Source organism: Stenella coeruleoalba (genome assembly GCF_951394435.1).
Source record: "Stenella coeruleoalba genome assembly, chromosome: 11".
Taxonomy (NCBI): domain Eukaryota; kingdom Metazoa; phylum Chordata; class Mammalia; order Artiodactyla; family Delphinidae; genus Stenella; species Stenella coeruleoalba.
The window spans coordinates 55,519,121-55,591,209 of NC_137157.1; the positions used below are offsets into that span (position 1 = coordinate 55,519,121).

At 37.1% G+C, this 72,089-nt stretch overlaps 1 long non-coding RNA gene and 1 pseudogene across 2 annotated transcripts; both read right to left on the reverse strand.

Annotated features, from left to right (window-relative positions):
- Positions 1–2,085: 2,085 nt before the first annotated feature.
- LOC307193994 lies at positions 2,086–34,532 on the reverse strand. Its single transcript, XR_013830474.1, has 3 exons — positions 33,884–34,532; positions 7,569–7,647; positions 2,086–2,145 (listed from the first exon to the last, which is right to left on the reverse strand). It is a non-coding gene; the product is annotated as an uncharacterized lncRNA (long non-coding RNA).
- A 3,730-nt stretch (positions 34,533–38,262) lies between these two features.
- Positions 38,263–39,635, reverse strand: LOC307193990 (small ribosomal subunit protein uS9m-like; annotated as a pseudogene). Its single transcript has 2 exons — positions 38,965–39,635; positions 38,263–38,788 (listed from the first exon to the last, which is right to left on the reverse strand). The product of its transcript is annotated as a small ribosomal subunit protein uS9m-like (transcript).
- Positions 39,636–72,089: the final 32,454 nt, after the last annotated feature.

Genomic DNA, 72,089 nt, shown 5'->3' on the forward strand with positions numbered 1-72,089 from the left:
CTTCATCCATGTACAAGCTCAAGTTAACACTGGAGACATATAGGTACCCAATTATAAATTATTGAAGTCAGGATGTATATTGATCTGGTCCATCACTGTATATCCAGGGGTTAGCAATGCCTGATCCAGAGAAAGTTATTTATATACACACATGTTGAATGAATGCATCTAAATTGAAAATGTGATTGCCTCAGTTAACTGTGGGACATTTATACAACTCAAATCCAATATGTGAACCAAGCAGAGGGAATCTGCTTTAAACACAGAAATGTTTGGGTTTATGGGAGACTTCTGCATTCTCTTTCCTCCTCAGTAGTGCTTTCACCAGCATGAGAATACCCCTCATCATGTGTTCAGCACACCCTGGGACAAAGAACTAGACATATTTTTCTAAAACCATTGCAGTGGTCTTGAAGAAGTGGATCTTGCACTTCTAAAACTCATTTTTCTTTACTCCGTATTTTGCCACAGGTAGGAACCCAGGTGGACTAGACCTAGCATTCTGACAAGATTTTCACATCTTCCTTATCCAACTTTGAAGAACTGATAAAATCACAGCTATGTTGTCTGTGGCCTGCTGTAGTCAATAAAGTGCTCTCCCATAAAGCATCTCAATTTCTTCTCATGACAGTCTTTTTTTTTTTTTTTTTTTTTGCTATACTCGGGCCTCTCGCTGTTGTGGCCTCTCCTGTTGCGGAGCACAGGCTCCGGATGTGCAGGCTCAGCGGCCATGGCTCACGGGCCCAGCCGCTCCACGGCATGTGGGATCCTCCCGGACCGGGGCACGAACCCGTGTCCCCTGCATCGGCAGGCGGACTCTCAACCACTGCGCCATCAGGGAAGCCCTCATGACAGTCTTTTGAAATGGGCACAGAGGAGAATACTACGCGCAATTTCTAGTGAAATTAAAGCTTTGAGAGCTAAATTCACATTTACAAGTTTGTACATTTACCAAGTGGAATAGTATTCTTACTTCAGGGCACATATGCCACTATGTGACTTAAATAAACTTGTTTATTTCTTCTTTATTAAAACAATGAAGAAAAAGTTTTATATGGAGAAAAGTTCCTTGGATGAGAATGGATTTTTGGGTAGGAGGAAAAGGAACTATGACATTTTAAAAGAACACTTAATCTAAAGCAAACTTTTGCTATTTCTACCAGCAAGAGCAGCTTTGAGTTAAAGTAAATAAAGACAACATTTTACTTAGAGTAAGAACAAAAAGTATAGATTTTGGATTTCTCCGTGGACAGAAGTTTGTAGCTCTTACAGAGATGACAGCTTGTCTTGGTAAAATGATACCTTTTGGCTAATACAATGCACATCTATTTTCATGAAAAATTTAGCATAAAAATGTATGTCTCCCCAAATTTGAAACCATTTAAAAAATTGAGGAGTCAACAGGAATAGTGGAAATAAAACTACATCAAAAATCTGACTGGTAACTGGCTTAAATACATAGTCACTAGTAACTGTTCTTATGTGACTCAAAGCCAATTACTTCACCTCCAGGAATGTGAAATAAGTAACGTTGATTAGATGACCCCTAAGCTTTCAACCAATGCCCACATTCTATGGTTTTAACTCATGGAAAGTATTTATTGGGTCACTGAGAAAACATAGTTTTAATGTTCTTATTTGTTTTGCACTATCATTATTCTGAAGAAAAGTTTGTAATGAATCTTAATGCTTTCCAATTTGATGATTTCAAGCCTGTCTTTTAGAGAATTTTAGAAATCAAAGGATATGGGTATGACTTCCTTTTACATGAAAACTTTAGAATTTGATTAGAACAATTTGGAGATGATTATATTCTAATATTCACAGTTATGAAGGTTGGATATCTTCACTACAATTCCTTAGAAAGATATATGAAAATAAAGAAATATAATGATAGATATTAGGACTTAAACTAACAGAGAATTTAGCTTCAATACACTTGCTACACCACTGAATCTTATTTAGCCACATATTCATCCTGAGTCAATAAAAGAGAGTGGGTACTTGCCTTGATGGAACACAACAAGCTGTCATGGAGGAGATGAGATATCAGTGTAATTCCCATTGAGGACACACAGATCTGTAGCTTCTCTTGGACAGTTTTTCAGTATTTTGCTCTGACTTCCTCAGCTGAACAGCTATACGCTAAAAACACAAGGATTCTAGAGGTGGCAGAGTTGTAGATGAATATTCTGAGCAGCTTTATTTCATGAAAAACTAGAAAGAGTATGAATGTCCATTAAGAAATGAATAGATAAACAAATTGTGATATATCTCCACAATGGCATACCACTCAAGAAGGAAAAAAAAAAAGAAATGAACTATGATACACACAAGTCAAAATAATTATGCTGAATGAAAAAAACCTAGGCAAAAAAAAAAAAAAAGAGTACATATTATTTGATACCATTTATATAAAACCACAAAATGTAAACTAGTCTAAATTTACAGAATTCAGATCAGTGAAAGCTTGGGTGTGGAGGGCTAGAGCAAGCGAGAGAAATTACAAAGAGGCAGGAGATAACTTTTAAGAGTAATACATATATGTATTAATTTTGGTGATGGTTTCATGGATATATAGAGATGTCAAAAGTTATCAAAGTACACTGTAAATATTGATACATGCTGTTTATTGTGTCAGTTATATCTCAATAAATCTGTTTTTAAAAACTCTGTGGGGCTTCCCTGGTGGTGCAGTGGTTGAGAGTCCGCCTGCCGATGCAGGGGACACGGGTTTGTGCCCCGGTCCGGGAAGATCCCACATACCGCGGAGCGGCTGGGCCCGTGGGCCATGGCCGCTGAGTCTGTGCGTCCGGAGCCTGTGCTCCGCAACGGGAGAGGCCACAACAGTGAGAGGCCCGCGTACCACAAAACAAAAGAAAACAAACAAAAAACAGAACTCTGTGGAAGAATATGTTACCAAATAAGTTCCAAATATATTCATGTAATCAATAGTTAAGGATATATATAGGGTTCACCCCTTTGGGGGAAAAATTTAGGGCAGAATTCCAATTTTTGCATTTATTTTTAGCATATACATTGCACGATACATTCAAGGTTTTAAATACACTCCTAAGTACAAACCAAAGAGCTGCATGCTATATGTAATATTCATTTTAATATTTGAACTTATTTTTATTGCGTTGAGATACACCATTCAAATTATTCAAACTGGTGCTACTGAGTAAGGATTTCAATACTACCATGTCCCATCCGGGGGGATTTAATAGACTATTAGGGAGCAAGTTGAGTGTTTCTTCTTAATTTAGGCTTCTCCACAGGCTCGTAGTTTGTACCCCATTTTTGCTCATTTTTATGCTCTGAATAAACCCTCATTTTTATCCCAGTCCCAGTAACTAGTGCCTTATTTTTGTGTTCTGTAATAAAGTACTCCCTTCTTTTATTACAAAAGCCACATCTTGCAGAAGACCAGACCATCTGACACTTTTAAGAGGATAGGTTCCTTTCTCTGAACCACCACACACTAACCAGCTACCTCCCCCCCAGCTTTATTGAAATATAATTGACAAATAAAATTGTATAAATTCAACATGTACAAATGATGATTTGATGTATAATTGTGAAATGATTACCATGGTAAAGCTAGTTAACACATCCATCACCTCACATAGTTACCTTTTTTGTATGTGTTTGGTGAGAGCATTTAAGATCTACTCTCTTAGTAAATTTCAAATATAAAATACAGTATCGTTAACTATAGTCACCATACATTATATTAGATCCTGAAAATTTATGCACCTTATAACTGAAGATTTATATCCTTTGGCAAACATCTCCCATTTCCTCCCACTCTCAGCCCCTGGCAACCACCATTCTACTCTCTGTCTCTATGAGTTCAACTTTTTTAGATTCCACATGTAAATGAGATCATACAGTGTTTGTCTTTTCTTTGTCTGACATGTCATATAGCATAATGCTCTCAAGGTTCATCCATATTGTTGCAAATGGCAGAATTTACTTCTTTTCTATGAATAAATTATAGATGGTAGATAGATGATAGAAAGAAACATGGATATCTATCTATATATATATATATCCCCACATTTTCTTTATCCATTCATGTGCTGATGGATACTTAAGTTGTTTCCATATCTTGGCTATTGTGAATAATGCTGCAATGAACATGAGGGTACAAATATCTGCTTGAGATACTCATTTTATTTCCTTCAGATATATACCCAAAGTGGAATTACTGGATCATATACAAGTCAACTACCTTTAAGTTTGCTGTCCCTTGGTTGTTTTGGAGTCCCACATGTGTTTTTACTCTCTGCAGGGTCGGTGTCTAGTCTTTGACCATTACTGCTTCTTCTACAGAGCTTTCTGGTCTCAGGGTCTGGTCTACCACACTGGTGATTAAGCCCCAATTTTGCTAATGTAAGGAATGTAAATAATAATGTAGTATAGTTTCCTATTTGCAAAGCAGAATTTTCTAACAAGATTCTACAGCATTGTGTGGAAAAGGCAATATATCTCTTGCCAGGCATTGCCTTAATCCCAGACTAAATGACTTGAAAATATGCCTGTTCGCGATATTGATTAAGTACCATATTTTCAGAGTAACTCAGAGAGTTCCAGTGAGCATTAAATGGAACAATGTAAAAGGAAGTGATATTTTATTTTTTCTGACTTTTTATTTCTGATATCATATACTCCACTTAGCTTCCACTTCTTCAGAATCTTCTAACCGGAAGATTATGGAAGATATGGACTGCCTACCTGTGAGCATGACTCCTGGCTAGCAAAAAATTATAGGAAAATCTTACTGAACTAAAACTTTGATTTAGTAAGTATTCAGATCCTAAGCTTCATGGTCCCTCAAAATCCTCTGTTCCCTTCATTCACTCTTTCAGTTTCTTGAGATCTCTGGTCTTTGTCTATCTACCATGCACTGCCATCTCTCTCTGTGAAGCTGATATGCCAGCTGACATTCTGATTCACCCACAGCCAAGTGCTATCCAGGGGTGCTCCTAAAATATTGAATTGCTATGTAATTTCTTGTCTCAGAGCTATCGAATCATCGCTTTGCTTTGGAGTGCCAGTCCAAACCTCAGACCCCTGAATTTGAAATCTGTAACACCCAAAGGGTGACCTTGCAGAAGACACTACTTATCGAACACTGTAAAATAAATCTCAGAGAACTGACCCAGAAATGAACACCAAGAATACAGTTTCTAGAGTCAAACCTGAACTATGGAAATTTAGGTTCAGGACTTACTGATGTAATATAGAAATTGAGAATCAGAAGAGATGTTCTGTATCTAGATCAGTGGTTCTGAATTCTGGCAACGTAGAAGAATTACATGCAGAGCATCTTTACTAGGCTGATGCCTAGGCTCTGCCCCTGACCAACTGAAACAGAATCACGGGGGATCATTACATAGTATTTGTAGTCTTAAAAATCTCCCCATTCTTCCTGAATTGAGAATGACAGATCTATAGTAAGATCCACCTACTAACATACTAAGGTATAAAGAAATGAAAAATGAAAGAATATTCAGTTGCCACTATTCAAGTATGAATACACTGTATCTTCAGCAATGCTTCTTTCCTGAATTCCTGATCGTTCTTCCTCATGGTGAAGTAGAACTCCCTTCTTCATTAAAGGCTAACAATTTGTTTTCTTTCCCCTGATTTCAGTCCTTGCCTCTCTTAAGTTTACTAAAGCCAAAGAAAGTGGATTCTTTCTAATCTAAGTGAGCTTCTAATCAGAGTTCATCCTCATTCCTAAACCTCATTACTAAAATTGCCACTCTAGAAAGGGGAAGAAAGTGAGAGAGAACTAGGCAAGAGAACAAGAGAGAGAGAGGAAGAGAGAATTAAACTGAGACAGGGGGGACCTGTATACCTTCTCTCTTTTCCTCAAAAGCCTGGCATATAGTCATGTACCATGTGTTCTTCATTTGTGACAGATCAACTCACTTTAGGAGATCTGAGTGAAGTGAGAGTAGGTGGCCAAAAAGAACCATCCAAATGTGAATGTATTTACCTTTTCCCAATACTTTAATTTTTAACTGACATTTATAAGGTCAAAAAAGTACTTCATATGGCATAAGATTCAATTCACTAATCTCTAAGTGGCATTTACCAGACCTATAATGACAAACATACCTGCTCTCAAGTTTCAGAGTTCCTTTGTCTCTCACTGTTGCTACATGACTTTGTGTCATTCTTTACTGGGAAGCCTAAGCCATTCAGTATGAGTTCCTTGGACTTCCTGCTTCTTCCTCTCAGGCTTATTTAATCTCTTTTTTTTTTTTACTTTTTCATTCTCTTTCCAGTGTTCATATATGTTTGATTCTAGTCTTTCCCTCATCTGCCACAACCCTAATAACCTCTTCTTTTAATTTTCACTCTCTGTTGCTTTCTTATGTTTTAGTTATGAGGGCACTGAAGTTCTATTTGACCTAATTTGAATTTATTAGATCAACATGAGTGACGGTGTTATGAACACTCAACTTGTAAACGCCAGGATGTTGCGACAAGCCACCAAAAGGCCTGTGTGTCCAGGATTTAGTGAACTTAATTCTCAAAATGGGACTTGAAACTGAAAATAATGTAACTGGTAGCCCTGAAAATTTGTATGATTCCCTGAGGGAAAAGACAACATAAGGTAGATTGAAAAAGCTTGCATCTCTCTAATCCCTCCACCAACTTTGAGCACTCAAATAAAATAATGGGTACATTAGTTAAAGAAATAATAGTGAAATGGACAGCACACACACACCTGCCACTGTCCTGTCCCAAAGGTGTGCTGTCAGAAGCATTCAACAAAAATGGAAAAAATGGTAGAGGGATGGGAGCAGTGTCAAGCACTCATGTGGAGGGGAGGAGAGCAACCACATGGAGTAACTATAAGAACATCCTGGTAGATGTGCAGGATTAAATAAAATCATCTATGAAATGCAGGTTCCATTTGTAATAGGATATTAATGCCTAAGAGTTAGAAAATAGATTCTAGGTCAGATAAAGGAATCAGAAACAATCTATGTTCATCTTTCTCTATCTCCCCACCAGGAGTACAGCATAGGTTTAGCACCCAATACCAGACATTAAAAATGGAAAAGAAGCCTATGTCTTAGGTGTAGTGGTAGTGGTGGTAGCAGTAATTACTAAAATTTATTGAGTGCTTCCTATATGCTCAGCACTGTTCAAAATGCTTTCAATGAAATCACTCTTTGAACTGCAGCTATCTTATGAGTAGGTACCATTAACTCCACGTTACAGATAAGGAAACTGATGGACAGAGTAGTTTAAAAGTTGGCCCATATTTCCACAGCTAGCAAGTAGATTTAGAATTTGGTCATAGACCATCTGCTCTAGAATGTGGGCATATAACCACTGCCCATGCCCCCATTGTTCCCAGGCCTCATTTCTGGTCAGAATTCTCTGTAGATCAGACATTCTTGTGTTGGGATTACTGCAGCTGACCATGTGGGTTGTGTTAGGGCACACATGACCATGCACATGATGTGGGAGAATCAAATGAGAGTTAGATCTCAGTGAAGACCTGAACAGTGAGGATGTTTCAACAGCGGCATCCTTACCTCAGGGCGAGGTTCACATCTCTTCAAGGTTCTATTTGTCTGCATTAGAGGAGGGAAGCGTCTTGCTTCACTGTTTTTCCTAAAGGTATTAAAGCAGAAATGGTTGGCTTATTTCCCATTACTTATTTTTCTCTGAAGACTCAGAAAATTAGTTATTGACTTAACTACTGTAATTTGCTTAAAGTGAAAATGATTAATAAACATTTAAGGTTCCACCAGATTTTATTTTCAGTCCACTGAGAAGCTTTTCTCTAAATGAGATTTCAGAATTTTAAATTCTTAACCAAATTATGCAGTAAAATAGGTATTGCTTATTCCCTTGAAAATATGCACTCACTAACAGTATTCTGGTAAAATACCTGAGATGTTAACAAACCTAGGTGGCTTATCATTATTTAAAAATTATTTTGAACATCATTAATTTCATTTTTCTTAATATATTCTCTATTATAGTAAGATACAAATATATACAGCTTCTTTCTGTTCTTACTGAGTGACAGCCATCAAAAGGATCATCCATTAAAAACAGAAGAGATGTTAAAAAAACAAAATAAAATAAAACAGCAGATATGTGATTAAACATATCTCAGAGTTATTTCACAAGCACCCACAATTACATAAACTAAAATAAGAAAAGAAGTTTTGAGTCATTCTACTGACTATTTTACAATCTCATTTAATCTAATCACAAATTAAATACCTTTAGTGAAATCTTATTAAATGAATTGCTCTTTTGTAAAATTATACATGTCTAAATTGCTATAACCTCTAGAAAATATTTTCTGTGTTCTAAGTACATCAAATAGATATCAAGCATTTCCATCTTAGCTTCAAATTAGTTTTAAAAGGAGGAAATTAAAAATAAGTTTGTCTTATTGAAATTAAAATGAAATAGTAATACATTACCTCATTATAATTCATAATAAAGTTATGAATTATGAAATTATTTCACTAACAAAGAAGTTGCAGGAGTAGTAACTATGATTATTCTATTTCATGATTTAAAACATGAAATATTTTCAAGGTTTACTGAAGACTTTAAAATCTCAATATATGAGGAGTGTAGGTGATTATATTTTGGATACATTTCTAAAAATTAATTTCTCTCTCTTAAAGGTAAGTTTTTAAACCCATTTATGTCTTTAGGTTAATTAACTCACATGATATTGCTGATATTTGACATTTTATGACCCATAAAACATCACTTTTATATGACTCAATGTAACATATATGACTGAAATGCTTACTATTATTTATGCCAATATTTTAAGGTCTAATTTTGTGATTCTTTCCTATATCCTTAATTTTCTCTTCTGCTACACTGCCTATTTTTTCCTTTGATTTTTTTCACTTCTCTGAACTCTTCTAATAGCTACATAAAAGAGTTTTTAATACAATAGTATGTTACATTTATTGATCCATTTAAGATTCTACATAATCTTCTAATTAAGATTATTATCTCCATTTAACAGATGAGAAAACTGAAGTAAGGAGGGATTAAGCATCTGCCTGATTCATACAGCCATTAAATTGTGGAGTCATGTACACCCGTAGTCTAGCTCCATATCCTGTTCATTATCATTCCACTCTGTTGATTTCCCTTTTTAAGATACTTCTCTGAACTATGATGCCGCCTCAATTTGTCATTAATATCAGGAATCTAATATTCTTTTTGCTCGGCTCAATATTTTAATTTCTTCTCTGACATTTTTTCATTCATTTATTTACTCTTTTTTGGAGTCAGATTTTCACATGCAGTTTTCTATACCACCTGGCCTTGACTTTAGATATATGGTGTACATTATATCTATATGGGCCTCCTTCCAGTTTGCACTGTTTATTGCAGTAGGGAAGAAATCTGCCACATTAGGTAAACTATAAATCCATGAAATGTCATGTAAGTTTTCTTTTTTGGAATCAGCAATGTTTGTTCTTGGAGGGTCCACCTCAGCTAATTAATTTCCAAATGGTTAAAAGCATCTCTCCTGCAACTCTTTATTTCTAGAACTAACCTTTCCAAAGGTCAGTGTATAAATGAGATTCTGTCACGATTTCTTCTGATTTTTCATAGTCTACATCATTTTCTCAGGAACGGCTGTTGATGATGAACCTTGTTAAATTGCTTCAGTTTTCTAGATACCTATTGTGACTATATTTCCAAGAGTAATCAAATATTTTTTGCTATTTTTCGGATTTCTTGTGATTACTTTAGCTGTCTTCTAGAAGGAGGTGGTATGATAGTTGTCCTCCTTTTGATAAATGCAGAAATAATGGCCTGAACATGTAGTATTCCCAGAACATAACCCTCTTATTTCTCTACATTTTGTAAAAGGAACTTGGATACTGCTGTTTCCAAGATTGTTTGATTTAGCCGGATGTGAACCATTAAGCTCGAAGTCACCAATTCCCTTTCCATATAAATTTACCCAGACTATTTATCCCTCATGCCCAGTAATCTCTTAATCATAGTTATTCTCATACCTATATCATTTTATTTGGATGGCACAGTTAAATTCCCTAGATTTGGGGTTGTTGTATTAAAAAAAATGGTCATAGACCTTTACTATATAAAGGTTAGAATAATGTCAGTGACAACTATTTAGGTAAGCCTTCAGTTCTTAAAACATGATATACTTATCCTATTTTCCTGAAGCTAAGAGAGGTAAACAGAAATAATATGGCTGATATTCTAATACGAATTTTTGTTAACAACAATATCTGTATTTATGAAATATAAATACCTACTATACTAACTGCTTTTTAGTAGATATTTTATAGTTAGTTTTGCATTAAACTTTCTCAACAACACTAAGACATAAGTTCCATATTTTTCCCCATTTTTCTGATGAAGTTGAATAAAGCAGTTTGGGTTTGGTAGGTGCAAACTATTACATTTAGAATGGGTAAACGACAAGGTCCTAAATGTATAGCACAGGGAACTAGATTCAGTACCCTGTGATAAACCATAATGGAAAAGAGTACAAAAAAAAGAATGTATATATGTGTATAACTGAGTCACTTTTCTGTATAGCAGAGATTGGCACAGCACTGTAAATCAACTATACTTCAATGAATGAAAAAAAAAGCTAATAGAGGAGAGGTCTTAGTAGAAGCACGCTGATCCCAGGCTCTCTGGTTCCAAAGTTCATGATCGTGTGTTCTCCCCATGAATCCATTTGGTTAAGAGATAACATAAGCCCAGATATTTTGTTTCATAATACATGGCTCCTCCTACTCTATCAACTGCTAAATAAATGTTGTTTACAGAAATAATAAGAAAGTGATGTTTGCCAGGACAGTAAGCATAAACATTATAGTCATTTAGATATAGGGCAAAAGGCAAGTGCTTTAGAGTAGAATTAGCCTTCATTCATTTTGGCTCCAGTTACGTGCTATGCATTCTTGGGCAACCTCTCTGAGCCTCCACTACATCATGTGCACAATGGAGCATAAGGCTGCTTCTCCAAATCCTAAGTTGTTTTTTATAAATATAAAATACCTGGCAAAATTCCTGGCACATAGTAGGTATGAAATTTAAGACAGTTTAACGCACCTATTACTTAGCAGGTATAAATGTGTTAGTTATCTTAATATGAGCCCAGACTGAAAATCTCCACTCACAGTAGCACTTAGCACCCTAACTCTATTTGCATACCATTAAGAAATTATAATTTAAGTGATAATTAGTGTAAAGACAAGTAAAATTTTGCTAATGGAAATAAGTCAAGAATGGCAAAGATATTTACAACAGAAAAAAGTCCTGTAGGGAAAGTAAATAAACAAGATTTCCACTTAAGTACTTTAATTAGTTGTGTCATTGATGCAACAATTTTACTACATTACCAATATGTGTATTTATGTGTAATATTAGTATGTGTATATATAATAACTTATGAAAACTTTTTAGAAGTTTATCAGTATAGCAGATGATTGTGAACTTAAACAGGAACAGGAACTTTTTTGATCAGATATCTTCAATACATAACCTTCAGCATATACTCCTGACTGGATTCAACAATAAGCTATCTGGGAAACTTGCCTGCTTTCTAACATTAAAATGCAGAGAAATAGAATGAAAAGAGCACAGGCAATAGTTCTCAATCTTAGCTTTTGTTAAAACCATCTGGGCAGCTTTTAAAGCATGCATTTGGAGCTCCTACTGCAAACATATTGAATGAGTATTCCCAGGTATGTAGTCCAGCATCTTAATTTCTTTTATGCTCCAAATGTGTTTCTTATGTGTAGCCAGGAATGGGAACTCCTGAATGAAGGTGTTGAAACAGAACATTCTGTGATTCAGTCCTAGGTCTATCATTTCTATGTAGCATAGTACATTTGAAAATTAATAGCATTAACTCCTGATTCAAAGAGTTGCTATGAAAATTGGACATAAATGTACCTGGATCATATGATACAAATAAAGATATCATTCTCTCTTGATTAACAGTGGTGAAAGTACTTCTTGGTTCTGGGCCCTAAGGAAATCAGTTGGCATGTCTAACAAGATAGACCCTTTACTCTTTTTAGTCTGTCACCCAATAGAACTCTGCAATACTTTTATGTGTATTTGCTCCCAGTAAAGAATAGGCAGTTGTTGAGACTTCATCTTCCAATGCAGGGGTTGTGGGTTCAATTCCTGGTAGGGGAGCTAAGATCCCACATGCCTCATGGCCAAAAAACCAAAACATAAAACAGAAGCAGATTGGTTCAAGATGGCAGAGTAGAAGGACATGCTCTCACTCCCTCTAGCAAGAGCGCCGGAATCACAACTAACTGCTGAACAATCACTGACAGGAAGACACTGGAACTCACCAAAAAAGATACGCCACGTCCAAAGACAAAGGAGAAGCCACAATGAGACGGTAGGAGGAGTGCAATCACAATAAAATCAAATCCCATAACTGCTGAGTGAGTGACTCAGAAACTGGAGAACAATTATACCACACAAGTCCACCAACTGGAGTGAAGGTTCTGAGCCCCACATAAGGCTTCCCAACCTGGGGGTCCAGCAAAGGGAGGAGGAATTCCTAGAGAATCAGACTTTGAAGGCTAGTGGGATTTGATTGCAGGACTTTGACAGGACTGTGGGAAAAAGAGACTCCACTCTTGGAGGGCACACACAAAGTGGTGTGTGCATCGGGACCCAGGGGAAGGAGCAGTGACCCCAGGGGAGACTGAAGTAGTCCTACCTGCTAGTGTTAGAGGGTCTCCTGCAGAGGCAGGGGTGGCTGTATCTCACTGAGAGGACAAGGACACTGGCAGCAGAAGTTCTGGGAAGTACTCCTTGGCGTGAGTCCTCCCAGAGCCTGCCATTAGCCCCACCGAAGAGCCCAGGAAGCCTCCAGTGTTGGGTCACCTCAGGCCAAACAACCAACAGGGAGGGAACCCAGCCTCACCCATCAGCAAACAAGCAGATTAAAGTTTTACTGAGCTCTGCCCACAAGAGCAACAGCCAGCTCTACCCACCACTAGTCCCTCCCATCAGGAAACTCGCACAAACATCTCAGATAGCCTCATCCACCAGAAGGTATACAGCAGAAGCAAGAAGAACTACAGTCCTGCAACCTGTGGAACAAAAAACACATTCATAGAAAGATGGACAAGATGAAAAGACAGAGGGCTATGTACCAGATGGAGGAACAAGATAAAACCCCAGAAAAACAACTAAATGAAGTGAAGATAGGAAACCTTCCAGAAAAAGAATTCAGAATAATGATAGTGAAGATGATCCAGGACCTCGGAAAAGGAATGGAGGCAAACATCAAGGACATGAAAGAAATGTTTAACAAAGACCTAGAAGAATTAAAGAACAAACAAACAGAGATGAACAATACAATAACTGAAATGAAAAATACACTAGAAGGAATCAATAGCAGAATAACTGAGGCAGAAGAACAGATAAGTGACCTGGAAGACAGAATGGTGGAATTCACAGCTGAGGAACAGAATAAAGAAAAAAGAATGAAAAGAAATGAAGACAGCCTAAGAGACCTTTGGGACAACATTAAATGCACCAACATTCGCATTATAGTGGTTCCAGAAGGAGAAGAGAGAGAGAAACGACCCAAGAAAATATGTGAAGAGATTATAGTCGAAAACTTCCCTAACATGGGAAAGGAAATAGCCACCCAAGTCCAGGAAGCACAGAGAGTCCCATACTGGATAAACCCAAGGGAAAACACACTGAGACACATAGTAATCAAACTGGCAAAAATTAAAGACAAAGAAAACTTATTGAAAGCAGCAAGGGAAAAATGACAAATAGCATACAAGGGAACTCCCATAAGGTTAACAGCTGATTTCTCAGCAGAAACTCTACAAGGCAGAAGGGAGTGGCATGACATATTTAAAGTGATGAAAGGGAAGAACCTACAACCAAGATTACTCTATCGGCAAGGATCTCATTCAGATTCGATGGAGAAATCAAAAGCTTTAGAGACAAGCAAAAGCTAAGAGAATTCGGCACCACCAAACAAGCTCTACAACAAATGCTAAAGGAACTTCTCTAAGTGGGAAACACAAGAGAAGAAAAGGACCTACAAACACAAACCCAAAACAATTAAAAAAATGGTCACAGGGACATACATATCAATAATTACCTTAAACGTGAATGGATTAAATGCTCCAACCAAAAGACACAGGCTTGCTGAATGGATAGAAAAACAAGACCCATATATATGCTGTCTATAAGAGACACACTTCAGATCTAGGGACACATACAGACTGAAAGTGAGGGGATGGAAAAAGATATTCCATGCAAATGGAATCAAAAGATCAAAAGAAAGCTGGAGTAGCAATACTCATATCAGAGAAAATAGACTTTAAAATAAAGAATGTTGCAAAAGACAAGGAAGGACACTACATAATGATCCAGGGATCAATCCAAGAAGAAGATATAACAATTATAAATATATATGCTCCCAACATAGGGGCACCTCAATACATAAGGCAACTGCTAACAGCTATAAAAGAGGAAATTGACAGTAACACAATAATAGTGGGGGGCTTTAACAACTCACTTACACCAATGGACAGATCATCCAGACAGAAAATTAATAAGGAAACAGAAGCTTTAAGTGACACAATAGACCAGATAGATTTAATTGATATTTATAGTACATTCCATCCAAAAACAGCAGATTACACTTTCTTCTGAAGTGCTCATGGAACATTCTCCAGGATAGTCACATCTTGGGTCACAAATCAAGCCTCAGTAAATTTAAGAAAATTGAAATATCAAGCATCATTTCTGACCACTACGCTATGAGATTAGAAATCAATTACAGGGAAAAAAATGTAAAAAACACAAACATATGGAGGCTAAACAATATGTTACTAAATAACCAAGAGATCACTGAAGAAATCAAAGAGGAAATCAAAAAATACCTAGAGACAAATGACAATGAAAACACAACAATCCAACACCTACGGGATGCAGCAAAAGCAGTTCTAAGGGGGAAGTTTATAGCAATACAAGCCTACCTGAAGAAAGAAGAAAAATCTCAGATAAACAGTCTAACCTTACACCTAAAGGAACTAGAGAATGAAGAACAAACAAAACCCAAAGTTAGCAGAAGGAAAGAAATCATAAAGATCAGAGCAGAAATAAATGAAAGAGAAACAAAGAAAACAATAGCAAAGATCAATAAAACTAAAAGCTGGTTCTTTGAGAAGATAAACAGAATTGATAAACCATTAGCCAGACTCATCAAGAAAAAGAAGGAGGGCTTCCCTGGTGGCGCAGTGGTTGAGAGTCCACATGCTGATGCAGGGGACACGGGTTCGTGCCCCAGTCCGGGAAGATCCCACGTGCCGTGGAGCAGCTGGGCCCGTGAGCCATGGCCACTGAGCCTGTGCATCTGGAGCCCGTGCTCCGCAATGGGAGAGGCCACAACAGTGAGAGGCCCGTGTACCGCAAAAAAAAAAAAAAAAAAGAGAAAGAGGGAGAGGACTTAAATCAATTAAATTAGAAATGAAAAAGGAGAAGTTACAACAGATACCGCAGAAATACAAAACATCCTAAGAGATGACTACAAGCAACTCTATGCCAATAAAATGGACAGCCTGGAAGAAATGGACAAATTCTTAGAAAGGTATAACCTTCCAAGACTGAACCAGGAAGAAATAGAAAATATTAACAGACCAATCACAAGTAATGAAATTGAAGCTGTGATTAAAAATCTTCCAAAAAAAGCCCAGGACCAGATGGCTTCACAGGTGAATTCTATCATTTAGAGAAGAGCTAACACCAATCCTTCTCAAACTCTTCCAAAAAATTGCAGAGAAAGGAACATTCCTAAATTCGTTCTATGAGGCCACCATCACCTTGCTACCAAAACTAGACAAAGATACTACAAAAAAAGAAAATTACAGACCAATATCACTGATGAATATAGATGCAAAAATCCTCAACAAAATACTAGCAAACAGAATCCAACAACACATTAAAAGGATCATACACCATGATCAAGTGGGATTTATCCCAGGGATGCAAGGATTCTTCAATATACGCAAATCAGTCAATGTGATACACCATATTAACAAATTGAAAAATAAAAACCATATGATCATCTCAATAGATGCAGAAAAAGCTTTTGACAAAATTCAACACCGATTTGTGATAAAAACTCTCCAGAAAGAGGGCATAGAGGTAACCTACCTCAACATAATAAAGGCCATATATGGCAAACCCACAGCAAACATCATTCTCAATGGTGAAAAACTGAAAGCATTTCCTCTAAGATCAGGAAGAAGACAAGGATGTCCACTCTCACAACTATTATTCAACATAGTTTTGGAAGTCCTAGCCCCAGCAATCAGAGAAGAAAAAGAAATAAAAGGAATACAAATCGGAAAAGAAGTATTCCAATGTCACTGTTTGCATTTGACATAATACTATACATAGAGAATCCTAAAGATGCCATCAGAAAACTACTAGAGCTAATCAATGAATTTGGCAAAGTTGCAGGATACAAAATTAATGCACAGAAATCTCTTGCATTCCTATACACTAATGATGAAAAATCTGAAAGAGAAATTAAGGAAACACTCCCATTTACCACTGCAACAAAAAGAATAAAATACCTAGGAATAAACCTACCTAGGGAGACAAAAGACCTGTATGCAGAAAACTATAAGACACTGATGAAAGAAATTAAAGATGATACCAACAGATGGAGAGATATACCACGTTCTTGCATTGGAAGAATCAATATTGTGAAAATGACTATACTACCCAAAGCAATCTACAGATTCAATGCAATCCCTATCAAATTACCAATGGCATTTTTTACAGAACTAGAACAAAAAAATCTTAAAATTCGTATGGAGACACAAAAGACCCTGAGTAGCCAAAGCAGTTTTGAGGGAAAAAAATGGAGCTGGAGGAATCAGACTCCCTGACTTCAGACTATACTACAAAGCTACAGTAAGCAAGACAACATGGTACTGGCATAAAAACAGAAATATAGATCAATGGAAAAGGATAGAAAGCCCAGAGATAAATGCACGCACCTATGGTCAACTAATCTATGACAAAAGAGGCAAGGATATACAATGGAGAAAAGACAGTCTCTTCAATAAGTGGTGCTGGGAAAACTGGACAGCTACATGTAAAAGAATGAAATTAGAATACTTCCTTACACCATACACAAAAATAAACTCAAAATGGATTAGAGACCTAAATGTAACTGAACACTATAAAACTCTTAGAGGAAAACATAGAAGAACACTCGCTGACATAAATCACAGCAAGACCTTTTTTGATCCACCTCCTAGAGTAATGGAAATGAAAACAAAAATAAACAAGTGGGACCTAATGAAACTTAAAAGCTTTTGCAAAGCAAAGGAAACTGGAAACAAGACAAAAAGGCAACCCTTAGAATGGGAGAAAACATTTGCAAGCGAATCAATGGACGAAAGATTAATCTCCAAAATATATAAACAGCTCATTAAGCTCAATATTAAAAAGACAAACAACCCAATCCAAAAATGGGCAGAAGACCTAAATAGGCATTTCTCCAAAGAAGACGTACAGATGGCCAAGAAGCACATGAAAAGCTACTCAACATCACTAATTATTAGAGAAATGCAAATCAAAACTACAATGAGGTATCACCTCATACCAGTTAGAATGGGCATCATCAGAAAATCTAGAAACAACAAATTCTGGAGCGGGTGTGGAGGAACGGGAACCCTGTTGCACTGTTGGTGGGAATGTATATTGATACAGCCACTATGGAGAACAGTATGGAGGTTCCTTAAAACACTGAAAATAGAGTTACCATATGACCCAGCAATCCCACTACTGGGCATATACCCTGAGAAAACCATTATACAAAAAGACACATTGCATCCCAGTGTTCATTGCAGCAGTATTTACAATAGCCAGAACATGGAAGTAACCTAAATTCCCATCGACAGATGAATGGATAAAGAAGATGTGGTACATATATACAATGGAATGTTACTCAGCCATAAAAAGGAACAAAATTGGGTCATTTGTAGAGATGTGGATGAATCTAGAGACTGTCATACAGAGTGAAGTAAGTCAGAAAGAGAAAAACAAATGTATATTAATGCATATATATGGAACCTAGAAAAATGGTACAGATGAACTGGTTTGCAGGACAGAAATTGAGACACAGATGTAGAGAACAAATGTATGGACAACAAGAGGGGAAAGCGGTGGGGGGTGGTGGTGGTGGTGTGATTAATTGGGAGATTGGGATTGACATGTATACAGTAATATGTATAAAATGTATAACTAATAAGAACCTGCTGTATCAAAAAATGAAATAAAATACAAAAATTAAAAAAAAAACAACAGAAGCAATATTGTAACAAATTCAATAAGGACTTTAAAAATGGTCCACATCAAAAAAATCTTAAAAAAAAAAATAGGCAGCGGTCTGATAGTGATAGAAGGTGAAAAATAATCACATTTATTGGGCACAGTTACATAATTATTTCTTACCACAAGCTGTGGAATCATCCTGCTATAATAATTTCATGATTCCTCACCTCTGATTCCTCTCTGGCTCATTCAGCCACCAAGATTTTACTAGCCAATGAAGAAATAGCATGAACCAGATCATACCATGCTTTTTCAATTCAGAGGAAGAGTATATTGCAGAACTCTTTAGTTGCAGAATTGTTTAGTTTCAGGTTTCTAGATAGCAAATTAATTCTTGTTTGATTAAGGAGTTCAATAAATGGAGCCATGCACTGGTCTGGTTAAAGATTTTCAGAAATGAACAGATTCTATTCTTTAGAGAATTAGTATTTATATTTTTCTCTAAGTATAGAGATTGAAATACATCATAAGCATATACTCCGAAGGAATATTCCAATAGAAAACTATGGCTAATGGGATGTTTATAACAATATTATGGTAAAATACTAGAAAAAATTCAACAACAGAGGATTGGTTGATTAAATCACAGTATGACTCAATGACTATTTAACTCTTTGGATGGAAATTGCTTCTTGCTAACCCCACAATGGTGACACTCTCAGAGAACCCAGGTAACACATGACACTTCACCTCTACTCCTTGCCATGCTTTATTGTGGTATATTGCCTAGATGGTCATACCATTTCTTTTAGGACTGAAGCATTCATTCCTTCGGCTGCTGGGAGTACTGGTTGCTGATTGCTCTCTGACAAGTCCCACCCCGAGGACTGTTTACCAAATGTTAGGTATGGTGGTGCCAAAGCTGGCTCTCTCGCGTCAATCCAAAACAACTCTGAAGGGTTATCTTAGCTCCAGTATTCCCTCTAGGATTCACTGAAGCCTTCTTTGCAGCCCAGATTCCCTCTCTGCCTACTCAGCTCCCCACAGATATCGTCCAAGAGCATTTCCCAAATCACATTTCCTGATTGCAAATCTCTCTCTCAGACTCTGCTACTCAGGGAACAAGATTGCCAGCTTGCCTGCAGTGGACACCTCGTCAGCTGTACTGATGCAACTCTCTCTCCTCCAGTTTTGGGATTCACTTACTGGAATTTGGAAATCATAGCTTAAATATTTTTTCATATTAAAAAATATATATGTATCTCCATACTTACAGCTTTACTTGTACTTTCATTTTCTAATAAATCAAATTTGAATTTAAACTATATAGAACCAATAATTTAGGAGGATCATTAAGTAGAAACAAAAACGGGTTTATCTTAGTTTTATCCCTAGTCAAGTTGATGCCCTAAAATCAGTTTAGCTAGTCTATTTTAATGAGCTCTTAATTGGTCTTTCTGCCCCAATTATTTTTTCTCTCCAATCAGTCTAATGCAGTGCTAAGATAGTAATAGTCATTTAATATACACCACAAAACTTGTCAGCTCAAAAACTGCAGTAATTCTAGTTATTATTTTAAAATGTATATCTCAGAAATGACAAAACAAAAAAAAAAACAAAAAAAAACTTGCAGTGGTCCCAAATTGTCCCAGGAGTGAAAAATAAACTCTATATTATTCAACAATCTGGCCCCAACCTAACTTTTCTAACCTCATATACATTTTGGTCTATTTTTTTGTTTCTTGCTAATGATCTTCCTTTTCCTCACTTCTAATTTCATGCTTTTTGTTTTTCTACAATTTCTTTTCCCTATCCCCAAAGAGGTAACCTATCTGTTAGAATGCAGGTCAAATGACACTGGCTTTTGTAGTCTTACTATAACTCCCTGGCCAGAGTAAACTTTTGCTTATTTCAAGTACCACATTTTATATTTGTACCTCTTTCATCAGCTATCACGTTCTTCCTTATATCAAGACAATAGAGATAAGGAAATTCCCTGACAGTCCAGTGGTTAGGACTCTGTGCTTTCACTGCCGTGGCCTGGGTTCAGGCCCTGGTGTGGGACCTAAGATCCCACAAGCCTCGCAGCACAGCCAGAAATAAAGACAACACAGATAATGCTTATTTATCTCTGCATCTGTCACTATGCCTTCTTATAAAAAGTGCTCAAAAATATTTTTAAATAAATCATAGAAAATGAGAAGTTGGAAGACACCATAGCATACTTGACACACAATTTTTTTTTCTATCACTGAAACACCCTTGACAAATTTAGAACTGTTTCACTGAGTCAACACTTACTGTTTATTCTTATTAACAAAAACTGCTTTTTACTTGCTGACTAAACCTTATGTACTGGTTATAACCCATTAGTAACATGTTTGCTTCAATACACTGCAGCAATCATCTACAAGAATACAGTCCTAGCAATTTCTACTGCCCATGTCTTATACCATGTACACAGATGCAGGCCTGAGGTGTCATTTTGCTGATGGTAAAACAAATCAATCAGAATAATTTATGTGTTTGGAGTTTACGTTGGTGTATCAACAATCCAACTGCAATTGAGCCAGATTATGAAACATCCAGTTGCTGACAGAGTATGTTATACCTTCAAAAACTCAAAGAGATTTACATCTAAGAAATTATATATTTCAATTTTCTAAAGGAAATGGGAAAGATTTTTTCTCAGTTGCCGTTCCTGTAAAACTGCAGAAACAAGGAGAAAAAAGGTGAGCTTCAGCATTTTTGGCTTATTTGTCAGTTGAAAGTATTAGTATTAGTATTAGTATTAGTACTAGTATTACCTGCTTAAGGAATCTCTTAGCATTCTTCTGGCATCAACTTAGATTATTTTTCCATGATGGGGTAGCTGAGAGGGAGATAGTGTGTTTAAATTTTAAAAGGGTAATATCAGATAAGTTTGCCTTCAAATATAAAGACATTCTTTACATTAAATTTATAAATGGGAATAATTTATCGTGAGCCAAGCATGGTCCTAACATTTTTCCATGTTTATCATACTTAAGCTTCACAGTTACCTTGTAAAATAGGATAGGTATATATGCCCAGGTTAATACTATCCACTAGCATGGAGCACAGCTAAACTTTATGCTCAGCAAATTTATTCCAGGGCACACATACTTAACCTTTATGCAATACCATCTTTTTAAAAATTTTTATATAGTTGATTTACAATGTTGTGTTAGTTCAGGTGTACAGTAAAGTGATTCAGTTATACATATATATAAATACGTGTTCCTTTCTTACATTCTCTTACATTCTAGGTTATTACAAGATAATGAGTTATACAGTAGGTCCTTGTTATCTATTTTATATATAGCAGTGTGTATATTTTAATCCCAAACTCCTAATTTATCCTTCTCTCCCCCTCCCCTTTGGTAACCATACTTTTGTTTCTATGTCTGTGAATAAATTTCTGTTTTATAAATAAGTTCATTTATATCCTTCTTTTTAGACTCCACATAGAAGCAATATCATATGATATTTATCTTTGTCTGGCTTACTTCACTTAATATGATAATCTCTAGGTCCATCCATGTTGCTGCAAATGGCATTATTTCATTCTTCTTTATGGCTGAGTAATATTCCATTGTATATATATACCTTCTTTATCCATTCATCTGTCGATGGACACTTAGGTTGCTTTCATGTCTTGGCTCTTGTAAACAGAGCTGCTATGGGGTGCATGTATATTTTTGAATTATGCTTTTCTCTGGATATTTGCCCAGGAGTGGGATTGTTGGATCATATGGTAACTCTTTAGTTTTTTAAGGAACCTCCGTACTGTTCACCATAGTGGCTGTACCAATTTACATTCCCATCAATAGTGCAGGAGGAAATACTGTCTTTTGAAGAATTAAAGTATTTAAGGAAAATATGATCTGTACATCTCATTTAAGAATTCTAGATGATCTAAACAACTGATGTACTATAAATTAATAAATACTACTTTGCTCTATCTTTAAATACATGAACATTATATGAAGAAGCATACTTGTTTATCTCAATAATAAATGGGTTGATACTTAAAAGAAGAATTGATTTGTTTTATACTATGTAAATAAATCAATCATATATTTTCTTGAGCAAGAAAAACATATTTTTGAATGTGAAGCAAATCATTGTTGACATTTTATCTTGCTCCTTTATATCACTAACACTTGAAAGGAAATATTCATACAATCTTTCATGGGAATGAAAATGTACAGTAGGGAGAAGGTTAACTAAATGCTCTAAATAAATATTATACATATTTAGAGTGCTGCTATAGGACAACTTAATGTTCATTATATTGAACAAAAATACTGAAAACAAAACATTCCCAAGAAAAACTAAATGTTTTGTGGCGAGTCCTATGCTTGCCATAACTTTTTTTTTCACTTGAGATCATTTGCTATTTCTATTCATGAGGCGTAAAAGCCAATCAGAAAGCAACGTCCAAAAGCTGTGGCAGCCTCATTGGTCTGCAGACACAAAAACTGGATTTCAGAGCTAGCAAGGAAGTCAAGAATCATAGGTCAATATCTCAGACAATGTAGACTGCATAAAAGTGTATCCAATATTCTATGTGCTATTTCTAATTTCTGATTCCTAAGCTGCGCATGCAGGTGGTGAAAGACTTTTATATTTGTTAAAGAAATTTAATCTATTGCTAAAAGAAAAAAAAACCTGTAGAGCAAACTCTAGACCCAGATGGCTTCAATACTGAAGTAACTTTCATTGTGCTGCCCTTTCCCATGCTACAGCGATGTCACTGAGAAGTGGGTGAATGGCTAGGGATGACATTCTGCACAACTCTTACAGTGATGTGGCCACATGCCCATGAATTCTAACCTGTGGAATGGGAGTAGGTTTACTTTGCTTCCAGCCCAGTGCATAATGCCCTCACACCCAAGCCGTTTATTATTAATGAGATAAATAAGTATTCACCTTCACATAGTGTTCATGTAATTAAAGACACGTTCTATCCATTGACTTTACACTAGAAAAGATCAATCATTTGTGCATTTCGTCTTGGGAAATTACTCATGTATCAGAGACAGATTTCAGCATATTCTAAAGCAAAGGGAAGAGAGATTGAAGTGGTGGTCAGTGTTTCTGAAAGAGCAGCAGGCGCTGAGAGGCTAAAAGGCCTCTTCATAGGCAGGAGATGTAGAGGAGACAGATGCGAAAACACAGAGAAAATCAGGGGTACGGGGAAAGGAGGTAAAGTACCTCAAACTTTGTAGTAAAGTAGGAGGCAAAGCCATTTGCTAAAGCCAGGGATAGGTTAGAAGGCTGAGACCGAGAAGACTGATGAAGATTTGGGACAAGTGTTCCAGTAAGTAAGAGAATATTAATTAGAGATAAATAAAAGGAGTAATAAATAATGAGGTAGTCAAATGAAGCTAAGTGGCCACACCTGCTAAAACTAAAGAACAGTGATGAACCAGGAAAATGGAAAGGAAGGAAACTGGCAACACCAATTCAGTATCAGTGGTAAGAGAGGAAATGTCAAAGTTTCTGGAACACTGGCTGATAGAGCATTAGACACATGTATAACCCAGCATGAAAGAAATAAAAACAACATGTCAGGTCTTTGTCAAAGAAAGACAAGGTAAAGTTTTAAAATCTAGTTAAGGACACAAGACTTACATATGTTGTTAACAGGCAAGTTAAGTAAAAATATGATCATGTTGTAAATCTCAAACAAAATGTTTTGGGGAATAATTAAGGTGAATGAGCTTGAATAGAAGAAGTTTCTCGAAGAAGAAGTTCAAGCCGAGTTTTGGAAGAAAGGAGAGGGGTGGGCAAAACAAAGATTCCCAGCTGGCAGAGGTATAGAGGAAACTGAGATAGGAAGGAATTGTCAGAGCTCTTGAGTGAGCCTTGGTTTCAAGCTTTCCTGAGGGTCCCCGTATGCAGCTCTCTGCCAAGCAAAAGACTAGCCGGGGTCAAAGAGGAAGAGGAAGAGAAAGAGAAGGTAAGCATCTCCGCTTGAGTCTCAAGGGGTAGCCCAGTTAGTACGCTCACCTGCAAGAATGGAAAAGTGTATCTGTGTTAGAACTAAATCACTCCTGTCAGACAGAAATGCCTCATCTGCCTATACAGAATCAATCAACCTTGTCAAAGCTGGCTGCTGGTTTAATGCAACTGTGGAAACTGAATGAAGCTTCCTTCTCTGGACCCAGCTCCCACAGCCAAACAAACAAACGATAAGAAATGTCAAAAGCTTGTTCAGTTTGAAAAAGCCCTACAAGCACTGTCCTGTCAGAAATCAGGGGACAGCATCTATTCACCCTTCAGGAAAGGTAATTTTGAATTCATTTCAGTAGTTGCCTGAAATTAAGTTTAACTGCAGAAAATTCTTCAGTTGACCTACAGCTCATCTTTTACTTTGTCTTTAATTCAATTGCTCAGAAAGTAAACCAGTCCATCTGAATTGCTGGAATGAGAGCAAAGCGTTAAAAAAAAGAAAAAATCAGAAGCAAAAACAAGCAAAAAAGTGTCAAAGCCATCTGCTTGGGGGATATCAGAACTGATGCACGTAAATAATTAAAACAGTTTGAGTGGCCTTTTTTTCTTCCACACAAAAAGAAAATTTCAGGACCACATGGTATAGAAGTATCACATATGGAAGCTAATTAAAACCTTGTCAAAGGAAGCTTGTCATCTCCTATACTTCGGTAAATGAACAAGAAAATAGGACAAGATTGTTACAGAAATGGGCAAAATAATTTACTTTAAAATTTGTCATTCTTTAAGAAAACACATCTCAGGAACCCAAGTTGCTTATCTTGGGGATGTTACAGTTGTTTTGATCAGAAACAAATGCAAATTTGGACTAAGCTCGTCCAGAATCTAAAGTATAGAAGAATTTAAATGTGCTATCACATGGCATCTGAAGTTCATGTCATCAAATCATTGCATTAACGTAAAACAAAACAAAACATGCAAATAAAAAGTCAAGGAACCTCATTCCAGAGGTGTATGAAATACAGATGAAGTGGCTCAGAATTGAGATTGAGGTTACCTGAGTTCAGTTCTTAGCTCGCTGAGTTTTGGTTAGTGGTCAGTCAGGACGTGTCATTATCCCTACCCCACCCATGAGCCTCAATGGATTATTTAAATTGTACATTCCACTCCACTTCCATAGTCCTCTGGAGATTTTGGTACACCTAGTTAAATATATTTTATTGAACTGACTTTAGCAAGGTGCAAATTTCATATTAACCATCATCTGCTTATCCCACAACACCCCCCAACGTATACATGTACTCATGTACTCTCTCTTCCTCCTTTGTTTTGTTAAATTTAGATGTCTCTCATAGATTCTTTTTTTTTAAGTTTACTAATAATTTTATTTTTATGAAATCCAAAAATCAAGCAAAATTGATCTAAGTTAATAGATATTAAAATGTTGATTAGTTATGGAGAGCGGGGATTAACTGAAAGGGGTATGAGTTAATTTTCTGGGAATGGAAAATTTTAATGTCTTGTTTGGGTTTCAGTTACATAGGTATATGTATTTGTCAAACTCAGCAAATAGTACAATTAAAATCTATTTCATTCAGGAAAAAACAAACAAGTATGTCCAAATACCATGCGTTCAGCACATGAAAATATGTAGGCATACCTCAGAGAAACTGCAAGTTCAGTTCCAGACTACCATCATAAAGCAAATGTAAAGACAAACCTGTGAATAACTATTCTCCCCTTTCTACCTGGGCATTCCCTAATTCTCAGACTGAGAAAGGATTTTATTGCCCCCCCCAACTAGGTGCTTTAGATGTATGATCACATGTTATCCTAAGAATAACCCTGTTCAGTGTGGACTATTATTATCCTAATGTAACAGATAAGAACAATGATGATGGAGAGAATACCTGACTTGCCAGAAGTCACACAGCCAGAAAGTGACAACACAGCTGGTGCTAAAACTCTATGTGTCTTTCTCAAATGCCTGCATAGGTAAGTGTTATGCTGTAGGGTCTAATCTGAAAAGAAACGACCTGATATAAATGGAAGCGTCCTCATTTGTGAAGAGTTTACCTTAAGATCAACAACCCTTGTCCAGGATCTGGAGCTGTATTTGCTTTTGGAAGTGAATTGTTTGGTCCTAAAATGGTTCTAAAATATTTCTTATGGAAAGACTTGTAAAATAAATCAAAAGAAGAATGTGTAACTAATGAAAGAATCTGGGAAGGGAATTCAGCTGCCGTTAATCAGTTGGAATGTTAAAAGTTACTGAACAGTAAAAATTACAATATTGCTTTTTTAACACAGTATAACAGGTATTTCAAATACTGGTATAAAAGAAATCTTTGGTAAGATGATTAAAAATCATCATACACATCTATACACTCATGCCTGTCAAATTGCAGGACTCCCCATAAAAATATTTTTACACTCTAATTTGGTAAACTGTTTCATTTTAAAATGATTCTAGGAAAATAATTTGATTTCCTTTTTGTCCCCAAATATAAATCTACACAGATCATTAAAGTCCTTTTAACCTTGCTTAATCTGATTATAGCGTTATTCAGCACTATGTGAGTTTTTACAAATTTATAAGGTGAAAGTATATGTACCTCCCTTCTTCCCTCCTTAAGTCTACACTTATAGTATCTCCTCTAAGTGGATACAGACTGAAAAATGTCACAAAGTAAGACACTTAGATGCCACCGTATGATTTTATGTGGAGCCTATGAGAGTTGCCACCTACCCACATGAGCTCAGTATATAGCGATCAAGATTCAGAGATGAACTCTTGGTCCAGGTATCCAGCACGATAAAATCAGGGTATTAGATCTGAAACTTACCTTGCTTTAGATCCCTTGTAATGTTAACCATAGTGCTCTGCTCATTTGGGAAATATTTACTGAGTTAATGAATAAAGCAATGTATTCTGTAGGAGAGCTGATAGCTTTGCAAACAGCTTCTTTTTTTTCTTTCTTTTTTTAATTTATTTTTGGCTGCTTTGGGTCTACTTGCTGTGCGTGGGCTTTCTTTAGTTGCGGTGAGCAGGGGCTACTCTCTGCTGCGCTGCATGTGCTTCTCATTGCAGTGGCTTCTCTTGTTGCAGAGCATGGGCTCTAGGTGTGGCACTCGGGCTCAGTAATTGTGGCTTGCGGGCTCCAGAGCGCAGGCTCAGTAGTTGTGGCACACGAGCTTAGCTGCTCCAAGGCATGTGGGATCTTCCTGGACCAGGGCTCGAACCCGTGTCCCCTGCACTGGCAGGTGGATTCTTAACGACTGTGCCAACAGGGAAGTCCAGCAAGAGCTTTTTTTTTTTTCCCCCTCTAAGAGAACATGCTGGAGTCAGGGAATTCTCTCTCCATTAAAGAAAAGGACTAACCAAAGATAATAGGGATGCATCTCAGCTTTTTGACTCTGAGAGGACTATTGCTAGCACCTTCTGATTGTTAAAGTGACTGTAAAACACACTCAATTGCCTCTTAACCTCTTATCCAGATTAAATAATCTTCATTGTCTGTGGATATCTGGCTCTTTCCATTGGCCACTAGAATTCAGCATAGTTCCCTATGTTCTACAGTAGGTCCTTGTGTTTGACTTACATTCTTTTTTTTTATACTTTTTTTTTTAACTTCTTCATTGGAGTATAATTGCTTTACATTGTTGTGTTATTTGCTGCTGTATAACAAAGTGAATCAGCTATACGTATACATATATCCCCATATCTCCTCCCTCTTGTGTTTCCCTCCCACCCTCCCTATCCCATCCCTCTAGGTGGTCGCAAAGCACCGAGCTGATCTCCCTGTGCTATGCTGCTTCCCACTAGCTATCTATTTTATATTTGGTAGTGTATACAAGTCCGTGCCACTCTCTCACTTCATCCCAGCTCACCCTTCCCCCTCCCCGTGTCCTCAAGTCCATTCTCTATGTCTGCATCTTTATTCCTGTCCTGCCCCTAGGTTCTTCAGAACCGTTTTTTTTTTTTTTTTTTTAGAATCCATATATATGTGTTAGCATATGGTATTTGTTTTTCTCTTTCTGACTTACTTCACTCTGTATGACAGACTTTAGTTCCATCCACCTCACTACAAATAACTCAATTTTGTTTCTTTTTATTGCTGAGTAATATTCCATTGTATATGTGTATCACATCTTCATTATCCATTCATCTATCGATGGACACTTAGGTTGCTTCCATGTCCTGTCTACTGTAAACAGTGCTTCAATGAACACTGTGGTACGTGACTCTTTTTGAATTATGGTTTTCTCAGGGTATAAGCTTAGCAGTGGGATTGCTGGGTCATATGGTAGTTCTATTTTTAGTTTTTTAAGGAACCTCTATACTGTTCTCCATAGTGGCTGTATCAATTTACATTCCCACAAACAGTGCAAGAAGGGTTCCTTTTCTCCACAGCCTCTCCAGCATTTATTGTTTCTAGATTTTTTGATGATGGCCATTCTGACTGGTGTGAGGTGATACCTCATTGTAGTTTTGATTTGCATTTCTGTAATGATTAGTGATGTTGAGCATCCTTTCATGTGTCTGTTGGCAATCTGTATGTCTTCTTTGGAGAAATGTCTGTTTAGGTCTTCTGTGCATTTTTGGATTGGGTTGTTTGTTTTTTTGCTATTGAGCTGCATGAGCTGCTTTTATATTTTGGAGATTAATCCTTTGTCAGCTGCATCATTTGCAAATATTTTCTCCCATTCTGAGGGTTGTCTTTTCATCTTGTTTATGGTTTCCTTTGCTGTGCAAAAGCTTTTAAGTTTCATTAGGTCCCATTTGTTTATTTTTGGTTTTATTTCCATTTCTCTAGGAGGTGGGTCAAAAAGGATCTTGCTGAGATTTATGTCAAAGAGTGTTCTGCCTATGTTTTCCTCTAAGAGTAAAAAAAATTGGTTCTAATGAACGTAGGGGCAGTACGGGAGTAAAGACGCAGACGTAGAGAATGGACTTGAGGCACGGGGAGGGAGAAGGGTAAGCTGGGAAGAAGTGAGAGAGTAGCATCGACATATATACACTACCAAATGTAAAAGAGATAGGTAGTGGGAAGCAGCTGCATCACACGGGGAGATCAGCTCAGTGCTTTATGACCACCTAGAGGGGTGGGGTAGGGAGGGTGGAGGGAGGTGCAAGAGGGAGGGGATATGGGGGTATATGTATACGTACAGCTGATTCACTTTGTTATACAGCAGCAACTAACACAAAATTGTAATGCAATTATACTCCAATAAAGATGTTAAAAAAAGAAATCCCACACGCAGCAGTGATGACCCAACACAGCCTAAAAAAGAAAAAAGTCATTAAACCATCAGGATAAGAAATATATCACAACTTAGACTTCTAGGTTGAACGCAACAAAATAAGAACAAAAAGACGAGTTTTTAGTTGGAGGAGCATATTTTGGTGACTTTATATCCAGCAGCTACCTGTGCTGCCTCCTCTTGCTCTACCTGACTCTCACTCAGAATTTAATTTTCTAGTGTTCAGCTTACTTTCCACACAAAACTTCACTCAGATTTTTCAAGTTGGCACTTTCAACATTTTACTATTTGTTAGTTTTATTCTTCCATTTTTTGTTTTAAAAAACACTCTCTTACTTCTCAGAGAAGTATAAAAAAATAGCTTTCTCTACTTTTGGTTGAAAATCTTTTGAATTGCTCTTTTTGATCTCCATCAAGGAAGTTGTTAAACACTTACCAGTGAGTTCCTATAAGTTCGTAATCACAGTTTCTTTAAACTCAGACATGACTATCTTGCTCTTGATCTGTTCTTTCCGACTTTTGGAACTGAACATATTAGCTTAAATAAATGAATATGTCATTTTTCTATCTTACTTTTTGAGACCATTGATGTGATAGATATCAGAATGAAATGCTTTCTTTCATTTTCTACATTATTCTGATAAAGAGGGCTGAAAGGTAAAACTGTCTTTAAATGGAATCCAGTGTCTCATGAGTATTCAGGACTTAGAGTAGCTGACATTGGCAAGGATTGTGGAATGAAGAGCATCGATGATAGGTCTATAATAAAAATGTGGTTTTATCAGAGAAGACATTCTGCTTGCCTTGCTTCCTTTATCTGACATCTAATCAAACTGGAACCAGATTACACCAGGAAAAAATTGTATTTGTAGCACTGGACGCCATCCCTTTCTATAGCCTGAAAAGTGGTCATGATTCCTAGCTGGCTACATCTTTTTCTTTGTGGAGTTAATTATCCCACTTATAGTGTATCTTCTAGGAAATTAACACCATAAATAATACTTGGGTGTTCATATGAATTTTGTCCAAGTAATGATTAAGAACTATAATTTTCCATTGACTTGAAGGTTATATAAAGGTCAGGAAAATAAAATAGCTTCTCTTTGTTGAGACTTCTACTATACAAAGAGCCTAAGAAATAGACCTTATATTTCCTCATGTTTTATTTTTCAAAAGCATCGCTAGTATGAAAAACAAACGTAATGGACTAAGACATTATTACCTTATTACTACCAATGGTAATGGAAATAATGGAACTAATATTTTACATTTTGATACTTCTGAGTTTGTGGAAATTTTCCCATGCCTCATTTGTATCTCACAAAAACTTTATCTTATAGGCTGTATTTTGAAGGGGGAAAAGTCCTAAAACTTACTGAATGCTTATGTTGTGTTGGCATATTTGGGGTATTTGCAAGTATATTACCTTTAATCCTTTAAACAATCCAGCAGGGCCAATTTATAGATTAAGAAAATGTGGCATAAAAATATTAAGTAATTTTTTTCCTGAATATATGGAAAGTAAGTGAAACTCATTCATTCATATACCCAACTCTCTACTTATGATTCCACTTGGATATGTTTGCATTATCTCAAACTTTACATGTCCCAAGTTGAATTCTTTATTGTTACTACGAAATCTGTGCTTCTTCATTTCTCCCTTCTCGGTAAATGGCAACACCATCCTCCCAGTTGCTCAACTCAAAAATATTGGAATCATAAATATTTTCTTTCATTTTCCCACATTCCACACCAAATTCATCAGCAAATACTATTAGTTCTACCATATTTATCCTGGATCAAACCATTCTCATCAATTCTACTTAGAACACTTTGCTCTAACCATCAACAACACTCACCAGAACCATTTTAAATAGTCTCTCAAGGGGCCTCTGTAATTCTATACTAACTCCCCATAGCCTGCTCTTTACAAAGCAGACAGAGTGCTCTTTTGAGAAAGTCAGTCATATTATGTCACTTTTGTGCTCACAACCCTGCAATAGCTTGCTCTTTCACTCAAAGTGTTAGCCATGGTTTTAAAGGTCCTACAGACCTGTCACCTGCTCTTCTCTTTTCACTCTCTCATAGCCCCACCCCACGTGCCCTGGAAGTCCTCCTTGACCAAGCCAAGCACACACTGCTTCATGCCATTTGAGAATCCCTCTTACTGGATGGCTCTTCTCTTAGATATCCACCGTGACACCACATTGCATCAGGTATCTGATCAAATGCAATCTTATCAAAAAGACTTTAATCTATTTTTTACGTAGCATCCCAGTTACTCTCCCCTTCTAAGCTTTAATTTCTCCTTAGCACATTATCAACTGATTTGAATTTATTTATTTTGTTGTATCATCAATCTTATGTTATTAGCATGGCATCTCCAAGAGAGTGCTGACCTTGGTTTGGCTCACTGCTGTATCTCGAGTGCAGAAAACAGTGTCTGGAACATAGTAGACACTCAATGAATATTTGAAATAGCCACACATTCAACAAATATTTACCAAGTCTCAGAAATGTGGCAGCCACAATCTTCTGAAAGATTTAAATCTAGTAGATTAAAAAAAACATTGATCTTGTAAGAGCACTGAGTGATAAAATCAAGGCTCACACAATGGGTATGGAAGCGAGCAACAGGTGGGCATGAGATAACTGGGAAAAGGTCTCCTAGATTGACTATAGGTATGATGTAGATAGGCATAAAGGAAGATGGCAAGCAAGAGAATTCTAAGACATGGAATATGAAGTGCAAAAACCACCAAATATGGTGAAAGCAAGCAAAGCTCATTTGAAAAAGTTAAGGAATTTGTAAATGGAGCAATGAAGCGCATTGAACCAGAAAGCGACAGTGGAAAATAAAGCTAGAGAAGACGTGCTTCATGCATTAATCTTTTTACTGAAACAATGGGATCTATATAGACTAGAGACTTTTCAAAGGTCAGTCTAAAATATGAAGATTAGATTAAAATATGAAGTACAGATGTGGAAATATAATTTAGGAAGCAATGGCAATAACACAGTATGGTAGCAATGAATATGGAAAAAAACAGTGGACCCTAAAGAAATGCTCTTGATTAAAATGACAGCTTTTATTTGAGACACTAAAAAAAGTTTTGTAGATTGATAGTTGTGATGGTTGTGCAGCAATGTGAATGTACTTATTGCCACTGAGCTGTACACTTAAAAACTGTTAAAATGGTAACATTTTATGTTATACATATTTTATAAGAATAAAAAATTTAAAATAAAATCCTGCAAGTATTTTTTAAAAGCCAGTTTTTAGTTTTTATTAGAAGTGGGGAGTAAGAGGCTATGTAGTTAAGTGCGATTCATAGAATTCCAGTTTAAACAGTTAGATGGGGCCACTTTTGAGATGATTTTGATAAGTAAGTGGAAATGTCAAGTAGACAGGCATATATGGAAATGTGAAGCTCAGAAAAGAGATCTGGACTGAAAATAACAATATAAGAGTTGTTGACATGGAGATGGTAATTGAAGCCTTTGGAATAAATGGGATTGCTATAGAAGAGTATGTAAGAGAGAATCAAACAGGAATGTAAAGAAAAGGATATAGAAATTTATAGAAAAGGGTATTTAACAGAAGGATAGTGTTTCGAGGAGAGAGAAGTTAGGTAAAATTATGCTGAGAGACCATACAAGATAGTATCTAAAAAAATGTCTTTTTATTCGGTGACAAAGAGAACACTGGTGATTTTAATAAAAGCACTTTGAGTGAGTAATAAGGGTCTAAAATGGAATGGGTTGGAAAGTGAGTGGGAAGTGAAAAAAACAGAGGAAAAGCATTTTAGAATATACCCCTTAAGAAGCTGTTATAAAAGGGAACACAAACTAGGCAGCACCTGGATTACTAGAGGAAATCAAGGGGGCACATTTGTTTTTTTTTGGATGGGAGAGATTTAAGCATGTGTAAATTTCATACAAAGGTACCTGTAGAAAGACAAAGTTTCAGATAAAAAGAGAGTGCTCTGGATTGATACTCAAGATTTTAAAAAGAGAATTAGATTCAGGTCATAGCTAACCTAGGAGGGACCGCCGTCTTCATTATAGTAGGAGGAAAGGATGTTTTCGCAGAACTGGGACTAATCAAACGGAGTTTTGTTTGTTTCTCACAAACCCATAGTTATTTTTATAGGATAATCAGCATCTTCTGTGAGAAAAATATTCTGTGATACCCAAAATAATGTTATTTAAATACTTAGAATGTTACCAAAACATTTTATTTGGGTATTATCAAGGAGGCTTCTGTTTAACTTACCTTTTAGATGACTGCTATTTTCCTTCCAGACAGGTAGAGCAGTTACCTGTTCTCTGAACAGGCCATCCACTCGTGTGTCTTGGTGTCTATTTACTTTGCCAAACCAAATCTTGATTTCCTTTGTGCCAAGCTGAGACATTTTTGCTAGGGATCCAAAATGGAAGAAAATACAGTCTTGCAGAGATTCCATAAGAGATAGAAACATAAATAGATGATTATAACCCAGTGTGAAAAATGCTGGCATGAGGGAAGTATTTTCACTATAATACCACGTATTATTAAAATTTTGAACTCCTGAAGTATAGAACATGCCTCATTTATCTTTGCAACCTCTTTAGCACAGTAACTATTATGTACATCCAAAGAATTCAGAAATAATTATTGAACTACTGAATAATTGAAAACATTGGTGCAAACTCTATATTTCTGAATAATGTCATTAATGCAATAAGAGCCTAAAGTTTTTTTGTCACAATTCCATTTTAATTTTTTTTTGAACTATCAATTATCCCTAGGTAAGGACTACTAAGAAGACTAAATTTGCTAAGAAGGCAATTAATTAGAGTGCTCAAAATCTCAGCAGACCATGTACCTTTACAAAAGACTACACTTTTTATTTTAATCCTAAATACATGGCTCCTATCTACACTGTGCTACTTCTCTGCTTCTTTAAGATAGTAATACATTTTAAAGGCTAATGATAGAGATCAGAGTCTTTTAAAATACTAATAATTATGTTGCATTTCAAAATGTACTTAATGTATACCTAATATTAATTTTGAAATACTAATGCTCTGCGGTTGTGTACTGAAGCAGTTTATAAGTCCAGAAAAAACTTGATAAAAATTTCATTGCTTGAAGTTCATCTGAAGCTCAGATATATAGAGCATTTACATTTAGAGACTGACAGGAGAAAATACCTTGTATAAAATCCCTATATTTAAATGACCAGTTCAAAGTATTTAGAGAAACAGACTCAATCATTGTTCTTACTCTAAAGGATTGAGGACATTGGATGGATGATAATATTGATTGAGTTCTGATTATACTTCTGATTTCAAGGTGAAAGCTCCTAGAGTGTGGGATTTTCTCTATCTTGAGTTAAGCAAGATACACAGGGTGGAAGATACTATAGATAGTTAATGAAATGTATAATAAAAATATGGTTGAACATAATCTTCAGAGGTAATTTCACATTTCTGTGGACTTTTATCCCTATACAGTTTGCCTATCCATTTTATTTCTTTTTTGAAACAAGGGCTTAACATGACTTCTCTGCTGGTGAATATCACATGTAAGCACAAATTATAGAGAATCTTTGACTCCAAAATTAACTTGTTAGTTATTTTTTAAAATTTCTTTTGGCCTTATATTTTAGACATTGAGAAACAAGATAGCATGATGGTTGAAGGGAGATTCTGGAAACCAATTGTTTGGGTTCAAATTCCAGCTCTGCCACTTATTTTATGACTTTCAACAAGTATTTCAACCTCTCTGTGATTTGGCTTCCTTATCTGTAAAATAACAGTAGTAATTTTCTATTTCGGGGTAATTAGAAGAATTAAATAAACACAAGAAGAATTCCAGATCCACAGCTAACGCTCAGCATGCATGAAGTGTATTGTCACTATGGTCTTTGAGCAAATGGTTTTGGACTATTCTAAACACTTTATCTACATTTTCCTGGTTTGATTGTAGCAATTCTAGTACATGGTAAGAGACAATCAACACTAGATTCAACTTAGAAATATAAAACAAGCACACGCAAAAAATAAAATTGATGAAAATATTCTGGTAAACTTTTGCTTAATAATTGATGCAGCAATAGTCTCTTGGGCACACCTGCTACCATAATATGTTTAGAGAATAAAACTATATAAGATCTTTGAATTGCAATTTCTACTATTTCAAGTTACAAATTACTTCATCTCTGACACTTGTCACATTCTATGCGTTATGTCTTATTAGGCCATTATCGTAGACTGCCAAGTAGGAAGGAAAAATATTCAATTATTTTTTCTCAAAAGAATTATAGCAAAGTAAATCTTTGCCATTTGCAGAGGAAAATATATATCTCGCTACAGTGCCAGGAGAGTATTCAAACCTGGCCATTCACTCTATGTAATTAGGAATGGATCCTAGAAAAAAAAGTCAAATAATATGAGTTTAAAGAATTTTTAAAAACTTAGTCAAACTTTCACAAGTTTGGTGGTAGATTTTTTTTCTCTTTGGGATGTCAGGAATTACCGTAATAATTTACATTTATTTTTGAAGATTAACACTGGTCCAGGCACAGTGCTAACCACTTTACATTAATTATTTTTTTAATCCTCAGTATAACAATGTTATGTGATACAGTTGTTATCCCTCACTGAATTAATGAAGCACCCAAAGCTCAGAGAAGCTAAGAGATCTGACCAAGATTATCTAACTAATAAGTAGCTAATAAGCAGACAAGGTTAAATTCTCAGTGGTTTGTCTCTAGGACCCATGTTCTTAAACTTTATGCTATGCTGCCTCTTTAAGTATTTATTAACAACAGTCAAACCTCGATTTTTTTCTTTAATATAAAATTATTTTTATTCTAATATTCTGAAAATTCTTGATTTGAGTACAGAGATTTCATGTTCTTCAGATTACGTGATCTGATCCCAGACTAACTGAATTCAAATCCTAGTTTTGCTACTGAACACTTTTTGATCTTTGAGTCAATTTATTTAAAGTTTAGGAGCTTCAGTTTGCTCATCTGTAAAATAAGTGCAATCATCATGCTTCATACAATTCTTGTAAATTTGAAATGAATTAATATATACAAATCATATAGACCAGTGCATGGAAAAAAGAAAAATTCAATTAATATTAGCTATTATTACTATTAGCAAAAAGCAAGAGCTTGGGCTCAGAATGTTAATATATTAAATAAACTTAGGTTTGGCAGTGAGTAGCAGAAAATTCAAAATGACTATGGCTTTAAAAAGACAAAAGTTTATTTCTGTTTCATGCAAAAGTTTGGAGATAATCATTTCAGGGCTGACGTACCTTCTGTGTCAGGAACCCGGCTTATTCGGTCTTGTTGTTCTGCTAGCTATGTTGTCTGTTGCTCCACTCAACTCATGTTCAACTTTGGCTTGACCATATCCAGCCACATCCGTCTGTGTTCAAGTCAGCAGAGAAAAGGAGAGGCTAAAAAAGAAGAGATAAAAGGTACAAACTAACTCTTAAGTTTCCCAGAAGCTGACACATATAACTTGATCTGACATACTTTTGGTTAGAACTTAACAGCAAGACACTACTAACAGCAAGGAAAGCTGAGAAACATAGTGTTTATTATAGGCATGCATGAAGGGACAAGCATTTTGGGGGGCCTGTCTAGGTTTTTCTTAAGGAGCTAAAAAAATGAGAGGGAGGGGCGTGAACTTTGTTTCAGTGTTGGCTGGAAATTTGTTTTTCCTAATATATCACTTTTCATAACAATGGATTTATTAGGAAATATTACATGTCTTATTTACCCTCTTTTATATTTTTAATAATATCCTCTGTCCTAGTTACATGTTTTCTCCTATTTTCTTTTTTCTTTTTTGCGTTACGCGGGCCTCACTGTTGTGGCTTCTCCCGTTGCGGAGCACAGGCTCCGGACGCGCAGGCTCAGTGGCCATAGCTCACGGGGCTAGCCCCTCCGTGGCATGTGGGATTCTCCCGGACTGGGGCACGAACCCGTGTGCCCTGCATCGGCAGGCGGACTCTCAACCACTGCGCCACCAGGGAAGCCCAACGTAGAATCTTTAAAAAAAAAAAAAGTGTCAAACTCAGAAACAGAGAGTGGAATGGTGGCTGCCAGGGGCTGGGGGAGGGGATTGGCCTGTTGTCTTCCACAGAGACTCGGCTGAGCTCCTGACAAAGACACTCCACAGACTTCTTTCTTCTCAACAAGCACTCTCATCCCTCAGTTTTGAAAAATATGTTGTAACAACTGCTATCTGGGAAAACGACAGAGTTAGGGGGAGTGAGTCCAAGTCTGTCCTGTCATTAAGTTAGCAGTGTGGCTCTGGTGGGTCAGATCTGTGGGGCTGGGCCTTTCCGTCCGCAAAAGGCGGTCTCCTGATTGGATTTTGCTAAATGCTCCTTTCAGGTCGAATATGCCAAGATTCTGCGTTATGCTTCTAATCTGAAAAAGTTTTAAAAGTAAAGCAGCAGAACAAAGCTAAACCGTTTTAAATAATTACTTTTAGAAGGTAACCTTTACGACATTGCAGTTTAGAATAAATCATCTCACAACTCCAACGTCTGATGGTGCTGCTTCATCCCGGCCAGCAACTCTCTCCTGCGCGTCTGCCACATGCCAGGTGCACAGCGTCCCTCTCCTTTCCCGCCCAGAACACTCAGCGCTTCTTCCAGGTGAATTTCCCGGGGGCTCCCTCCTGGCCTGGCTTCTTCCGCTCTCTGACACGGGGATCAGCAGTAAGCAGTCCCGCTTGGGTATCCATTCGACCTTCTCCTCGGTGACAAAGCTGCATAGGCTCTAGCCGTCTGCAAGCGGACGGTCCGCGCCTGCGCCCCCCGCCTGCCCCGCCCCCCCATGCCGTGTAGGTCACGTGGTGTTCTCCAAGCCGGATGAGGAAGTGGAAAGGGAGTATCAGCTGTTCTCTGGCCTGAGTTACCGGAAAGTAGAGCAGGTAGTCGAGCCCATTTACTTCTATCTTCCCACTTCCATGGTCATAAACAGCCACTTCCGCCTTTGCCGTCTTTCTGTTACCTTGGCCTGTGCTGAAGGCCATACCCTTCTCGTCATCCTGCAAAGGCTCAATCAGCTGTTTTTTCGATTGGTTACACTCCTGCGGAGCCTGCTCACAAATCTTCAGCCGCGTCACACGGCAACGCCAATAACCTTTCCAGCAGCCGAATGAACTGTGCGTAATCTTTTTTTTTTTTTTTTTTTGCGGTATGTGGGCCTCTCACTGTTGTGGCCTCTCCCGTTGCGGAGCACAGGCTCTGGACGCGCAGGCTCAGCGGCCATGGCTCACGGGCCCAGCCGCTCCGCGGCACGTGGGAATCTCCCGGACCGGGGCACAAACCCGCGTCACCTGATTCGGCAGGCGGACGTAATCTTGATCTACAGTTTTTCCACTAACGTTTCTTCCAGTTCCTCCTTAATCAGCCATCTGCTGCCAATCGGGTCTTTGACTTTAGTTTTTTCTGAAAACAGACCTTTGGCTCACAGCTGGTCTTGACGGTTTTCTACATCTGGTAGCTTTCCGTATGCTCCATGCATTAATGAATAATATGACTGTCTGCCAGTATAAAAGAGAAAATGAAATGGGCGGCCATCTTTTCCCCACTGGATTGTCCTTGTTTTGGAAAAATCTCTTCAGGATGCTTCATTATTGGCCGGGCTCGCTTCTCAAACAAACCACTGGGAAAAAGGTAAGCAATCGCTCTATCAATATCCTCTTGGGTAAAAGTTTCTGGATCTTCTCCCATCATGTTGGCTAAGTGTCTCTTTCCTATGTTGAATTCTTCAATCTGCTTTTTAGTAAAATCCACTGTGGAAGTTTCATGTCTTAAGGCTGCAACATTTTTCCTTGTTGTTACAACTGTGGTGTGTCTTAAGCCTTAATATTTGGCATCCGGGACTTCTCTGCAGCTTAGCAGCCGCGGCTTTCCAGAGGCCCTGACCTCGGGCAAAGCTAACCCTACCCCCAAGAAAGAGCCGGTATGAAGCGGCTGCGCCGCAGTACACACGGATAGCCGCCATGTTGGCTGCGGGAGGCGCGGGCAGTAGGACGAAAAGCCGTCTCATCTAATTATTACACGGCCACAACTTATCAATACTTACGCTTCCCTGTGCTCCCGTTTCTCCACAATGACATCTCTCATATTGTTTCAGATCCCCTTGACTCTATATTTAATTCACTTCTGCCCAAGTAGGCAAGGTATTGTCTCACCACTGCAGAGGAGCTAAATTGGGATGGTAAATATTCAACGAACTTAGACCTCATTAATAATACTAAAATGTTTTCCTTATAATTCTGTTTCACTAATAAAAGTTTGACAGATAAATAGTTAATAAATATTAACATGACTATTTAATATTAATATATAAGTCACAGAGGACAATCCATTCTACCTAGGCTAAAATTATGACAGTAACAAATAAGTGCACAAAAAGGGATCATTTACTTCCCTATATTATGAACTCTAAAATACTCATGCTTCAAAGTATACTGTAAAGTACTCACATTTGGAAATGTAATCCTTGGAAAAGCCATGGCCTTGTACCATTCCTTCTTCTAATCCATAGATGAGACCTATGAAACCAGTTGAAGTGTTTTCATAATAACGTATTTTTAAATTACCCCTAGTCTTCTCTCTTCTGTGTATTAAGTATTCTCGTTTGTCTTTCAGTCAGAATCCAAAAATTGTTCACTTTGATGTCATTCAAGCCTTACTAAGGAGTGCTTTATTATATCCCAGAAAGACAAGCAAAGGAGCAATTATTCATGCATAATAGGTGTTGTACAGGGAAGCACTAATTGTTATGTATCCACCTCTTTCCTGACAAAGCAATGTCCTAAGCAGCTGTGGAATATAGCACATACTATTTAAACGTATTTACCCTAGAATTTCATTTCACCACATAACAATAAAAAAAACTTACATCATTTGTCAGTACAACTTTGATTGCATGTATACTTTCTTTTACTAATAATTCATCTCAAAATTCATTGCTTAAGGTTGGAATAATGGGGACAAAACTGAGGAACTAAATGAAAAGCAGAATTCTACATGATAGTATTATCAGCTATAGATACTGCTTTCAACTTTTCTCAGTACAAAAGATTGGATCATAAAAAACATCTGGTTAGGAATCAGTTTCAAAATACTACCAAACATCATCTGTATTCTGTTAAACCAAATGTTAAACACTAAATGATGTATAGTATTCAAGAGAAATAAGACCACTTTCGACAAAAAGAAAAATGTGCATAAAATTGAATGTTACGTTTCATTAGTTCATGTTCTTTGCAGTCATCAATTGATCTTTTGTAAAAACTAATAAAGTATGAACTGAAAAGAATATCAAACATTCTTAGGAACAATAGTGACATGTTCAGTAAATAAAATTGCTTTCGGTGGTTTTTCTGAATAGAGATATTCACAGAAAGAGTGACCCAAGCTCATTTGTTGCCAGTGGGCTGTATGGTACAGGAGCTGTCATACGTTGCATAGTTAAAAGTTTTTCAAATTCATGGACTTCTAATAAGATTGTAACCTTCAAACAACATTTAAAATAAATTCCACTTTTCCCACAATTTATCATTTTCTAGAAAATGTATAGTCACACAAAAAGGATTTTATTAGAAGGGTTCAGTTGAAATAGAGATGTTGTAGACTTTGGGAGAAGAAGAAAAGACCAAGTTTGAAACAATAATAATATCCCTCAGGTCAAGCATTGCCTGTTAGTTAATGAATAACTGGGTTAGAGATCCCCAAGGCAAAGCCTATTCCTTAAATAGCATCGTGTATAGCTGATAAGGGTTTTCATATTGACATTTTCTGTAGTTTCCCACTGGTCTCTTTTTAAAGCTATGGGTCCTATTGATCCACATCCCTATGTTCCCTTTTAGATGTTCTTCTCCAGAAATATGCTTTCATAGATTTGTAAATGTGTGCACAAAGAGAAAAAACATGACCTCAGGAAAATATCATGGGGCAACAGTAATACGTCTTATGCAAGATGTCTGCCATTCTCTGGAGAATGAGGATTGAATGTGGAGAGTGTAGGGAGAGATGCAGTAAGTGTGCATTTCTAAACCCATAATTAAAGAGGATATGTTTCACAAATAATGGCAGTTTTAAACCTTCCTGTATTATTTCTTAAAAAGGATTGGGGGTTAATTGAATGTGGGGCTTTGGGCCCCATGCCAGCTGTTCTCATTATCATATTTTCATATTTTTAATTAGTGGCAAAGAGTTACAAGCATGCTTTCTCCAAATATTTGGAACAATTTACCATGGGGGCTAATTTATTGGTAAATCTGGAAGCCACTAAAGAAGCTGGTGGTCTAGTATAATTTAAAATCGTTCTAAACTCCTCATATTCTAGAATATGAGAATTATATATGTAAAAGGAAGTTCTTAGGTTATTGCAGCTAAATACTCATTTTCAGAAGGGCAAGTTGAGCTGCAGAGTGATTGACTTCCCTAAGGTTAGAAATGCAAATATACGACTCAAAGAAATTCACAGATATCAGTAGAGGGATTGTTTGTGCATTGTTGTTAAAAGTTCAAATCATTTTTTAAGACTCAAAGATAGGATCTGGTTGGAAGGTAAGTGCCCATTATCTAAGACCTTACTCTTTATGCACAGAAACAAAGGTAAGGAGCAAAGTAAAAGGATTAGACATGTCCAAAAACGGCCCTGGGGTGTGGGGACCGGAAGACTTATACACAGATCTTTAAGCTGGTTAGGAATATCCTTTTTACCAGACCATTGTTTCCCACAATACGTCCCATCTCAACTGTTGCCTTGAGGTATCTGGCAAATAATCCATCAGATGATACATACATATGTAAATATATAAATGCATATGCACATACACATACATAAACAGATATTTTAAATATGTTTATAAACCTATACTCAAATGAGTTTAAGAATGCTACCCCTTCTAGGAGTTTGCCACTGAAATATTAATGAAAACCTCTGAGAATTCCTGCAGTTATAAAGCCTTTGTGAACTCAGAAAAAAAAGAACCTCCCCTCCCCCTCCAGGCCTGTACACACATATTTTAATCTGTTGTACTTACTGTTTCTTTAGCTGGGAACGCTTTTTGTTATGTCCATAATCATTCTGTAGAAATAGTGTCCCAAAAAACATATTTGAGAAAATAATGTCTTAAGTGTTCACCTTCATGCATAGAACAATTTGGGATGGAGAAATGAAGAGATAAAATGAACAAATGCAATGAACACCATACATTCTGCTTCTTTCTTCCGTATTAGCCCTTCTCAGCAAGCAATTCTCTTTCTTTTTTTAAAAAAAATTATTTTATTTCATTTATTTTTGGCTGCATTGGGTCTTCGTTGCTGTGCACAGGCTTTCTCTAGCTGTGGCGAGCGAGGGCTACTCTTCGTTGCAGTGAGCGGGCTTCTCATTGCAGTGGCTTCTCTTGTTGTGGAGCACGCACGGGCTCTAGGCATGTGGGCTTCAATAGTTGTGGCATGTGGGCTCAGTAGTTGTGGCTCGTGGGCTCTAGAGCGCAGGCTCAGTAGTTGTGGCACATGGGCTTAGTTGCTCTGTGGCATGTAGGATCTTCCTGGACCAGGACTTGAACCCATGTCCCCTGGATTGGCAGGCGGATTCTTAACCACTGTGCCACCGGGCAAGTCCACAATTCTCTTTTTTGAGAGATCCCATCAGCTGGTTCAGAAACCTCTCTTAAATTTTGCTCACTCTACACAGCCTAGGAGGAGGTATAGTGCAACAGTTAGTGTGGACAAAGAGAAAAACCAATGTGGCTGACTGATAGAATTGCATTTCTAAGGCTTGAGTTTCTCATGAAGGCTGAAATGTATGTATACAATTTTTAGAGATTGCCTTGTGCCCTACACAATTTAAAGTAATTGTAGAAAAGATTGTTTCTACAATTCATAGAAAAGATGGTTGTGAAGATTAAATGAGATACTACATGCAATGTTCTTAGCACCAATGCCTTACACAAAACACTCATTAACTATTTGGGCTGATAATAGGAATGTCCATCACAAGCTAAGGTGCTGAACATAGTCAGTTTTTCCATTTTCATTAAAACAATTCCATTTCTTTCTTGACACCCCCACCCCACCCCAATACCAACCTGCCGGGATGACAGGGCATTTGACTTCACTTGATATCCATGGTTTAGTTTCCATTGTGTTGCCCAGTCCCAAAGTTTAATCCTATTCAGATGCTTGGAAGGGAGTTCAGCAGCTGAAGGCATCTGGTGCTTGGTTTGCCTTTCACACAGGCTGCTATTAAAATGTCCATTATTCTATTTCTCCATGCTCCTTCAATTCCAGTGATTCTAGTGAAGCTTCTGTGTAGTCCATGGGACTTGGACATGACTATATCGCTACCTACATGCCAAATATAGGACATGGGAATCCCATCTGGCCTGCCATATCTTATAATCATCACTTGGGTCTTTCCACTTCCATTGTACCATCACTGGGCAGCAGGCTACAAGAACCAATAGCTCTCAGGACTCCCAAATGTCTCCGTCTGTCTCTGCTCTTTTTTTCTCTCTCTTTCTTCATAGACAAGGGGAAGAAACTCCCTTGCTAATTAATCTGTTGGAGACTGATTTCTATCCTCCCAGTTTCCTGCCACGATAGTTTTTCCATGTCTACGACTTTTCTCTGGTGTTTGAAACCAAAATAATAAAATAGGGAAACTTAAAGGTAAAGTTGATTTTCTACCCTGCCTCCTCCCAATGTATTATCCTACCTGAATTATTTGTCCTAATTATTCTGGGAAGGTGCTGATATAATCAGAAACTCTTTGGAGCTTTGACTAGTTCTAACCCAGACATACCTTTGTTTTCAACTACGCAGAGATAAGTTCTATCCAGTCCTCTAACCTTGTCCAAGCTCCTACTCAGCTCTTTCTGTTTACCTATTTATCTACTCGTTTCATCCCTACTGGACTGTGTTCTTTTTCAATCCTAGAATTATCTTCCCACTTCACTTCACCCTTAGGTTTCTTGTTCTGTTGTCATTATTCATCTCTTGGTGGGAAGTACCAATCAGCCCTGACAGAAGAGTTCCACGGGGCTAAAGATGACTGCAGCTATCTCATAAGATGGAGCACCAGAGAAAACAAAAATGAGGCATCATGTAGAGATAAAAACACAGAGGAAAGCCAGAAAGTATAGTCCAGGTAGGTTTCCAAAATGAACTAGGCCAAATGAGCATATGACAAGCTAGGAAGGATAGGGAATCAGGGTCCCAGAGCTGAGAAAAGAAGATACAGGAGTGGACATGAATAAGCAGGTCGTAACTTGAGCCAACTTCCTAAGACAAAGTGTGGCGTCCAACATTAATTTTTATGTTCCAGTCACTGCATGTTATATGGGCGGGGGCCTCCTTAGTTTCAATGTGTTTAAAAATGGTGATTAGGCATTAAATCTATGCTAAAGTTCATATCAGCGCAATAAGAAACGTCACCTACTACCAAAGGAAAATGCAAAAGATGATCCCAGAGGTTGTAGGCAGGTATTTGCTTTTTCCCTCATACAATGCCCTGTATTTGTTTATCCACTTTAATATATCACCGTCACATCCAGTATTAGCTGCTTATGTGAGGTGGGTCTTACAGAATCTGAAAACTCATCCTGGTGGTGGAGTTTAGCCTATTTATATAATATAGCCCAAGTAGTTAGTTTTATACCCGGATATTTATAACTCTTGCTATTAATAAATTTTACAAGCTGCAGAATAACAGGAAGGAGCTAAAACCATAGTTCTTCGAAGTCCCTCTTGTTTATTTATTCAGCATTCTGGATTTGGTGCCTAGAAGTTAATCTTCAGGAATCCACCTTATAGAAAGGCATATTTACCTTTACACAGACTAAACCCCAAGGGATAAAGTATGACATTTTCATGAAAGTGACAGCAATCTCCAGGCTGATGTGAGAAATATGATGAACAAATTTTATCATCATTTTGCTCTAAAGGGTTTTGCTTTTCCTTTTATTTTTGTTTCTTGACTGTTAGGTGATTAGAAAAAAATTGTTTGTGCCTTAGGGCGTCCTTATACAGCTGGTCTTTATCACAAAGAATTGTACCTCATTGATATAATTAGGTTTAAAGAAAACAAATTGCTATTTGTTTTCTATTTAGCCCATCTGGAATTTATTTGATTGGTTGATTTGATTTTTCCCTTTTTATTTCGCATTACCTGAGGTTTTGTTTTTTTTTTAAAATATTCTATTTTATTTCCTCTTGGTTTTTAGTTATGCATGTTTGTTATATTATTTAGTGGTAGTCTAGGACTTATAATATGAATTCTTAACTTACAACAGTGTACTAGGAGTTATGCATTCATTTGTAATGGAAGAACCTAGCAATAGTATTCTTTCACTTACCCTGGTCCCATATTTTGAGCTAATTTTCTCTCACATTGTACTTCTACATATCTTACCAAAAGCCACAATTTATATTTTTGCCTTAAGAAATGAAGTTAAAAAAATTAAGACAGAAGAAAAATGTGTTTTATATGTATTGATATAGTTTCCATTTGTGATACAGTTCATTGTTTTGTGTAACTCTATTTAACTTCATTTTCCTTTGATTTAAATTTCTTTATTATGTCTTACAGAGTTCTATTGGTGAAAAGTTCTCTCAGCTTTTATTTTTATCTGAAAATATCTCTTTTCCTTTCATTATGTCTATGCTGTACAGATAATTCTAGGTTGACAGTTTCTTTTTCTTTCAGTACTTTAAAGAAGGCTTTTGCTTTGTTCTAGTTTGCTCTATTTCTAATAAATAAATGATCATGCTAATTGTTGATTCTCTGTATATTGTACATTTATTTTAATTCTCTGGCTGTATTTAAGCTTTTATCTCTACCTTTATTTTCAAGCAATGTAACTACAGTATCTCATGTATTTTTTAATATAATTAAGACTTAGGGACAATGAGCCTTTCGGATCTTTGAATTGAAAATTTTCCACTAATTTGAAAAAATTTCAGCCATTAATTATTTAAATATATTTCTTTTTCAATTTCTCTTCTAAAACTTCAATTAATTATGTTTGACCACATATTATTGTCCATAGGTCACTGAGGCTTTGTTTATTTTTTTATCCATCTTTCTTCCTGTGCTTTTAGTTTGGATGCTTGCTTGAATTCTGCTTCCATGGACTGTATGTACTTCATAAACTGCCTTTAAGCAGAAAACCTGGACGATTACGGGCCTTACCTTGTGTGTTTCCCTTCTCTCAGGAATTAGTCATGTGTTGCCTATTGTCCAATGGCTGAAAAGAACTGTGTAGTAATGGATCAAACTATGCAAATATCATCTTACAATTCTATAGATGGGAAGTCCAGTACAGGTATCACTGGGCTAAAATCAAGATGATGACATGGTAGTGGTTCTTCTTGAAACTGTAGTATTTCTTATGTTTTCCAGCTTCTAGAGGCTGCACAGAATCCTTGACTCACCTCTCCCTTTCTTCACCTTCAAATCCAGCAAGTGCAGATCAGCTCCTTGTCACCTCATGTCTCTCTTCTTTTTCCTTCTACCTCATCATGTTGACCCATCGAAGAAAGTTTCTCCACATTTACGAACTCATGTAATTAGATCGGGCCCACTCTGATAATCCAGGATAATCTTCCGTCTCAAGGTAACTTGAATCACCTGTATCTGTATCTTTATAATTACAACTGCCAAGTTTTAGATACCAGTAACATTCGCAGGTCCTGGTAATTAGGGCATGGACATCTTTAGGCTCATTATTCTGGACCTCAAAAATATATATGTCCATTCATGTGTAAAATGCATTTACTTCCTCCCAAGGTCCCAAAAAGTCTCACCCACTACAGCATCAACTCAAATTTCCAAATCACAACTAAATCTAAAGAACTCAAAAGTCCCAATCCTCATTGTCTGTAACATCCAAATTAGGAATGGTTGAGACTTTGGGTGCTATCCATTCTGGGGCACAATTCCTCTCCATCCGTTGGACTGTGAAACTAAAGAAATAAGTTTTCTATCCCAAATACAACGATGGGACAGGACCGTGATAACAGTTATAGACATGCTGGTTCAAAAAGGGAGATAATTAAAGAAAAAGCAGTCAATGTTCACAGTTAATTTAAAAATCTACCAGGCAAATTCCATTAGGTTTCAAAATTTGGAATAACCCTCTCTGGGCTTGAAATTCTCTTCTCTGGACTTGAAACTGCTCTCTAGGTTCATGTCTCTGCTCTCTAAGATGTCCTGCCTTTTCCACTTGCAGCTTTATTAGCCTGTTACCTGTAGAATTTTGGAGAATCTGGCAACTTTTTTCACTCACTAATGTTTCTTTCCCTTTGGTGCAAGGTGGTAGTATTTCTGATGATATACAGTTCTCAAGAACTTTCTGGATCTCCCATGTACATCACGGGGATTCACTCGATTAGATAAGGGGCTCACCCACTGAACTTTCCTAGATAATTCCCTCTCTATTTTTGGTTTCTTCTGAGATGACTGAGAGGACCTATGAGTCACACCATTAATCTCTTCAAAGAGCCATTTGTGTGAATAAATACTCTGACTTTTTGATTTTTCAAAATCATTAAGGAAAAGTTGAGCAAAGCCTTTCTTTTTCTTAAGAGTATTCTTTTTCTTTTCTGATAGTACATCTTTTAACTTTAGCATCTTCTGCATCTGGGTGGGCTGAGAAATTCCCAAATCACCAAGTCCTGGTTCCATTTTAATAGTTTTACCCTCACTTTATTTCTCTCATCATGAATTTTACTATAAGCAGCAAGAAAGAAAACATGACCCGCCTTTAACCCTTTGCTTGGAAATCTCAGCTAACTAGCATTAATTCATTGCTTAAAAATTCTGCAGGACACAATTCCACTAAGTTTTCTGCCACTATCTAACAAGTATCCTCTTTCCTCCAGGTTCCAATAACATGTTCCTTACTTCCTTCTGAGATTTCACCAGAAATGCTTTAATGTCCATGAACCTGACAGTCATTTCATGAATATTTAGGCTTCCTCTAGAACAATTTATGTTTTCTCTGTAATGCTCCTCACTTTCTTTTGAATCCTCACTAGCTGTCATTAATGTCCACGTTTCTACCAACAGTCTGTTCAAGGCCATCTAAGCTTTTTCTATCATGTTCCACAACATTTTCCCAGCCTTTGCCCACTGCCTAATTCCAAAGCCAGTTTGCATTTTTAGGTGTTTGTACAGCAGCACTCTTCTCCCAGGTATCAAATTCTGTATTAGCATTCTACTGCTACTGTAACAAATTACTACTTACTTAGTGGCTTAAGCAGTACAGATGTATTATTGTACAGTTCTCCAGGTCAGAAGTCTGACACGAGTCTCACTGGACTAACATCCACAAATCAGCAGGCCTGTGTTTCTTTGTAGAGGTCTAGGGGGACAATCCATTACCTTGCCTTTTCCAGCATTCCTAGAGGTTGCCAGCATCTCTTGGTTCATAGCTCCTCTCCTTCACCCTCCAAGAATCAACAATAGGTTGTGTCTTTCTTGCATCACATCTCTCTTCCCTCTCCTTCTGTCTCATCTCTCTAACGCAGCTTCATATAATTAGCTTCATAAAATTAGATTGGGCCCACCAGATAATCCAAAAGGATAATATTCTTACTCAAGGTGCACATCTTGATCTATTCACACCTGCAAATCCCCTTCTTGTCATGTAAGGTTACATATTTACAGGTTCTGGGGCTTAGGGTCTGAATATCTTTATGGAACCATTATTCTGCCTATCACAACTTGTTTCCTAATAGTTCTGTGACTTTTATAGTTATTTGCAGCAGAAGAGCTTGTCTGTTACTAGGTATTCCATCATGACCATCATGTAAAGGAAGAAAAGAAATTTGTGGGATAGTTTTATGTGACATAAAACTAAACTCATGGTTTGAAAATTAAAGACATTATTTTAGTTTTAAAAGGAATGCCTTGTCCTTATAGTCAAATACAATTTCATTTCACTTGTTTGTCATTTTACATATTTGGATATTATTTTGAGAATTTTATATTTTATAAATCTGAAAAACATATATGTTAATATATCTCACTTCATCAACAAAGACTAAAATAATGAGAATCCAAAAATGTAAAAGTCTTTAAAGTTAGCATAATTCCAAAGCAGAGGAATAAGGAATGTTTATAAGCTATGTTTATGTTGATGCTACAAGACATTATTCTGTATACCAATAGACAGAAATACTCACCATTTTTGTCATGATGTGTTTTGAATTACATAAGTTTTAAATTATGCAAAGACTTTGGCAAGGCAGACTTTTGAATAAAATGTAACTGCCTCATACGAGTAAAACATTTTTTATCAAGGTTATTACTAAAGATGTTACAGAAAACATCTGAAACATAAAGTTAAACATAAATAAAATGTAGAATTATTTTATAAAGTCATAACAGATTTTTGCATTGAAACTGTTTCAAGTGTTTGATTAGTGAATTGGAGTAGAGGGAAAGAAGCAAAAACTCCTTAAAAAACATGTGGAAAGGTACAGAAGGGAAGCTAATATAAAAGTTTGCATTGGCTAAAAAGTTAGGAAATGTTAGCCCATTAATGCCTACATATGTCTAAAAGATACATACAAGATAGCAAAGGGCAGAAATATAAAAGTATCAGTCCAATTAGTGGAGGAGTTAAAACATATTTTCTTATATTGAAAAAGCTAAATGAACTTGGAAAATCATCATGAAATAACAAAAATAGAAAGCCTTAGTTATCTTAAACATATAGCATAATTTCTGTCCAAAAATATTCTGGAATAATTCTTAATGATATTAGCAAACATTAAGGTGTTTTACTAAATTACAGAATAAATATCGTACTCTGGATTTTTAGAAATTGTAAATGAAGTAGTAGGAGTGGCAAAAGGCAAGAGGATAAACTATTAATTGTTGCCCTTGACGTGTAGTTAATAATGCTTTATTTAAGTATGTAGAGTTTTATGATTTACAAAGTATGTGCATAATCCTTTTTTTTAACACATTTATGAGCTAGCAAAGGAAAGAAACAGCTTAGTAGAAATTAAAGTTTACAGAGGACTGTTTTTCTTTGCTTGCAGTTCCATTTTAAACTTTTAATTCTTTGCTTTCAAATTCTGATACTATTTGACAGAAGGAAAACTGAAGGAAATGTTCCTTGCCCTACTTTCTAAAATGATTCAAGGATAGAATCAGAAATGCACTTAACATAACTAATCAAATGAATACAAAAGCAACAAAGAACAGAACATGTCAGTATTACCGAACAGCATATCTTGTGGAATCAAGGTACAGCAGGTAAAATTTATGACAAACTTGTCTATGTATACCAAAGAAATCTCTTACCTGTGTTAAACTTGAGACCACCTAAACACTTAAGATATTATAGAATTCAATTTCAGATTTTAAGTAAGAAGCTCAATGTTTTCCTTCAAAGTCTCTGCTAGCAAGCTATGTTAACTCCTTAGAGAGTGACTGGATTATGTATTTTTGGAGAACAGGGATAAAGGATATAATGTGTAAAATAAGTTAACCTAATTACAATTACTTGGGTTAAATCCATGAACCCATGCTATATTTTTGCAGAGCCGATTCTCCAGGAAATTTTAAGTTCCTCTAAGGAATTCTCCTTATCCTGGGTTTGATCCAGATTTAGGAAAGGAACTGTGTTTTATCTTTCCTCTTGCTTTTTTTCCCCCATTCTTGCTACAAATTTTCACATAAGTAATGATCATGGCCATACAATGAAGCTTTTGGTGTTGAAATAGTTCAAAGGGCCATGATTGGGAAGTTGGAAAGAAGGAAGAGGTGATAACTCTATGTAATGTCATAAAACATCATAAACACCATAATATGAAGCTCTACAAAGAATGATACTGAAAGATTCCTCTTCCCTCAACACCTCCTGCTGGCCCCTCATGAGAGGACTTGTCTTATTACAGTAGCATTTGATTTCAGACCAATTTCCATTTTAAGAGGAGGAAATAAATAAAAATCTTTTTAAAAAGTAAAGAAAAATGAATATTTAAGTGTATATTCCCATATGTTGGGAAAATATACTTTGATGTCACTGCGAAGTGATCTCAATAAAATCATTGAATTTGGGGAGTGTTCCATCCTGCTCAGATAGCAAACCAGGTAGGGATTTGTGTCCCTTTCACCTAAAGATTTCACTACAGGATCAGAGAGAGTGTTTCTACCAAGTTTCCTAAACATGCACATTAAAAAACAAGACTAAAACTTCCATTACACTGGATACTTTAATCCAAATTCAGTCTACATCATCACATGTGTTTATTTGTTTGTTTGTTTGTTTTTCCAGAAAGAGTGCAGCAAGTTGAATATCCTGTTGACATTATGTCAATATATTTTAACTTGTGCTCTTTGGGAAAAGACAAAAATTATTTTTACTTATCTTTAAATATATAATATCTCCAAATGAAATAATGTTAATATTCATACAAGAACCTAAATCATGATAAAAAGTTACTGATTTTAAAATTATCCATTTCCTGAGTTTACTGAATTTGCAATATAAAGTTATTCTGTCCTTAACTCTGAGATCAGCTTCTTTATGATGGCTTCATGCAAATGGAGGTACATTTATATCTTTGCTGTGACATCACTAATTTAAAATATTTATGGGCTTATTTATTGGTACCATACTAAAACCTGAACACAATATGTGTATATATATGTGTGTATATATACATATATATATATATGTAAAATGTATCCTTATGCATAAACTTATAAACAAAGAATTTTTAATGTAAAAGAAGTAAAGTAAATAAATCTCACCAAATGACACTATAAAGAGCTATTCAGAATCATAAGATTCTACATACATATCTCTGCTGAGGACTGCACATAAGACCTTATTCTAGATTTAACATACTTTTCTTTGGTACTGAGATCATCCAAACTATACATGGTACTATAGCCAGGTAGTTCAGATAATGAAGCAGCCAAGAATAACCAACCACACAACAGGAGGCTCTAGTGGCAACACTGCTTTCATCACTCAGCAGTGAGGATGGTCAGGTTCGAATGCAAGAAGCTTCACCTCTACTACATCAACTCAGCTAGCTGTTTTTTTAACTGTACTTGAAAGGAAAAATACTGCCCCTACCCCAACCCAAATGAGACCACCTCCTCACTTTGATCAAGTCTGTATCTAAGCATCCTTTGAATTTACCTGATTGAAGGATCCTAGTGAGGAGTCCAGCCCCATGCCAAAATTCTATGTGTGATTTTTCAGGCCATGTCATTGGCAGTTACGAAGCCTTTACCTGGCAGACCTCACAGGGGAAAGCTTCCCTTTCCACACCTGACTTGGTGGATAAGCAGCAAACTGCAGTCTCTGAAGGGAATCGCAGTCAAGGACTCAGGAACCCCTGGCTGGCCTTGCTCGTATTCATATCTGCATTCTTGGTCCAGACACCTTCATTCAGATCCCACTTTATCTGGGTACTTAGCAGAGGCCTGCCTCAGGCACCTCTTCTGAAATCTCCTTATTGGAGGAAAGGGGGGAAGGGAAACCTGAAGACAGTTTTCTTCACTCTGAGTCAGAACTCAGTACTTCTCCACTCCTAGCTCTTTCTCCTTTCCCTCCCTTCTCCCCCACTAGCTTCATACAACTGCAGGAACCTTTTGTTGGGGGCTCTCTCAACAGTGGGACATCCCCTATATCTATAATGTCCACCTGGTCATTGACCTGTGTGCCATTCTTGAAGGAAAATGGAAGGAGGGGAGGGAGGGACGTTGGTGCTTTCTCTGGTTTAGACTTTGATTATATTATTGCAGTAAGAGATCAAAGGCTTGACTATTACTTTTATTTTTGGCTTATTGCTTTAGTCAACTATTTCTACATCTGGCAGCACAGCTCTCTGCAGCTCAGCTGAGCTCCTGCCTGGCGTCTAGAACTTAGATACAAGAGAGGCTAACAATTCAAATTTCCAGGGTTTTATCATAGCAAAATGGATGACTAATGTGGGAAATTGCCAACATGTAGGAACCATATTCTAAAGTGCTAGGTAGATACTAATGAAAGTAATAATGTTTAAAATTATGACTTATTAAGCATCTATTGTGAATAATACACCACAGTGGCAGATATAAACAGCCTGTATGTCACTCTTCACTGTACCCCTTGATGTTGTTCTTAGTATTATGACCACTTACATGTAAGCAAAATGGAATTCAGAGAGGCTAACTACCAAAGTTACAAAGTTAGTTTCAGAATTAGAGTTTGAATAAATTCTCTTATTCAAAGCCCTTATTTTTCTTCTGGTTTACCGCAATATAGCTATCTTTCTAATACATATATGTACAACAATATTTGTTCAATTAAATTAAAATATTAATATTTTTGATAGAAGATGAGCTTCAGGGCTAGTATAAAATTAGCTCTCCTGCTTTTCTTCAAAAATTAATTAGACTATCTTGCCCAAGTTTCAGCAACCTGTTTTTCATGGCTTAATATTATTTAGTGTTTCTGATTTTATTATAGAATCTTTTGTTTTACAGGATCTGAAGCTAAGACATAAAATAGAGGGGCCTTGGAGTGTCAGATATGTCTTAATTCTGAATCATTAAGTCAGTCAGCCAGTCAATTAAAAAAAAAGAAAACCAATAATAAAGTGGAAAAAAATAGTAGGCGAGAAAATGTCAGGAACATTTTTTTTCCTTTACAAGTGTACTTGTTTCTGCAAATGGTCTCAATGAATCATTTCAAAATTGAAAAAGAAACAGATGTCAGTTAAATTAGAGAGTTGAGTTTAATGACATGGTTGCATAGGTATGGCACACAAAACATCTGTGTTCTAGTATTAACATTAATTTAATTTCTTTACAGGAATCATTTACATTTTTCTTCATTTTCAATAAGTTGTTTTTCACCACACAAAATAACATTGTAGTCATGAAATTGTTGTCATCTAAATAGACCACTGTGAGGCTGACTCTACAGCCATCACTAGATAAGTTTGTATTCTCATAGGGAACTGTATACAAAAATAACAAGTGACAGTTGATTAATTCTAAATGATGTAGACATTATATTTTTTGTGCCATGTGAGGCTGTTTAAGGATTAGTAGGATTAATAAGTCATACCATATGCAATTGCAAAATGTCAGTTTAGGATTTGAGCTTTCTCAGATTTCACTTTACTTTCCCCTTGTACCATTACACTTGTGAAGCACAAGGTAAGAACCAGACTAATGCCTGATGCCTAAGCAGTTTATTTGGGTGAATAATGCAGTTTTTACTCTCATTAATCTAACTTTAAATATATATATATGCGTATATATATTTATTGAGTATTTACCATGTGTCAGACCCCGATTAAAGTACTTTAAATATAATATTTCATTTGGTCCTGTAATAGTCCCATGAGACAGTTGTGACTATCCCACGTGTAAATGAGGAAACTAAAGTTTAGTAAGGTTATAGTAAATTGCCAAGAGTCACAACGTTAGCAAGTGACAAAGCTGAGTTAAAAACAAAGATTTGTCTTATCTTAGCATTTGCTCTTAGCCTCTGGGTCCACTGCCTTTGAGAAATATTCTCTGCTCCTAGCAGAGGTCAGTATGGGCATAACTCATTTGATTACACTTCACTTTATTGCACTTTGCGGATGTTGTATTTTTCACAAATTGAAGTCTATTTGTGCCGTTTTTCCAACAGCATTTGCTTACTTCATGTCTGTGTGTCACATTTGGTAATTCTTGCAATATTTCAAAAATTTTCATTATTATATTTGGTATGGTGATCTGTGATCAATGAATTTTGATGTTACTATTGTAATTATTTTGGGGCGTCATGTATTATTTAAAGGCTGTAGGATTTGCAGAATGGTAAATAAGCATTGGCTTCAACTTAATATCACCAGCTGCATTAGACCGTAACAAGAGAGTCAGCCTGCTCTTTGAAGCTAGATGTTGACTTCTCTCTAGCTATGAAAGTCCTGGATGGCATCTTCTTCCAATATAAGAATGACAGCACATCTGTTTACAACATGGTTTATTGAATATTTTAAGCTCACTGTTGAGTCCTACTCCTTCTTTCAATGACTGCTGCCCATTGACAATGAACCTGGTTGCCCAAGAGCTTTGATGGAGATGTACAATGAGATTCATATTGTTTTCATGCTTGCTAACACAACACCTGTTCATGAATAAAGGAGTCATTTCAACTTTCAAGTCTTATTATTTTAGAAATACATTTCATAAGGCTATAGCTACCATAGATAGTGATTCCTGTAATGAATCTGGGCAAAGTCAATTGAAAACCTTCTGGAAAGGATTCACCATTCTAGATGCCATTAAGGATATTTGTGACTCATGGGAAGAGGTCAAAATATCAACATTAACAGAAGTTTGAAAGAAGTTGATTTCAGCCTTCATGGATGACTTGGAGGGGTTCAAGACTTCAGTGGAGGAAGTAACTGCAGATGTGGTAGAAATAGCAAGAGAACTAGAATTAGAAGTGGAGCCAGAGGATGTGACTGAATTGCTGCAATCCCATGATAAAACTTGAATGGATGAGAAGTTGCTTGTTACAGATGAACAAAGAAAGTGGTTTCTTGAGATGGAATCTACTCCTGGTGAAGATGCTCTGAAGATTGTAGAGTATTACATAAAATTAGTTGATAAAACAGTGGCAGGGTTTGAGAGGATTGACTCCAATTTCAAAGGAAGTTCTACTGTGGGTAAAAATGCTGTCAGACAACACTGCATGCTACAGAGAAATCATTGGTGAAAGGAAGAGTCAATTGATGTGGCAAACTTCATTCTTATCTTACTATAGGAAGCTGCCACAGCTGCCCCAACTCAGTTGGCCTGATCAGTCAGCAGCCATCAACACTGAGGTAAGATCCTCCACCAACAGAAGGAACACAACTCACTAAAGGTTCAGATGATGGTTAGTAATTTTTAGCAATAAAGTACTTTTAAATTAAGTCATGTACTTTTTTTAGACAATGCTATTGTACACTTAGTAGACTACAGTACGCTGTAAACATGATTTTTATATGCACAACTCTTTGCAAATAGAAAGTTGTTTCAACCAGCAGAATTCCGTCTCTTTGGGGCATTGGAATCCCAGTTTTCAGGAACTACGCTGGGGACCTAATCACCAGGAAAGTGACCAAGACTGCATTTTTAACTCTGAGTTATGCCTGTGTATGGGACAGTTCCTATCTATGTCTCTTCCTTTAGTTACACAAGTCCATTAACTATAGAATTCAGGACTAGTCAACTTACTTTCTTAGGATATTCCAGAGTCATTGTTTGGATCTAATTTTCAATACATGTTTCATGAGAAGTTGGGCCAGCATCAGCATTTTCAAAAGAGCTGCTAAAATTCAAGGGAAATGTATATAGGACAGACATTGGGGCCTAAACCAAGCATCCCCACATTCAGACTAAAACACCCTCTACTCTAAGGAGGGAGTGATGGTAACTTACTAGCAGCGCCTTGAATAGGCACCTAAGGAAAGTAAAATACTCTCCAGAGTCAAGAGGAGTGCTAGAGAAAGTGTCTTTAAAATGCAGACGTATTGCTGTGAGGAGGAGAGTTAAAAATGCAGTCTTGGTCACACACACAAACACACACACACACAAAACAGCACGTACTGATCATTATATTTATATGAAATTCTATAAAAGGCAAAGTGACCATTGATCAGTAATCACTGGTGGTCAAGAGTTGAGGGACAATATTGACTCTTAAAGAACTCAAGGAAATAGTCTGGAAATAGTCTACATGTTGACCATAGTGAAGATTACATGACTATGTACATTAGCCAAAACTCATCAAGCTACATTTAACTTTAAAATGAGTGAATTTTATTGTAAAATTTTTGTTGTAAATTATACTTCAGTAAAGCTGTTGAAAAAATACTGTGTATTAAAGTCACTTGAAATAATGTTTTTCTTTTCTGATTATGCCACCAACTTTGTATATAAAAAGGTCTGTTTTTTTCAATGTTCTCAATTTTTTATGGATTTCATTTTCTCCCTTTTTGGTTTCACTTTGATTCTTCTTAAGTTAGTATATGCATTTATGTGAATTCAGAATGAAAACTTTGAAACAATTTACATTCACAGAAGCCTTGCTTCTGTGTGCATCTTTCACAATGTTTCCCCTCCCACCTGAAGGTTAGAATTAATATTGATTTTTGGGTTTTCTAGTCCATCATTCCTTTTAGAATACGTAAACATCCCCCCTATTACTTAAAAGTCCATCCTTTGTTACTTAAAAGGTAGAATACTACAAACAATATCAGCACTTTGCTATTTTCACTTAATAAGATATGCCGTAAATTACTCCATATAAGTGTACAGAAATGTTTCTTATCTCTTTTTACCTTCTATGGTACAAGGATTAGCCTCATGTAGGGGGACTGGAGACAGTACTTAGAATAAACTTGCTAATTGCGACATAGGTTTCAAATGAGAGACTGGATAAGAAAGAAGGGACATACTAGCTTATTTTATTATTTTATATGTTAGGCAACAAATATGACAAATGTACAACACACATGTATTAATATAAAGAAAATAATTAGAATGCAGCTAAAATTCTTTCTAAATGCTAAAATATAAAACATGGGTAAGTATACTTTTTGTCCAGTAATCTAACTACTAGAAATGTATTCAAAATATACAGTTGGCAAAAATACAAAATGACTTTTGTGTGAGGCTAATTTTTGTGCCATTAATTGTGATAGCAGAAGACTGAATGCAACCTAAAATTCCAATATATGGTGAAAAGGGACAGAAAATGTTGCCATACACTTATATGGAGAAATCTACAGCATATCCCTCTCGTGCAATTCTTTTTGCCAAACCAATCAGTGCAGTGCATCTTCTTGTAATATGACCAAGGAAAACATGCAAAATATTAGTTCCTATTGGAATGTCATGCAAATAGTCTTTGAGATGCTGAGTACTTAGACTGAATAATCTCTTCACTGAGCATTATGAATAGTCTCAATATATTTTATCCATTAATTAAGTAACTTTCTTATTCACTTAATAATCATATAATGTAATACTGAACAGAACTCAGACCTTAGCTCTATCTGTCCATTTTATAGATGAAAAATGTGAGGACTCAGGGTTGTATCACATTTCTATAATATTTTAATTTAAGAATCATGTCTGTAAGGAATAGGCCATATCTTTTTTTTTTAACTTTTTTGAGGTATGCACGTGGAACACTAGATCCTTGAAAAGGTGGGAAGTGAAACTTTAAAAAACCACCTTGCAACATATATATGTGTCCTACAGTTAATGCCCTACAAGTAATATATGTTCTATAAATAGTGTTTTACTTCTCCATTTTTCTCCTTTAATCATCTCTTCCTTCTGCTCACCACTTTTGTTTTAAATTCTGATGGTGTTTTTGATTAAATGTGAGTTACTGCTTTAGGTTCCTTCATTTCTTAGTGGTACAACTGGTTTCCATAAACTTTGGTGCTACAATTTTTCTACCTCTTATCTTCACTGTATCAGGAATTCTAAGATTGTCTCTTTTTTTTTTAAATTTATTTATTTATGGCTGTGTTGGGTCTTGGTTTCTGTGCGAGGGCTTTCTCTAGTTGCGGCGAGCGGGGGCCACTCTTCATCGCGGTGCGCAGGCCTCTCACTATCGCACCCTCTCGTTGCGGAGCACAGGCTCCAGACGCGCAGGCTCAGTAGTTGTGGCTCACGGGCCTAGTTGCTCCGCGGCATGTGGGATCTTCCCGAACCAGGGCTCGAACCCGTGTCCCCTGCATTGGCAGGCAGATTCTCAACCACTGCGCCACCAGAGCAGCCCTAAGATTGTCTCTTTATTCAACTAATCGATGATTGAAAAGTTTTAGGAGGTCCCATCTCACAAAAGGACAGAGCAGCCTGGCTGCACTTTCTTAAAAGAAGATACACATTATCAATAATATTTCCTTATGTCTTATTGCCCCTGGGCTGCCTACATCGGAGTGCTGACTTGGTCTATGACTTTTTCTCATAAAATATATTCCTTATAGAAATATAACTTTTCTTGTATTATAATATTTATGAATCCAAATCTGGCACAAATTCACCTTAGAGTTGTACTTAACTCATGATTGAGTGGGGAAAAAAATGTGAAAACATGAGAAAATGGATAACAATATAACATTTAGTCATAGGACACTATTTATTGGTTGCAGGAGAATCTTAGCATCCTAATTAAAGTATTGGATTGGCCGGAAAGTTCATTTGGGTTTTTCCGTAACATCTTAACAACTTACGGAAAAACCCGAAAATTTCGGCCAGCCCCATATTTTAAGTCTCCTGCAAGCTTACAGTAGGACCACATTCATGCCTGGAATAAGACTTTAGCCAACATGTAGCATAGATTCAAACAAATATCTGGGATCAAAATGCACTACCCTACTTACTGCCTTCTTTTACGCTTAATTTGAATTGTCTACTTCTCCCTTCTCAGGGGGGGAAGGTAGGTGATACAGTGGTAACCCTGCTAGCACTTTTTGGCAACTCAGTAAGCACAGAGTGACAGTCTTCTATATTAAGTGTGAAGGCTTTGCAATTGGGAGTGTGGTTTACTAAGGACATTTGTGACACTGTGGATTATGTGTGGAGCATCAACTTAGTCCCCAAGATACTGTAAAATTAATACTTTTTTTTTACAGACACCTGGACACCAAAGCCAATTTGTGTGAGCACTGCGTTTCTTGTATTATTCTGCTATGCTATTTTTGCCTTTGCTGTAAATAGCATCACATATGAATGGCAGTTTCAGAGTCTAAAAAAGTTTGAGTATTTTTTGCATCTGTTTAGTGCATTCTTATAAGTCTCAAAACATGAGGAAGTGACAATGTAATTACATCTTGCGTTACCCAAAATGTAAAGATAATTTATTTGGTACCTCTACTTTATCTAAATCCCTTAATAATCAATGATGGATCATCAAACAGCAGATATAAAATAATTTATAATTATCATAAGGAAAAACTTAAAATGATTTTAGAAATGAAAAGGTTTACATTAAAAAGAACTAAAATATTTTCTAAAATGAATCGCTGTGTTTTATCAAGAAAAAGAGTTTCAAAAAGACAGTTGGAGATTAAGATGTATTTTGCTTTCGAAGTAGGATCTTCTCTTTCAGAGATTTCTATGATTGCTTGCCTGACTCTCTATAACTTCCTAATATATCACAAAAGACATTTCAGGGTTTTTTACCCATTAACTCTTCATCTTGACCCCGTTACTGCTCAACAAATATCTGTTTATTGCTATTAATAGTTTCTAGGCATTAATGATAAAACCTATCTCAGTAACTCAATACATAAATTTCTAAATTATAAATTGATTTCTCTGAATCTTAACTGAAAATTTGGCAGTATCCTAGAGATAGGGGTAGTATTTCCAAATCAGGGCAAAGTTTGATCCTCATCTATACACATTTGCTAAGAAGGCAGATGCTTTCCACAAACTCATCTAGATGAAAAGTTGATCTATTTGGCTATTAGGAAGAGCAATGATAAGCGTACTTACGTATATTCTGTTTTATAAATGGACAAAATAACTAGCAGACGATAGAAATACAATCTATTTAATTCATTTAAATTCTAATAATCACATTATTTTTAAAATAAACCAAATTTAAAACATTTAAAATTTGGTTATTTCCAACTTTGTTTAGTATCATCAAATTTAAGTGAGAACTACATAGAAGCAGATTAATAAATATTTAGCACCTATTATTTGCTAGATATTGCTTGATATATAGATTATGTACAAACAAAGACTTGTATATTAGTTTCATTTTTTTTCTTGCAATAATGCTGGATTAAAAACAAAACTCCAAGATCTCAGAGGATTACATCAAGAAAGTTTATTTCATATTCATAGTATTTATATAGGTTGGTTGCAGTTTTGGATAGACTCAGATTGGCTTAGCTGGATGAGGTGGGACTCCAGACTTTGGGTTAGGGACTATCTCCATAGAGCTTTATTCCTGGATTCAGGTCAAAAGATTAATAGTGTTGGGCTGCCTGCAAGGGGTTGTCTACAATGTTGTGCTTGCCCAGCTTCAAAACCAAAGAAAGAGCCCAGAGTCAGCAACAGAGACATCAATGGGATCAATGGTTTAATGGATAGGGGGATCTTACATGTCTGAAGCAACGTCGTGGAATGATGACACCACCCCACTGTGTGCGGCCAACCGTGAGGGGAAGAATGTGGCAGCAGTCTTTGCTTGTGGGGGAGGGCAGGTGTGACCAGTTATAGGAGGAATTGATGTCATGTTGGCTCATCGGTTATCTGGGAAACCAGCAGAAGGGCACACCCCTCACTGCCCCTTTGATAAGCATAGTGGAAAGTTCTGATCTAAAGCTAGAACCGTCACTAGCTAGGGCCTGGGGCAAGTACGCAGGAAGGTCAGTCATGTGAGTAGGGTGTAGGTGAAGCAGGCACTGGTTGAGTAGGGTATGTACAGAGAGCAAGAGAACAGCCATCTTGAGTGGCCTGACCATACAAAAGGCTACCTGCTCTCCTAATGGGGGGGAAGGAATAAGGTCTCTGAGTCTTGGTGGACACTTGCCATGCTTCTTAAGGCCTTAGATGACTGACCAAGTGTCATTTCCACATTCCATTACTTAAAGTAAGTCATATGGCCAAGTCTGAAGTCAATAGTTTGGAAAAGTATATTCCAACAACAGGGAAGCAACGGCAGAGGGTGGTAAGGGTGCAAGAATTGTGGTAAAATAATACAGTGCATCACTCCTTGAAACAACTCTGTCAGTTCTCGGGGAAACAGAAACTTGAATATCTTCTGTTTGTCTCAGTGAAAATACAAATATGTCAAGGTAAAAATGGATGTAGGAAACAATGCTCATGAAGTCAGTGTTTCTAAACCCCGGCTACACATTAGAGTCACCTGGAGAGATGTTTGTTTGTTTGTTTGTTTGTTTTAATACCAAGTCACAGGCTTATTCCCAAAGATTTGCATTTAATTATTCTAAGGTGGGGCTCAGGCACCAATATTTTTTAAAAGTTCTCCAGATGATTTCAAAGTGTAGCCAGGTTTTGAAAGCCACCAAGATACATTCCTCAGAATGTGCTTATATTAATAATATCTTCTATTAATAATAATTTATTAACAATGTCTTCAAACTCAGGTTTGAAAACTCACATGTTGTTTAGAAAGTCAGTTCAATCAGATAAGGATGGTTTTGATGAAATCAGCTGTCACTTTCCCTACAGCCAAGTATACTCTCTAAATTATGGCTACTGTTTTGACTGAGATCTAAGTGGGTTTTGTTTTTGGGGTCTTTTTTTCCAAGTTTTTTTGGCAGCACCTGCATGGCTTGCAGGATCTTGGTTCCCTGACCAGGGATTGAACCCGGGCCCTCGGCAGTGAAACATGGAGTCCTGATCACTGGACCACTAGGGAATTCCCAGATCTAAGTGGTCTTGGATAGACAGTTTTCTGTGTTCACCAGGTAGACACAGAATATGCAGTGTTCTTCCTCTTGGTATTTGGAAGAATCCAAGTTGTTTTGCACTCAGCAACAGGGCAAAGATGTCAGAAAGGAAAGATTGTGCTGTTCATTTTTTTCTGTAAGTTTTCCTCCTTTTAGTGCCCCAGTCTACCTAACATCCCCACTTCACCATTGATCCCCATTTCCAAGCACTTCTCGTGACATCTAGGCCCTCTTAACTATGACCTCATTTATAGGACTCAAGACTTTTTTATTGGTTTTTATTCTTAGCATAACGTATAGAATCCTTTTTGGGTACAACTATATTATTAAAAAAGATGCAGACCTAGAATAGGAAAAGAAAAATTATGTAGAAGAGGAAGACTTTTCCTTCTTCCCTTCTTGATTCTTTGGCTGGCCAAAGATTACATTGACATAAGGTAGATGAACAGGAGAAAAAAACATTTAAACTTTGTACACATGGGAGATCATAGAAATATGAGACTCAAAGAAGTGACCAAAGCAGACAGTTTTATACCTTTTAGACAAAGAAACAATAAATTTGTGAGAAATTGACAAGAAAAAGAAGTTTGGGCTTGGCCTAATAAATTAGTAGAGAAGTAACAGCCCTGAATTCCCTATCTCTAGTGATAAGGATGTCTCTCTACCTCCTGGTACAGGGAGGGTACCTTTCACATGCGAGATTTATTTCCTGCTTTCTGGGGGACAGAAGAGGGTTAGTGTCCTTTTTGTGCTGGCTGCTTCTTAGTAACTTTAATTCAAAATAATCAATATGCCAAAGTGGCATATTTTGGGACATCCTGCCCTGAACCCTATCAATTACATCATAAGTTGCTTCTCTGAATTTTTCAGACTTGGTTTCTATACCTCTAGTTTGTTACCTGTTCAATAACGGCCTTTGAAAAACTGTTCCTGCTTTCTTACTTAAATTTGACTCGTTTCTTTTTGCAACCAATCTACTGTATTGGAATTCCGCTATCCTCTTCTCTATATAGCATTCATTTATTTAACCAACATATGTTCAGTCGATGATCTAGATAACACTTGCATTTCAACAAAAGTTTTCAATGACTTAACAAAAATAAAGACTCTGAGAATCCCTGATAGTATGACATGAATGCTTGAGGTCTGAGATATTCCTTGGGAGGGAACATTTGGGATAATACTCAGATTCTATCCTACATCCACTTCAGAAGCTCATAGCATATATAGGACTATATCTATTTTAATACGCAATTGCTTCAGCCACCACATGCTCAGGTGAGCAGGAAGTTCAGAATCCCACCCCCGCAAATTCAGGTACACTGCAGTGGGTGAGGAGCTGGTCCTGCTTGCTCATATCCCGTTCTGCTGAAGCTGGACTTCAGGGACAAGTCCTCCGAATGAAAAAATTGTCCTTCGCGTTCAAGAATCGTTTGTGTTTGTGTCTGTGCTGTTCTTGCCATTATCTGCGGCTTAGTGACCAGCTTCCCAGCTGCTGAGATTCTCTGAAGGAGGATGACTCTCTCCTGCGTTATACTTGGCTGAGAGTTGCGTTACACTTGGCAGGTTTACCAGGATTTGTAGCTCAGGACCTTACAGATTCAGCTTAGTCTTTATTCCTGAGGACACTGCTTGCTCCAGGCCTTCCAGGTTTAGGGAGGCTGACATCGCAGGCACAGTTTTCCTTTTGGTGGCGTTGTTGTCGTTTCCTTCCAAGAGACATTAGCTAAGCCTTAAAAAAACAAATGAATATATTCTCTCTTCCTTTGCTCCAAAAGACAAATGGTCTCACCATGTGTAGTTGTTTGGGTGTTTTTGTTTTTTGTTTGTTGGTTTGTTTTTTACTTTCTCCCCAGTGATTAGCTCTGCACATCAATGGGAACCGAAAGGCAGAGTTACTCCGTCCCCTAGAGCAAATGTTCACTGCTTGTCTTTTAAGTAGAAACTAAAAATAGAATTCCACCCCTGAGATTATTCTTGAATCTCCAATGTGAGGGGAATATAAGTGAGTACTATATTATCTCGTGAGATGAGGGCTATGCAGATTTCATAAACCTCTTCAGACATCCAGGCTTCTTTCTCCACTGAGCCACAAAGATATAAGCAGTTACCCAATTGGATTATTTTTACTAGTTGTGAAGAAAACAGGTTTAATGCCTTGTTGAAATGTTGTGTGCTATCTACCAAGCTGCCCTTGGAGGGGATCAGAGTTGCCCTGTAAAATGCAATTATATGTTCCCATTGCCTCAGAGAACTTTTCCTAGCTCCATCTCAGGCTCATCCTCTTCCCTTTAGAATTTGTTTCTTACCTGAGTACTCACTGTATGGCCTTAACTATAGCTGGAGCCCAAGGGAGAACAGGAGAACAAGGGCTTTGAAAGTATATTTACACTCTGTAGCAATTACTCATCAGGTCCTACCCACCCCCACTCCCCCACGGGTCTTCAGGGCTTTTTCTAGAAGATATTTTAATGCGTCACTCTTCTTCAATATGACACCAGGGAGCAAGAGACCAGCCTTCTGATGTCTGGGAGGAGCCCACACTCTTCCTAAGCTTGAGCATAGGTTTGGTGGTTCTGACCAGCCCTTGCCAAAAGATTCCAGAGCCCAGAGCGAGATACAAATAGAGGCCCTTATATTTAAAAGTTATAAAGCAAGCTAACAAACCATTACATAAAATATGTCCTATCCTCCTACCTTGACTAATGTGTCTTTATAACAATGTGGACGACCAGATTTGAACTTAGAAGTTTCCAGACTGTTTGGATTTCCTTGGTTGTGTGGGAAGAGTCAGCACTGGGGCACAGACCCTTGAACTCAGCTTAGGGTAATTTAGATAGGGAATTCAAGGGTTCCCAGGACCCAGAGCTAGTCTAGAAGGGGAAGAGGCATGGACTCAAGGTAGATCCTCCCCTTCCTTAGCCCCTTAGCCCCTTGACCTCAGTGGAGAGGTGTAGCCAGAAGAGAGCCAGAGCTGAATCCTCTGAATTGCAGGTCTGGGACCAGAGGCTAAAACATGTAATTGAAAGGGAATTTTTTCTGCAGAATAAAAAGAGGAGTTTTGGGCCTCTACAGAAATTTGGGTAAGACAGGGTGAAACCGAGTGGGGATCTGTGGGGCTCCCAGGCACTGAAACCCAGTGGAGCCTGGACACAGAGACCTCCTTTTGTCCCCCATTTCTTACAGGCAAGGCTCCAGCCTCCATGACCTTCCCTGAGTTCCAAAGGGTGGATTTGAACAGTTGCTAATCAAGGGAGGAGCAGCTAAGAAACCACCTGAGGCGAGATTAAAGGGGCCAGAGAAGCTCATCAAGATTAAGACCACCTGAGAGGTGAAGGGAGTGGAAGCCCTGCTCACACCCTAATCTTGTCAGAGACCCCACCTTTGAACCCCTGCTACAAAACCCTTCATCGCATCCTCTGGGGTGGAGACACATAGTTTTTTTAAGGCAGAAGCCCGGTGTGTTCCCCTTTGCCTGGCAAAGCAATAAAGCTATCCTTTTCCTACTTCACCTAAAACTCTGTCTCCGGGATTTGATTTGTAGCAAAGCAGATAAGCCGAGGGGAAGTTAAAGAGAAGAACCAGAAGATGATAAGTAAGAGTCAGAAGCTAAGTGAGGATGGTCAAAGATTGTCTCCTTGATCAAACTTGAGTTAGGCTCTCCTGAGTCCCCTTTTTGACTAGGCCTCATCTTTGGTCTCTGTTCTTGGTCCACTTAGTCTAGTTTCAGCAAGAATCCTGCTCAGCCAGTTTAATGAAAAATCCCCCATCCTGATACCTGATCAAATTCCTCCTGCCCCACCCGATGTCTTATCACCCGGCCTGCCTTCAACAAAACCTCCTATTGAGTAGGTCTAGCAAGAATCCCTCTAGACTGGACATTTCTTCTTAGCAATTTTTTATCCACTGACCCCACCCCACCCTATTCCTTGTCCATAAATCTCCACTTGTCCTTGCTGTATTAGGAGTTGAGTCCAATCTCTCTCTCCTAATGCAGAACTTCAATTACATAAAGCCCCTCTGGAATAAAATCTTCCTTACTATCTTTAACAAGAGAGGAACACACCGAGTAGTAGAGAAGTATATGAATCCAAACGTGAACAAGGAGGATGAAGCAGATTTTGAGGCAGAACTACTTCCAGTGTATGAATGTGAGGTTCCCTACCTACTCTTAGTCATACAATGTATTATCAAACTGCTTAATCTCATCCATGTGAGTCTTTTTAATTAATTAATTTATTTATTTTTGGCTGTGTTGGGTCTTCATTGCTGCACGCGGGGGGTGCAGCAATGAACCCCCCCCCCCCCGTGAAGAGAAGCGTGGGGGCTTCTCTTCATTGTGGTGCGTGGGCTTTTCATTGTGGTGGCTGCTCTTGTTGCAGAGCATGGACTCTAGGTGCACTGGCTTCAGTAGTTGTGGCACACGGGCTCAGTAGTTGTGGTGCACGGGCTTAGTTGCTCCACGGCACGTGGGATCTTCCCTGACCAGGGCTCTAACCCGTGTCCCCTGAATTGGCAGGCAGATTCTTAACCACTGGGCCACCAGGGAAGTCCCCTGAAAGTCTTATTTTAGTTTTTACATTACATTAAAATGGATGAGGTTTTTTCATATTTGTTTTTCTTTTAATTGCGTGAGATCATTTTTTCCAGTTTTATTAAGGTGTAACTGACAAAAATTATATATATAATATATATATATATTTAAGATGTACAACGTGATGATTTGATCTATACATGCATTGTTAAATGAGTACCATAAAAGTTAATTAACACATCCATCACCTCACACAGTTATCTTTTTTGAGAGTGATGAGAACACTTAAGATTTACTCTTTTAGCAAATTTCAAGTATACAACAGTACTATTTAACTATAGTCACCATGCTGTACATAGATTCCCCAGAATGTACTCATAACTGAAAGTCTGTACCCTTTGACCACCATCTCCCCATTTCCCCTACAGTCCAGCATCTGGCAGCCACCATTCTACTTTCCGGTTCTATAACTTTACTCATGCCAAACTCATTTCTATCAAAAAATGAATGACTGCTGTGCCTGCCCTGTTTTATCACTTTCTGGATTTGATAACCCAGCTCATGATGGACCTCAAGCCACTTAGTCACGCCACTTAGTCACTTTGTGTCTCATGATCAGGTACTCAGTCTCCACCAGGGCGTAGTAGTGCACTCAAGGAGCTGCAGAAAGCATGATCTGTGCTGTGACTCTTGCCAAAGACCAAACAGCATCATTATCCACCAAGGATCCTAACACCACTGGATCTGCCAATTATAGTGGCAGAGCAGAGGCACTGCAGCCTAGACCCACTGTCTTTCTCTATACACAAATCAAAGCTGTGAGCCTGTCATGTTACCTAACCAATGATTTGAAGTACTTTTCTAAAATTCTCTTTGTAATGCCTCAAAAATCTAAAGAGGCCCAAAGAGCTGAACCTTTTCATAGAGGAAAAAAGTGACAAAGTATGAACAACTTGTACTTTAACTTAGAGCGGCTAACTCAGCTACTAGAGTACTGGACCCTCGAACTTACTAATGTGGCAGATCCTTGACTCTTTAAGGGCTTAAATCCCATCTTCTGACATGTAAGTATTTTATTGGTGCATCTAGAGTACGTGCCTCTTCTTTCTCATCAGATTCAGTTCGTAGGCTGTCATCAGTATAGTGAGCTAGTACAATATGCGTGGAGCATCTAAATAATCGACATCCCAGTAGACTGTATCACAACAGAGAGGAAGAGAGTCAGCGTATCCTTGGGGCAGGGCAGGAACTGAGGGCTGCCATCGCTTTATGCAAAGGCAAAGTGCTCCTGATTTTCCCTACTGAAGGAGATCAAGAAGAAAACATTTGCCAGATCAGTGACCACATACCAAGTGTCAGAGGCTTTAACGATCTGCTCAAATAAGAGTATAAACATTCAACATGGCAGCTGAAATTGGGGCTACCAGCTGGTTAAATTTATGGCTGTCAATACTCATTGACCATTCATTCATCTCATTTTTGGAAGGATTATAAAGGCTAATTAAGTAATCACATGAAAACCCCTGCCATTTCTTCCCAGGGGCATTATTGCTTCTGATTTACTATCTTGGCAGGGGCAGGATAGTTTCCAGTAGTTTCTGGGGCTTCCACTTGGCATTTTATACAATAATGTCTCATTTCTTTAGTCAGGTAACTAATGTGATTATTCTGCCAGTTGCTAAATACATCAGTTCCAAGTACACATTCCAGGACTGGGGTAATAATCACATAGTGTCTGTGGAAATTCTTAGAAATGTTATAAGATAGATTTACCCAACACTTTATTTCCACCTGACCTCCATAATCTCTTATTTTAGTTGATGTTTTGGTTTCCCAGGTATCAATGTTAGATCACACAGATCTGCAGGATTTTTATTGTATATATTCAGAAGCATTGTAGGGTCCTTCCTCAAGGCTTCCAGGATTCTCCTTCAATCAATGGACTCTGGGTTGGTGATTTTAATTTGAACTGGCCTGGGCAAAGGACCACAATTTTCCATTCCAGCAGCTTTTTTGAGTTTTTATCATCTATTAACACCCTTGTCAGTGGTCCATCTTTCTTAACCCAAGGAACATCATATCTTATCAGTTAACACCCAAAAATACTTGGGAGACAGTCTCCTAGAATGTACTATGTTTTATTTTGTTTGTTACATATGGGAAAAAAGACACATACCAAATACAAGAAAGGTCTTCAATAATTTTAAAAGATACAGATCTCTTAATTATGAGGCTATGGTGTTGAATAACATCCCAACACTACAGTCATGTTGGTTTGAAAGAAGTTGAGGGTTAAACTGATGAAAAAGCACACATAGACTATATTTACAAATTTCATGTATCATTGAAGTGAGCAAACGTAGCAGAATTGGGTGGTTTTAAAAAGATTAGACTATCATTAGCATATCGTGAAGATGTGTGAATATACATGGATTAGAAAGACAGAAATTAACACAATGTGTACAGAGTAAGCAAGAAATCTATTTGCATTCTTTTAAAATATTGATTAGCATGTAATTAAGAAAGGTAAACTATAAAAATTTGTTTAAAAACACATTCATCTGTTATTTTATAGTATGTACATTTTACACAATCTGCCAAATTCAAGAATAATTATCATGCTCATCTTGAACATAATTAATACCAAATATATAAGATAGAAGTTTAAGAACAATCCACATTATAAGAGCATTTTTCTCACAACCCTAAATCATGGATATTTGTAAAACTGAAACTAAGATCTAAACTTAAATAATACTGTTTTTTATACTCTTTAAATAATTTACTTGTGTTAAATTTATTTACTCTTCATAAAAGTCCTATGAAGTAAATACTACCATTGTTTCCATTAAAGGTGAGGAAACTGAGAAAAACAAAGATTAAATACTTGCACAATGTCATAAGGCTAGGAGATGGCAAAGCTAGATTTGAAACTTTCTGATTTTCTTAATTACTGCATGGTATCACCCGAAATATCAACTCTATGCAGTGTTCAGTGCTAGCAACCACAGACAGTGAAGCATGAGAACTCGAGTTTACTGAGAACACACTAAATGTGTGTGTCAATTTGCTAATACTCTTACCAATCTCATGAGGTAAGTACAATGAAGAAAGAGAGGCTCAAGGAACTCAGGTGATTTGCCGGAGATCACAGAGCTAAAAAGTAGTAAATCCTCTACCCAAGTCCATAACCTCTGTAATTTCCACTAACCGAAGAGGAAATCAATGAAGGAACTAATATTCCTTGAGCCTTGGTTTTGTACAACTCTGTGCCACCGGTTGGGGACATTAAAGTGCAGTCTTTGTTCTAAGGAGTTCACTTTTGTGGAAAGCAACTACATACATATAAAAATAATGAAGGAAGTTTTGTTTCCACATTAGAAAAAAATTCAATTAGTCATTTAGCTCCAAATTATTTTACAGACAGGAAAACTCATTAATTAGCTTAATCAGGTACCAAAAATAACAGCAACGGAACAAGGGTAACCAACAGCCCAGAACTTTTGACTTCCCGTCCAGCCTTTTCTCTGTTGCCATATGCTTTTTCTCTGCCAGTGGAATGGCACAACAGTAAAGTTGTGGTTCAGATGAGGGAGAAAGTACTGTAGGCTGGAATAGTTGACTCAATTTCTATTCAAGATCCTATTTCAGAAGATAGTATTTTGGACATCAGCCAGTTCATTAGAAGAAGAAACAAGGATTGAATTTATTTAGAAGCAAATATGAAAATACCAGCATCGCTTTCATAATTGTGCGGATGCGATTGATTTTGCTGCAGCGCTATGTCCATACCAATTGACATCCAATATCATCTGTAATATGTGTAGTGACATAAGAACTATGTATTATTTACACAAATTTTAAAAGTAGGGGCGTTAGACATTAGAAGTGATGGCAATTGAACATGACAACTTTGGAGATACTTGTTTATTATGATTCCAAAATAATAGTTCAGGGTTCTTGTAGCCTCCCTGTTAAATAACGGCTTGGACAGCTCAACAGCAGAACTTTGTTCCATTCGGCTAAAAATTTTCTTCCCAAACCATCTGGGCTGGCAGGTGTTCATCATCAGATCTAGGTTGCTATGAGACTGGAACTTGCTAATGCTAATGAGGTATAGAGACAGAAACCTAAATTTTGCTCATTTGAAACAACCTTATATTTGCCTCTGCTGGAAATACCAGCAACACCTTATGACATTCCAAAATGCAAAATTGGTAATGAAGTTTCCCAAGGAGAACATTCTAGTGATCAAAAATGATAGAGTAAATTGATGGCAGTGTGTGTGTGTTTTCATTTTAAACACTGTATGAATCTTAATGCTTTCCCTCTTTCTTGGTAGAGAGCAAGTCACCAGTCTGTATATAATTTTAGGATGATTGGGCAGGAGAAGAAGAGCAGCATCTTTCTGTCGCGTGAGAGATGTATTCCTATCCTGACAGGAAGGAGGGTCAA